This window comes from Oncorhynchus masou, chromosome 31 (genome assembly GCF_036934945.1).
Source record: "Oncorhynchus masou masou isolate Uvic2021 chromosome 31, UVic_Omas_1.1, whole genome shotgun sequence".
NCBI lineage: Eukaryota > Metazoa > Chordata > Actinopteri > Salmoniformes > Salmonidae > Oncorhynchus > Oncorhynchus masou.
Window position 1 is genome coordinate 53,338,195 of NC_088242.1, and position 72,089 is coordinate 53,410,283.

Below are 72,089 nucleotides of genomic sequence, written 5' to 3' on the forward strand. Positions count from 1 at the left end.
GGAGGTAGCTGTCCTGCTGCTGGGTTGTTGCCCTCCTACAGCCTCCATGCTCTGGACACTATGCTGACAGACACAGCAAACCTTCTTGCCACAGCTCGCATTGATGTGCCATCCTGGATGAGCTGCACTACCTGAGCCACTTGTGTGGGTTGTAGACACCCTCTCATGCTACCACTAGAGTGAATGCTCCGCCAGCATTCAAAAGTGACCAAAACATCAGCCAGGAAGCATAGGAACTGAGAAGTGGTCTGTGGTTACCACCTGCAGAACCACTCCTTTATTGGGGGTGTCTTGCTAATTGCCTATAATTTCCACCCATTTTCTATTCCATTTGCACAACAGCATGTGAAATGTATTGTCAATCAGTGTTGCTTCCTAAGTGGACAGTTTGATTTCACAGAAGTGTGATTGACTTGGAGTTACATTGTGATGTTTAATAAGTGTTCCCTTTATTTTTTGAGCAGTGTATTTTTCTCCCCCTGTTTTGCTTTGGGGTTTGTGTAATTTAAGAAAAACATCAACTGCTAACACTGGGTAAACAAAGTGTAAGTTCACACACGTCACGTTAGCTAACGAGCCAACCAGCTAACGTTAGCTAATTAAACAACAATGATCAGTGCCAACAATGCCACAGTGCTGGGAAGCTAACCAACCATGTTCAATGTTAGCAAGCTAACATTAGGCTCCAACTAGATTAGCAAATGGCTCTGGGAAACAAATAATAACATCAGCTCGGGAGCCAGACAGCTAACATTAGCTAGCTAGGTAACAGTACACTTTAGCTTGAAATGAAACCACTTTCTGGCAAAATTAGACATGTAATATCTGAAAATGTAACGAGCTAATGCTAGACTATCTCACCTGTATACATCATCATGCACGGACGTGTCTCCCTGTCAGGAATGTCATGCCATGGTTGCCCTTATTTTGAAGATGTAATCCGGAGACAGTAGTTTCCTCCAACTCTTTAATTCCACTGATTTCAAAACTTGATCCTCCAGAAAGTGGAGAGCCACACTTATGCAGCTCCACTACACAATACATTTGATTTTTTTAAATCTGCTTTCGACATGATTTCCAACACAGACTAACGAGCTTCTATGGCAGACCAATCTGAACTCCTCTCTCGGCATTTCCAGCCCACTCATTATCTCAGCAAATCATGGTTGCGGGAAGGTTTGCCACCCTTTTCTGTGGATTAACCAACAAGGCTCGTAATTTAACAATTTTATTCGTATTTACAGATGGCATACAAGTCTGTTATTAAGGAACATGAAAGTTCACATGTTTTTGTGGAGGATCGGTGATGATCTGGGGGTGCTTCAGCAAGGCTGGATTCAGGCAGATTTGTCTTTGTGAAGGATGCATGAATCAAGCCACTTACAAGGTCGTCCTGGAAGAAAACTTGCTTACTTCTGCTCTGACAATGTTCCCTAACTCGGAGGATTGTTTTTTCCAGCAGGACAATGCCCCATGCCACACAGCCAGGTCAAACAAGATGTGGATGGAGGACCACCAGATCAAGACCATGTCATGGCCAGCCCAATGCTGAGCTCTTGCTCAGGAAAGAGCGGGGGCTGATAACCTATCGAACACGCAAAAGGAGAGAGACCATTGGCTGAGCAGGGGAGGGTGTTTCAGGCGCATTCCACCCACACAAGTTGCTGGCTCCAGGTGATGGGTTTGGCAGAGACAAGGCAATGAAGAGTTGTCTCAGGTCCTGATTGGCTCGCTCTGACTTGCTGTTAGACTCGGGGTGAAACCCGGAGGACAGGCTTGCCGACGACCCAATGAGCGTACAGAAGCCTTCCATAAATGGGGATGAGAACTGAGGACCATGGTCGGAGACCAAGTCCATGGATCTGGAATATGTGGTGCACCATGAGCTGGGCCATCTGCTTGGTTGAGAGTAGCTTGGGGAGGGGAATGAAATGGGCTGCTTTAGAAAACCTGTCCATCACCGTGAGGATAGTGGTGTTGGGAGACCAGTGATGATGTCCAGGGATAGATGTGACCAGGGACGGTGAGGGACAGGAAGTGGTTGAAGGAGGCCAGCCAGAGCTTTGCGAGGAGTTTTATTCTGGGCAAACACGGTGCAGGTGGCGACGAACGTGGAGATGTCAGGAACCAAGGTGGGCCACCAAAAATGTTGTCGTACAAAGGCCAGGGTCCGACGGAAGCCAGGATTGCAGGCCAGTCGAGAGGAATGCGCCCCCCCTGGCCCTGGTAGTCAATACACGGCCACAGGGTTTGGCCCTTCTTCTCCACAAAGAAGAACCCTGCACCGGCAGGGGAAGCAGAAGGACAGATACCCTCTCCTAAATGTACCAGGGTAGCGTCCAAAAAACTCTTGTCGGCCCCAGAGTCAATGGGTACTCGGAGAGATTTGATCCGGTTATCACAGCAGGATGACATGGACAGGAGTGTGAGTAAGCCAGAGACTGGACATTCAGCGTAATGCCCACCAACATACTTATACCTCCTTATGAGCCGTGTCTTTTTACATGGCAGGTAGAAATGTAATGTCCTGTAGTCCCACAATACGGACAGCTCCTGGAGTTCAGTCTGTGTAACCGTTCGGCAGGAGACAATCTAGCTCTGCCAAGTTGCTTAGACTCCGGAGGACGCGAGTCGGCAGACCTCAATGATTCCCAAGGGAACTCGGGAAACTCGGATTTTCTCGGAAATGCAGAGGTCAGAGACTTCCGGGATTCCTCGGAGGCAAAGTGGAATCTATGGACGAGCGAGGGGGAGTGCTAACAGACCTCCACTCCATTCTACGTTCCTGTAGTTGCCCATCGTACCAGATGGTTAAGGCGATGAGAGGGAGGAGATCGATGGGCAGCTACTGGGCTGTGAGTTCGTCTTTCACCTCCTCCATGAAGGAATGTGTCGAACAGGGCGGCTGGGTTCCTGGCACTCTCGGCGGCCAACGTGTGGAAATCGACTGCATAGTCTGCCACACTACGGGAGTCTTGCCATAGCCGGAGTAGCTTCTGAGCAGCTTCTCTTTGAAAACAGAGAATCAAAACCTTTCTTCACCTATGCCATGAACTCATCTAGACTGTAGCCCTGGCAAGAGCCCTCCTGGACATTAGTGTTATAAGACACGCTACCTTCGAGCAGTCCGTGGGAAAAGAAGAGGGCTATATATAGCTCAAAGATGAGGGAGCACTGGGAGAGAAACCCCCGGCAGGTCCCTGAATATCCAGCGAAGCGTTCTGGATGAGGTAAGCTGGGTTCTCGGCAAGCCGGGATGCCAGGGGGGGACGTGCTGCTGACAGTGGGGTTACTGAGAGGCTGGGAGGTTACGGTAGTGGCTGGCTTTCTAATACACAATCCACAGACTTGCTCCAGCAATGTATGGGATGCACAGTCGTGGCGTTTTGTCAAGGTCTGGAATCCTTCCAAAAGACCTCAAAGTAATTTCTCGCATCTCCCAATGGTGGCTCCTTTGGAGGAGACGGCGTTGAGGAGCTGGTCCAAGTCTGCTGGGTCAGTCATGGCCAGTTTGTACTATCATGACTTAGGATAAGACCGACCCAGATCCAGACAGTTCGAATCACAGATGCTTATTGACAAAACAGGGGGCAAGCAAATGACAGGTCAGGGGCAGGCAGAGGTCAGCAATCCAGTCAGAAAGTTACAGAATGGCAGGCAGGCTCAGGGCATGCAGAATGGTCAAAACCAGAAGAACTAAAAACAGGCACTGGACAGAACAGGTGTATGGGGAAAACACGCTGGTAGGCTTGATGAGACAAGACAAACTGGCAACAGACAAACAGAAAACACAGGTATAAATGCACAGGGGATAATGGGGAAAATGGGTGACACCTGGAGGGGGGTGGAGACAAGCACAAGACAGGTGAAACAGATCCGGTTGTGGCAATGTTTGCTGAATCCAAGTTAAAACCAACTGACTGCAGCATTACTGTGATAATGGAGAAGGCAAGTGGAAGGGGGTGAATGTAGGAAACTTGTTTGTCTGCCATATACTAAGGACCAAAATTGCCTGAAAAAGATTGGCATTACTAGACAAATTTACCAGTTTCATTTGAGGACAAAACTGTTTCCAGCTGTGACATTCAGTTTGCACAATAGCTTGGAAGAAATGTTTGATGTACAAATTCCATGGCACATGGTGTATGAACTGATACATAAAAAAACAGCGCGTCACGTTCGTTGTACGGAGGAGACTAAGGCGCAGCGTAAGATGAATACATACTTTAATGAAGACGAAGAACACTTAACAAACTATACAAAATAACAAAAATGAACGTGAAGATATGATACAAAAGGGAAAACACAGGCAACTCGACAAAGACAATAACACACAAAATACCCAAAGCAGATGGCTGCCTAAATATGGTTCCCAATCAGAGACAACGATAAAAAACCTGCCTCTAATTGAGAACCAATCTAGGCAACCATAGACATATATAAACACCTAGATGATAGGCAACCTCATAAACCTACAAAACCCCTAGACAGTACAAAAACACACACATCACCCATGTCACACCCTGACCTATCCAAAACAATAAAGGGCGTGACACAGCGCTTGATTCAACACTGAGTTTTTCAATTTAAATTATTATACAAAATTCTTACCACCAACAGAATATTATATCAGGGTTAATTTTAAATGAATGTTGTGATTTGTCTGCCATTCCTGAACCTGTGACCAAAAACAAGCTACATGGAGACAATATCAGAATTAATGATCTAATGCTCTAAGGCTGAGATTGTTGTATGCCCCATGGGATGTTTTTGGTCACAGGTTCAGGAATGGCAAAGAAATCACAACATTCATTTAAAACCAACCCTTCAAATAGCAATGTTGGGCAATTTGGTAAAGCCATTAATCAACAATATAATAATTCTCTTGTGTCTTTAATGTACAATCTGTGGCTAGTCTGCGATTAGAGAAGTTCAAAGTTCATGTGAGACATCACAGCACAGTTGAAAAACATGTGAAAATCAAAGGGTGTCTATGGATATAGGTGGGATGGGCCAAGAGTAGCAAACGGTTGGGTTTAAAAAGCTCATGATCGGTACTAGTTATTACTGAAAACACTATATAGATGTCCAAATACTAACTATCCACAATGTTGTGTGTGTGTGTATAAATACATATGCCTATGCTCAAAAAGAAAAAAGAAATAGCTACAAAAGCATTTGGTATGTTATGAATTTTGAGAAATTAATTTGGATTATATTTTGAACACCTGCCCCCTGAAAGGTCTGTGCACGGCCCTGTTTCCCACACATGCCTGAGTCATATATGCTTCATAGCAGTAGCTAAAGCTACAAGGATGTACAGTACTGTACATATCCTGCTCATATCTACAAGGTACACAAAAGGCCTAACACAATGTTGGTCGTGGTCGTAGCCGTTTCATAGCATGGACTGACATTGGCTAATAAATAACTCCAGTGCCTTCAGAAAGTATTCACAACCCTTGACGTTTTCCACTTTTTTGTGTTAAAGTGATATTCAAATGGCTTTAATTTTCATTTTTTTTGTCAACGATCTACACAAAATACTCATCTGATATGGATGAAAATATACTCAAATGACTGAGTATAGAGCCAAAAGAAGGAAAATGCTTCACTGTCCCAATAATTACAGAGGGCACTCTATATTGTGAATTCACAGCCATATCAAATATTGTGGAGCGACAAAAAGCATGCAGGACATATGGATCTCAGAGGATGAAGAAATTAGCCATTAGTCAGCCACCTGACCCATGACCGTACCCTTGGGTTTACCTTAGTTGAGGTCGATAAGTCGCTGCAGTTTAGGTCAGGTCCTTTCTTCGATAGTCATTGTCAGAAGTGTTACAGTTCTGTACTGTATGTATATTCACAGCAACACAATGCTGTATTCACACTGACATAGTCAACATGTTTGTTGGCTCTTTATTTACTCATGATGATGACAATGATATGAGATCAGATGCTGTTATTTAGATGATGGCGCTACCCATAAAATGAGTAGTTGTTTATTTGAATACATCTTTAGAAGGAGTGAAGTCAGGGGAGATGTGTTATTTCATAGTTTTGATGTCTTCACTATTATTACACAATGTAGAAAATAGTAAAAATAAAGAAAAACCCTTGAATGAGTAGGTGTGTCCAAACTTTTGACTGGTGCTATATATTTATATATTTCCTTTGCTCTACAAGGTATACTGTATTTCTTTATATCAACTATTATATAATGATCAGCAAATACAACTCAGCAACACTGCATATTTGGATAAGTGTACTTTATTCATATCATCATATGTCTATTTTCATTTATACAATAATACAGTAAACAGTAGAGTGTTGCCCAGCTTTCACCTGGGTCACAATTACGTTTTCTTTTGGCACCCAGACTTACTTCCTGGAACACATAGACACAGAATTCCTCAATTAAAATTCTAACATTAGAAATACGGAATTATATTTTGATGGTGGGAGACTAAGCTAAACACCACTATTCAGGGCACAGCTATATTTTCAACCAAAATAAGCTAAAGAACATATCAAAACTGATACCATAACATATTTAAGGCTCTTTAATTTTACCGTTATTTTACCAGGTAAGTTGACGGAGAACACATTCTCATTTAGAGCAACAACCTGGGGAATGGTTACAAGGGAGAGGAATGAGCCAATTGGAAGCTGGGGATGATGGTATGAGGACCAGATTAGGACTTTAGCCAGGACACCAGGATTAACACCTTTACTCTTACGATACGTGCCATGGGATCTTTAGTAAACACAGAGAGTCAGGACACTCATTTAACATCCCATCCGAAAGACGGCAACCTACACAGGGAAATGTCGCCAATCACTGCCCCCCTGGGGCATTGAGATATTTTTTAGACCAGAGGAAAGAGTACCTTTACTTACCTACTGTTCACCTAACACCTTTTTTGCACTATTGGTTCAAGCCTGTAAGTAAGCATTTCACTGTAAGGTCTACACCTGTTGTATTCGGCGCACGTGACAAATAAACTTTGATTTGATTTGCCTCTCCACCACCACTTCCAGCAGCATCTGGTCTCACATCCAAGACCAACTCTGCTTAGTTTAACAGGCAAGCCAGCAGTGGGATGCATGGTGGTATGCTGCTCACTCTTGCTCTCTTCACTATGGACTGCAGGGCTGTTGAGGCTCCGTGGAAAGACATCCAAAATAACACCCTATTCCCTATATAGTGAACTACAGTGTATTCAGACCCCTTAACTTTGACATTTTGTTACATTACAATCTTACTCTAAATTGGCAGATTTTTTTTTATCCCACCAACAATCTACACACAATACACCATGATGACAAAGTGAAAACAGCATTTTAGAAATGTTAGCAAATGTATAAACATTTTTTAAATATTTGCTATGAGACTTGAAATTGAGCTCAGATGCATCCTGTTTCCATTGACCATCGTTTCTACAACTTGATTGGAGTCCACCTGTGGTAAATTCAATTGATTGGACATGATTTAGAAAGGCCTCACAGTTGACAGTGCATGTCAGAGCAAGAACAAAGCAATCGGGTCGAAGGAATTGTCCGTAGAGCGCCGAGATAGGATTGTGTCGAGGCACAGATCTGGGGAAGGGTACCAAAACATTTCTGCAGCATTGAAGGTCCCCAAGAACACAGTGGCCTCCATCATTCTTAAATGGAAGAAGCTTGGAGCCACCAAGACTCTTCCTAGAGTCAAACTGAGCAATCAGGGGAGAAGGGCTTTGGTAAGGGAGGTGACCAAGAACCCGATGGTCACTCTGACAGAGCTCCAGAGTTCATCTGTGTAGATGGGTGAACCTGCCAGAAGGACAACCATCTCTGCAGCACTCCACCAATCAGGCCTTTATGGTCGAGTGGCCAGACGGAAGCCACTTCTCAGTAAAAGGCACACGACAGGCCGCTTGGAGCAGGCTGAAAGGCACCTAAAGGACTCTGACCATGAGAAACAAGATGATCTGGTCTGATGAAAGCAAGATTGAACTCTTTGGCCTGAATGCCAAAGGTCACGTCTGGAAGAAGCCTGGCACCATCTCTACAGTAAGACATGGTGGTGGCAGCAGCATGCTGTGGGGATGTTTTTCAGCGGCAGGGACTGGGAGCCTAGTCAGGATCGAGGGAAAGGCAAAGTACAGAGAGATCCTTGATGAAAACCTGCTCCAGATTGCGCAGGACTTCAGACTGGGGCGAAAGTTCACCTTCCAACAGGACAACGACCCTAAGCACACAGCCAAGACAACGCAGGAGTGGCTTTGGGACAAGTCTCTGAATGAATGAATGACCTTGAGTGGCCCAGCTGGAACCCGGACTTGAACCCGATCTAACATCTCTGGAGAGACCTGAAAAAAGCTGTGCAGCGACGCTCCCCATCCAACCTGACAGAGCTCGATAGGATCTGCAGAGAAGAATATGAGTAACTCGAAAATACAGGTATGCCAAGCTTGAAGAGTCATTCCCAAGAAGACTCAAGGCTGTAATCGCTGCCAAAGGTGCTTCAACAAAGTACTGAGTAAAGGGTCAATACTTATATAAATGTTACGTCTGTTTTTTTTGTATGCATTTTGTATAAAAATCTGTTTTTGCTTTGACATTATGGGGTATTGTGTGTCGATTGATAAGGGGAAAAATCTGTTTAATTAATTTTAAAATAAGGCTGTAATGTAACAAAATGTGGAAAAGTCAAGGGATCTGAATACTTTCCGAATGCACTGTATATAGGGAATAGGGTGCTATTTGGGACGCAGACCTATAGCTCTGTGTTCATAGGCTCTAAGACGGACAAGAACATAGGTGATTCCACCACATTTCTGTTCACAGCTTAAACCACGTTTCAACTCATCGCAATATTCATACAATATGTAAAACACCTGCAAACCTTCTGAAGTTAACTCTTTAAAAGCTTACATGAATGTTTTGTTGTGGAAATTTTTTACGTTTTTTTATTGTATCAAGGGGGATATGAAAAAGAATACTCTTGTATCTTTTAACAAAACAACACTTACTCACACCAAGCATTTTCAGCTGCTCATGCTGAAACTGTCACTTTATGAACACCAATGTGTTTTTTATTTTATTTTTACCTACACTCCATTTTGCATGATAAAAACACTCTTCTAGAAGAAAAGTGCAAAAGGAAAATGTCCCAAATACACTTGGTGAAATACACAGGTTTTACCATTTGAACCGTTTCCTATAAAAAGAGTACAACAGCTAAAACATTACATGCAGGCAGGATTTTCTAAATTAAACTGGAGTTTAATGCATATTTCTGTCACATGTTAATTAGTGTAGAATTGCGTTATAAGAGCTCGGTGTTGTGGAGTATAAGTGTTCAAATGAAGGAGGGTTATTGCTCTGACTGTGTCCTGATATTTAATATGGTTTACACTTAGGCTTAGGGTCCATTTGTTTGTATAGTATCAAAATTGTGTATTGAAATGAGGGTAATGGGTTAACATATAAGGGCCACAATGACAACACAAGTAGTTTCCATTGGTGTGAGATCATTACCAGTTGGTCAATGATTCAACACTCTCTAGGTATGGTCCACAACACTTTCTAGCACTTTCTATACCATGGGTTCATGGTCACAGAGACAACCAACACCTATCAATGAGACGGGTTCTTGGTCTCAGGTCCTCCATGTTGCTGTATTTTTCAACGGTTTGCGTCAATTCTTAGCAGTCTCCTGATGAGTTGGTGAAATGTCATACAAAACATTTTGGGTATAATAGAATGATGGCCATGACTGCGTACCCAACTTTTATCAGACTAATCTTCATAATTACGCTGCAATATCGTAGCCTGAGTTGCTGAGTACAACAAGAGTACCACACGATTTGATAGACAGTGGATAAACTGCTAGACACTGTCCTCACAGATCATATCACTTTTCTAAATAATGGTGAATTTTAGAGTCTGCTCCTCTACAAACTTTGATATATTCTGGCTTTTGCCGTGCGTGTTAAGAACATTTTCTAATATTGTTACCTCAGAAATAAACATTTTAGCTATCTTTCTGTATAGGTTACTGAAGGTTATTTGGAACACAATTCATTAGGATACTTGGTTACTGGAGTATATTGTTCAAGTAAAAATGTTTCTTGGCTCAATTTCAATTCATAGCTTTGAACCACTTTAACACATTGTTAAACTGTACAGCTGTGTACATGCAACATACATAATATACCTTATGGGTGGTGAGGCTGCAATATACCAGAGCGGAGTTATAATGTAATTGCAGAATCTGATGCAAAACTGGTTTACTTGAGGCTAGACCACCTCTTTCTTGTGCGTTGAGGGCATAGAAAAACCTTGCGTTATCAGATCCTCAATGTCTGATCTAAATCAATATGGATATGTAAGATTTACCCTTGATCTACCATTGATTGCTATAGGGACAATCATTTTTTACTGTATATAATGGGATAAATGAAAGTTAGTCAAAGTAGCACATTTTTTTTTTTACATTTACAACTCCAACAAAAGCCTTTCATACAATCCATTCATAAGCAATTAACAACACCATCATACATACATCATTCTATGGCTGTCTTAATATAGATAACGCATGTGTTTATAGATTCCAGTGTGCTGTTTAAGGAGGCTTTATGCATTGCAGAATAATGAGTTATGTAGTCTTTATAAACCACCCTCGTAGACCTTTTCCTGCTCATTTAGTATTTCTACAGATGAGCCGAATCACTGACAGTTTCTTTCTCCAACTGCAGCAATATTATGCTGTCAGCATTCCGAGTAAGCAAATAAATAAATACATCACACAACCTCATCCCTTCCGTACGTACATAGCCAAAAACATCAAATAAAACAGATGGTTAAATCTGAGAATATTTCTAGATAACTCATTTCAAAATAGATTCTCAGAGAACATCAAATGGAAACCAAGATGGAGAAGGAAGTGGAGTGGAATGCTGCTGAGAAGAAGTTGAGGAAAGTGAGGGCAGGGCGACTAGAGGTAGTCATTCATGCTTCAGTCCTAATGAAAGAAAGCCATTTATAGGTGTTTGTTCTATGCTGCGTTCTTGAGTAGAACCAGTGTCCATGCTCCAGCCAAACCTACAAAAAGTGCAAACGGGGAGTGCTTGTGAAACCAACATTGTCCCGTGAAGTTCACTGTGTTTTGAACAGTTATTGGAATCTCCAGATGTTTCCATGAGAATCACACTCTCCTTTTCAGCATCATTTGATGAAATTTGATAGTAGATGACAGGTTAATATACTCTCGCAAGAACAACTCCCAGCTTATTGCAGGAGTGATAAGACAGCACATTTTTGTGTGCCATTATCTGGTTCTGGTATGAGAAGACTGTCAGTTTCTGGACAGGAAAGAAGCAAGTCTTTCACCGTAAGAAATGTAGTTTTATGTTTGCTCGCTCTTTCTTAGATGACTCCTCTGTACACCTAAGAGAGAAAGAAGTGGATGTATAGTAAATTAGTGTTAATCTTTACATACAGCGAGCTAAGAATAATTATCCGAGTTCCATACTCTTTGTTGTCAAAGATGGTTTCCCATCTGAGGTCACATTGATATGAAAAATCTCACCAATTTCCAAGGATTGAACAATTACACTGCCTCAATGATGTTCAATCTGTTCCTGTAATGGACAAAACATGTAGCATAAATCTATTGACATATCTAGATACAAGTTCACCCCACCACAAAACGACTAAATTATTTTGGCACACGTAAACCTGTCAGATACTAAGATCAGTGAATTGATAGATTCAATTAAAAAGATGAGTGAATGTCTTTACTTTTCAGAAATGTCATCTAGTGGAGGTGCCAAACTCTCTTCTGTTCCTGTGAAGAGGCCTCCTTCCACTGATTTCAGTTCATCTGATTGATGTTGGTTGCTCCTGGATTTCACCTGTTAAATAAGAGTAATACTTTGTTAAATGCCCAGTGCATTCAAAAACTTAATTTCCTGTGTTGTACCTTATATGTATTTCCACACTGAGATTGGAATAATACTGTGCAATTGTGAAAATTATGATAGTTGTTTGAAAATACCACCTGAAATGTCTACTTGTTATGGTGGGATGTAGTTTTGGCCTGCCTGGTGACATCGCCATGCTATAAATTAGTTAATAAACTGATAAGAAAGAGTTCCAAACCTCTCTGCCAACAACATATAGTTTCCCCCTCCCCACCCAGACCACTACCAGACAGTCCTAGCTAAATTCTTGCTTGAGAAACTACTCTGCTAAAAAGCAATTTTTGTTTATTTGTTACTATTTTCATTTAAAACAATCACAGTAACGTATTTAATTGTTACCCAGAAATTATTTCATATTTAAAAAAAGGCTGCGTTGGACCTTAAAACACCAAGGAAACCCATGTTAACCTACAAACACAAACAAAGTCAAATTCCCTAACAAAAATACAAAAGAGAAGTCAAAGTAGCCGTTACTGGGAAAGTTACTGGGAAAGAAACACCCACAGTCACAGACAAAACAACCATCAAAGACCAAAAAATGTACTTGCAATCAAAGAGATTGACAATTGCCAACAGTCAGGTTTTAAGTTGCAGGTCCTTAGTGTCAAAGAACAGCTCACCTTCCACACAAACAGAAACACGATGGCCGCAATAGGAATTACAAGTAGTGACAGGAGGCTTCTCTCCACTACTTCTGGCAGGAATCTCAGAGGCTCTTTCCCTGTAGGGACAGAAATGTTATCGAAAAGGTGCAAGCAAAGGAATCATACGAAATCGGACCATTCAAACCATTTGTATTTGAAAGCTGGCAAATAATTGTAATATATATATATTTTTATTTATTTCACCTTTATTTAACTTCTTTGGGACAGGGGGGCAGTATTGAGTAGCTTGGATGAATAAGGTGCTCAGAGTAAACTGCCTGCTACTCAGGCCCAGTTGCTAATATATGCATATTATTAGTAGATTTGGATAGAAAACACTGAAGTTTCTAAAACCGTTTGAATTATGTCTGTGTGATAATACATATATTATCACCTAATGTTGTGTTAGATCTTTTTATCAACTTAAGTTCTTATGAACACTACAAGTTTTGAACTTCTATTTGCAATTTATGACCTGTAGGCCTCAATGATCTGAGCTCATACAACTTGTTCATGAGTTTAAAAAAGCATAATGTATCGATTAGTTTGACAATAACAAATACTTAGATGAAACATATTGTGCTATTTATCACAGACTTTGTGTCAATGTTTAACAAGGACTCTCTCCTCACCAGTGGCATGATCAAAGATATTATCAAGAGCCTCACATACAGTATATCGTTTGTTCATTGTGCTGCCTCAGAATGAATTGTGAGCAAGGCCACAAAAACATTTTTTGATCAGAGAGAACATGTAAATCGGTTAAAATCGACAGGAACACAGTTTGAGGGTTAATGGTGAGGTACTGGTGCCCATCCACCAAAGAAGAAAAATAGTATTTTTTTAATTCTGGCATACGATAACCACCACATTATATTTTAGATGACTTAACAAGATCGAAACAGAGCTGACTCTTATGACCATATCAGCATTGACCACTATCTGAATATGAGCGAATGCAACAAAGATGTAAGATAACATTTACACTTAAAAAAAACACTTCAACATTTACCTGATGTGGGGTATTGTGTTGTTATTGTAGTTGCTGATGCCTTTGTTGTTGTTGGACAGGGAGGTGGATCGCATTCTTCTGGCGAATCTCTATTCGAACGGGCCGTGTTTAGAAAATCTTCAACAAACTGAAAATAGTGTCCTGTCTGCCATTTCTCGTCTCTATAGTGGCACTCAAAATCAGACGTGATCACCTCCTATGGATAAAAAAAAGGAAAAAATGATCTCAATGATGTGAAATTCAAAACATAAGCATGTTAGCTTTAACTTTCCCCCTCCCAATGGTGCTCTCATTTAGCGATGCAGCAAATATTTCAAAGAACACAGCTGGGCAGAGATGTCTGAGCCCAAAATCAAGACGTATAGGACAAGGGGGACTTAACTATCCCTATTGGATTATGAGCGAAGTTAATATGAGTAATATGCTTTAACAATTTATTACATCTGCATTACGAACATATTTCTTCACTCTCATGAGACTACAAGAGATCCCCAGGTCCCTTTGTGAATACTTGATCTACCTGACAGATGACCCAGTCCTCACAAGACATTATTGCTGACAACTCAGATGTGAGCTGATGTGGTCACTGGGATATTTGTGCTAAGAACTTTTGTAAACTTGTTTATTAATTTATTCTAGTCTCTTGTATTTCTCTATTTCATGTCAATGGGCCAGAAAGAATTGCATGAATGTATGTGTTATTGGCCAGCTCCACTACAAGTAGCTAGGTAGTCATCCCAGTCAAAGTCTCTATCCAACAAGTCCTTAGCCAATTCAGTCTTCAATGTTTTGAAGCAGTTGACGCGTTCAACTAAGCCATTGCACTATGGGTGGTTTGCTTATTGCAATAATTGTAATTGGTAATGACATATTGGTATCATAAATATTATATGTACAGTAATGCACTTCAAAGGTGCATTTTTGAATAGCCTTAAACATGTGTCCTCATCAAAATAAACCTATCATAGTAGCTATCGCAGTTACATTATTAGTATTAGAACCAAAGCAACAAACGTACCAAGTTCTTCATGTGATATCGCGTCTCTTTCAGCATTTCGATCAATATGCTGATATTATATTTGTTGGATGAAATGTTTCCAAACTTGTCTGCTAATCCCCGTAAACTGAGTTCCAAGTGGAAAACATTTAGCGTGACCCAACACATTCCACCCTGAAAAAGAAAACAATAATCAGGACATAAGAATTATGGCTACTGGACAGTTTTGACATTTAAAAATTATAGTCCACCCTCTAAAAATGTCAGGCATCACATTGAATTATATTTTCTAGGAAATACAAACATTTGAAGTTATAATAATAGTGTAATCATGCTATTGAGAAGAAAACAAAATCTTACCACTTCTTTTGGAATATATGTCACAGGAATCTTGTAATCTTTAGGTATATTTTGTTTCTGTTCAAAAACAGACGATATCAAAACATTTCACCAGAAATTAATGCAAATTAGTGTTGCACAGTATATCAAAACATATGTACTTTTTTGATACTAGAACATGAAAAACTGTTACTGTCATCACTTTTCTCAAATGTGTCTCATGTCGTATACTGATTGAGAGGATCAAGTCTGCCTGTCAGTGCAGCCGATGTCCCCTTAGCACGAGCGCACCATTCATGCAACATGTTGACTCCCCACTCATGCTGCACAAAAGTTAACACACTTTAATAATGCAACAAGGCATGTTGAAATGTTGATACGGTTAATTACTTATTGTAAAACAATGTTCATACAGGCTAGAAAACCTTACAATACAAGATGATACCGGTAGCTTCCAGCTTTGTAGGCTAACTTTCCTTGCTAGCTTACAGATGACGCTGAAAACAATTCACTATCCTAGTACTTTGTTTGTAATGCAAAATAGGATGATTTCAAAGCTAATTGTCACCAAAAACTTTATTAACCAGTTATGCATTAGGGGGCGCTATTAAATTTTTTAAATGAAAAACGTTCCCGTTTTAAACAAGATATTTTGTCACGAAAAGATGCTCGACTATGCATATAAGTGACAGCTTTGGAAAGAAAACACTCTGACGTTTCCAAAACTGCAAATATATTGTCTGTGAGTGCCACAGAACTGATGTTACAGGCGAAACCCAGATAAAAATCCAACCAGGAAGTGCCGCATTTTTTGAAACCGCCTCATGCCAATGACTCCATATATGGCTGTGAATGAGCTACGAATGAGCTTACGTTTTCCACGTATTCCCCACGGTGTCTACAGCATTGTGATGTCTTTTTAGGCATTTCCATTGAAGAATGGCCGTAAGGGACCATATATAGCATGTGGTCACATGGTGTCTCCCGCAGAAAATCTTGCATAAAAAAACTGAGGTAGCCATTTTTCCAATTGCTTCTTATGAGAAACCAATTGCCTCGATGGATATATTATCGAATATATATGTTAAAAACACCTTGAGGATGGATCCTAAACAACGTTTTCCGTGTTTGTTGATATTATGGAGCAAATTTTGAATAAAGTTTGGCGTTATAGTTGTAGCATTTTCCAGGTCAATTTCTCAGCCAAGCATGAAGAAACGGGAGCTATTTCGCCCACAAAAATAATATTTTTTGGAAAAAAGGAACATTTGCTATCTAACTGGGAGTCTCCTGAGTGAAAGCATCCGAAGTTCTTCAAAGGTAAATGATTTAATTTGGTTGCTTTTCTTATTTTCGTGAAAATGTTGCCTGCTGCCAGCAGAGCTAGCATAGCATTATGCCATGATAAACTTACACAAATGTTTGTCTAGCGTTGGCTGTAACGCATATTTTGAAAATCTGAGATGATAGTGTTGTTAACAAAAGGCTAAGCATGTGTTTGAATTTATTTATTTCATTTCATTTGCGATTTTCATGAATAGGAAAAGTTTCTAGGGGTATTTATGTCCACTGCGTTATGCTAATGCATTTGAGGCTATGATCACGCTCCCGGAGACGGGATTGCTCGTCGCAAGAGGTTAATTCACTTAATCATCTCCATCCAAAGATACTTTCCCCCTTCGTCTTTCACGTCTCTTCCTCACCGAACTAAACTGACTGTGTGGGCGTGTGACTCATCATGAATGACGTCATTACTGGGTTTAAAGAGACAGCAGGCACTTTTATAAAAGAAGAGATTGCTACTTCTATGAACATTTTGTTGATCGGTATAATAAAATAAGTCCCAAATGGAAGGGAAATAGATTGTCTGTTATCTGTAGCCATATGAAAGCAACGAAAACAAGCTCAAAACTCAATGCATGTACAATATGCATATATCCTATTGAATATATATTGTATATATATGTATTGTGGATAGACCGCCTAGACTACATCTTGATTTCCCAGTTTATCAATAAAGATTTACTATTCAAATAAATGATTCCCATTATGTTATTTAGTTAGATTGGTAAAAACAAAGCCAAATTAATTGTATAATTTATTCATTAATGCAAACATAGCTGGCCCTGAAACATGTTGACATTAAATTTAAAATGTAATGATATTGAACTCAAAAGATTCCCAACTATTGAAGAGAGCAGTAGCGGAATGTACCTGTCTGGATCAAGTGCCATTCTGTGACTTTGGCTAATACACCTGTTTTGCCGTGGTATCATGATGGTATCGAGTATCGCAATATTAAACCTGGTATCGGTATCGAAGTAAAAATTCCGGTATCGTGACAACACTAATGCTAATGCAGGAAGTCCAACTGCATTACAATACCCATTAGGATAATAAGTGGTATTAGGAAACAATGACAGAATCTAAATGGATCAATGTATCAAAGTATAAAGTTCAAATGAATTGTGTGCAACTGGCATTGCAACAATGTTACGCATAAGCCTAATGGTTGATTTCGAAAGTATCCCTGGTTGAGAATAAAACTACATACTGGCGGTAACTGGATCGAGACAGCTAAAGGCAATAAGAGCATTAGCCAAAGAGCATTAATTTGCAGTTTTGGTGGCTTGAAGTAGAGTAAGTACTTCCGAGGACCTTACCAATAGTGAAATGCTTGTGATGTCATCTGTTACAGCATCTCCAAATTCACTTGAGTGAACTCCAAATGTGGTGCACACCAATAAATGGACACAGATGCGTATCCAAATCTGAAAACCAAGAAAGACAAACACACAACATCATGAGAAATGTCTACAGATACATATTCTATTAGCGTAACTAGCTGTTGCCTACAATTGAAGAGTTTCATGTCAAAATGCTATATATCCATTTTCAGAAATGTTGGTATATTAGCTTTTATTGTTTTAAAGACATTCTTAAATAGATTGGTGTGTCTAATTATGGCATGGGGTCGTTAAATGACAGACGTACTGTATTTGTTTAAAATCTGTTACTTGATGGTTTCATTTCAGAGAATGTAAGGGGTGCGTAACTGGTGGAAGGGAAGTCAAACGCAGGAGAGCAGAACTAGGTAATAGCCGGAGCAGTTTAATTCCAAAACCAATGGCATCAAGAAAATAACAACTTGGGTACAAATTCAGACGCGCACCAGTCAACATGTGCACAAGCACTTACAAACAAACAATACCACACAAAGACATGGGGGGAACAGAGGGTTAAATACACAACACGTAAGAGGGAATGAAAACCAGGTGTGTGGGAAAACAAAACAAATGGAAAGTGAATCGGCGATGGCTAGAAGACCGGTGACGTCGACCTCCAAACACCGCCCGAACAAGGAGAGGAACCGACTTCGGTAGAAGTCATGACAGAGACAATCATGTATTTTTGGGGGCAAAATGCTACTTTTCCACCTGACTCACTGATAATTGTTTTATAGAGAACAGTACAAATGATACATTGGTGACAAATATTATACTTTTTATAATTCAATACAGTAATATGAGATTTGTATGTAAAACGTTTTACATTTGAGTAATTTAGTAGATGCTCTTATCCAGAGCAACTTACTGTAAGTGCATTCATCTTTAGATAATTGGCTAAGACATATCACAGTAAAATCTACAGGATACCAACACTTAATTCCAGCTAAACAATGAATATATAGCGTTTTGCAAAAGAACACATTCTTATACACATCTAAAATCTATGAATAAAATATATGATAAACAATAATTTCTATTGAAAAAAACATAAAAATGTGGATATAGCATTTTGAAATAAATGATTTAATTAGACATAATCCACTAAAGTTAACCCTTCGGCTGATCTAAGTATATCAAAGGTAGCAACCTGACACTTAAAAGGTAGCAACCTGTCTTCGAACACTAGGCTCCGTAAAATAGACGGTGACAGACCATTAGTGCTCTAGTCCTTTCGAGACACAGCTAGACATTATATGGTTGTCATCAGCTAACATGGATGCTTCTCTTTTGTTATTATCTAATTGGCCCACTTCAATTTTCTGAATTGCAGCCTTGGTATCCAGACCAGGCCTTTCACTGTCTAATGACTAATGCCTGTAGTGTTCCAGGGAAGCCCGTGTGACAGTCTGTCTACACCTCGCCCCTGGGGCATTCCCTCGCCCCTGTCACCCTTTCCCCCATGACAGTCTGAGCATGTTATGGGCAATTCCACAGTAACGGAATTACGCTTTGACCCAGTATTTTCACATTTAAATGTATGCCAAAAAACCCTATTGATTTTAAAGTTTAACAAACCATAAAACTCTTTGAACAAGGACTACTTTTAAACAATCACCACTGAAAAATGTACAAAAACTAATTTAGTGATATAAAGTTGCAGATGCAAACTTTGGTAATGGAATTATGGTCAAATTTCTCTCAGGGCAGATAACTGTTAAATATCTGCGCCAAATTAAGATTCAACGATGTCTGAAGAAAGAATGGGGTGTCAGCTGTGACATGACACCTTGAGTTTGAAATAATCTCGCTAACACTTTATTTTAAGGGGTCTTTATTACACTGCAATTACATGTGTATATACACTAACAAGTATTGTAATTAAGTTTAATAATTCAGTTACACTGTAATAACAACATGTAACTGGTGATAATTGCAGTCTGTAATTACAGGGGTGTAACAACAAATGCTTGTTACCATGCTTGTTAAATGTAAAAATGTTTCCGATACCATCCCAATGAACCATATTTCAGCGTTAGCCAATTGAAAACCAACCACCTCATTGAGACAACTCTGCAATAAAGGTCAGGCAAAAACGGGTTCAAACAGTTGACATATAAAATACATTAAATTGTTAAATCATTTCATGTTAATTTGAAAATGGGTCAGTTATTTTAACCATCAATTACATTTTTTTTAGACACATTTATAAACCGTTATGGTCAAATTGTGAGAGAGTCATTTGTGCTTGCCAAATTGTAACCCTATGAAGCTTGTTTGAATAATGGTTTATAAATGCACTTAAAAATGTCATTAGACAAACTGTCGATCATGTAACCTTGCAAGGGTTTTCACTGTTGGAACATTCTCACTTTTGGATGGGATGCATTGGTGCAATTATTTATTTATCCAAGGAATTAAGGCATCATGTCAAGATCACGTTCGGAATAATGGCGACCTCGAACATGCCCAAGTGTTGAAACTGACTCCTTGTAACAGTGTGTAAAGAACGGGATCGAGAAGGTCAGTGTGCAAATTCCAGACATGAAAGATTGCTTTTAAAAAACAAGGCGTTGTGTCAAATGTCAACACACAAGACAGAAAGTACATTTTCATGCATTTTGTTTAGCTTTTTTGGATACATTAATTATTCCTTGACGATTTAGCGTAGGTAGTAAGCTAGCGTTTGGTAGCTGACTGCAGCTAGATATCTATCAAACGTTAGCTAGTTTTTGTTGGGCCTACCAACTAGGCTAGCTAGTTAATTAAAGAATAGACTTTCCATGCAATCTGTTTGTTTGTTGTTGGATTAGCGAGTATGCTAGCTAGCTAGTTTTATAACCTTGACTTGCTAGCTAGCTACCTAAAGTTGGCAAATATGCTATGGTTGCTAGTCATTAGCGAGCTAACGTTAGCTGGGCTCTTCCCTGAACCTTTTTCTAAGGGTATCTGTTAGCTAGTTACTTGTGTCAACATAAACACTATTGTTGCTAGCTGGATAACGTGAGAACTAGCTAGCTATGTGCATAAACTACAGAAATCATGAGGATGATAACTAGGGGTAATGAATAGTGTCTATGCTAAATTGTCATACATTAATCTTCTCTACCACAGATTCCCACAAGGTCTCAGACTCCAGGATGGGAAAATGCTTACAAGAAAGAAACAGATGAGGTCAGGAGGAGTGTAACTGAAGGAGGTTCAGGTTGTCATAACGGGTAACGTACACAATAATTACAAGTTATCATTTTATTCTAAACTGGGATGACAACCGTATGGTAGACCCCAGTCAGTGAGGTTGACCTCTATCTGTAAACTCAACCAAGTTAACCCAGATTGTTACACTCTTTTGGGGCAAGTGCTAATAACCACGAGTGGAGATTTTGAATAGTGCGCATTCACGGGTAGGTAATTAGAGTTTATTGAGCCTCTTACCTTTGCAAACTCTGACACCCAGCACACCTGTCCACAAGAGATTACAACCTTGTGACAGGCATTACTGAATCAGATGCAGCTGAGAAGAAACTAAAGACTAAATTGGTGAATTTAGTGGAAACTTGCCCATTTGTAACAAGCATGGTAACAAGCATTAGTTACACCTCTGTAATAACAGACTGCAATTACCACCAGTTACATGTTGATATTACAGTGTAACGATAAGTTATAATTAACTACATGTTAGTGAAATTACATGTGTAATTACACTGTAATAAGGACCCATTCAGATGAAGTGCTCCCAAAATCTCTTTTGGTTAATGAACTACAGTAAGTGAAGTGGATTTACACCCTGGGTCCCTGATCTGTTCTACACAGTAATGTATAATTATGGATATTAATGTCATTTTCCTCATTTTTGATACCAATTTTTGGGTAATTTCGTTACCAAATTGGTAACATAATTCCAAGATTTAATCACTGAATAATTCATAAACAAAATTGTTATCAGTAAAAACACTAACTAACTGGTAGCTCTGCCTTTACGTGTTACTTCAGTGAACTTCCATTATCCTCCCTCCCGAGGGAGAAAAATTAGAAAATATCATAAAGATATGTGGGTTTTTGGTCACGGAATTACAGGGAGAAAAATTAGAAAATATCATAAAGATATGTGGGTTTTTGGTCACGGAATTACAAGTGAGTATTTCTTAAACTTAGAAGGTAGACAATTTCTCCAAAATGAAATATAAATATTTACATTAGTTGGTAGGGGTCTTTACATCAACATTATTGTAATTTGATGTATTTCTGATAACTTAAGACTTTTTGGTAGATGTTTTCTAAAATGTATGCACACATGACTGTAATTGCTTTGGATTAAGGCGCCTACTAAATGGCATTTATTATTATTATATATTCAGACCCCTTTTCCATCTGTTTATCCAGAAATCAAAGTCTTAACTTCTGGCACTTTACATGGAAAATGTTTGAAACATGTATCTATGCCATTTCCCAACTATAGACTCTTAGCTTTCATTTGACATGCTCCTATGAACTTCAGATGTTGGTGCTCATGGGTCCTTTTTGATGGAAATTCCCTTATGCAACAGACCGACCTGACCCACACCTTACCCCCTCATAGCCCAGATAAAAACCCAATATTAGGAAGGTTCTGAATGTTTTGAGCATTGTGTATATTATCAAGGGGCGGTTGCACCAGTTGGTTGTAAGTGGGTCATAACCCTACATCCAACGTAAAATGCACTCAATGCCGGACCTACAAATTTGACTTGTGGCAACACCTGGGTGTAAGCCCATCTAGAGGTATGACTGGGTGTGGATTATATACCTAATAGAGAGCAGGAGTAGGTTTTCAAATTGGGACTATCGTCGTCATGATACGCACAGAAAATAATAGCCATCTATATTTTCAAAAGGATGTGAGTCCCGTGTTCATATTTCACAACCTCCACATAGTTTTTGAGTTGCCTATGAGTCGATAGCAAAACAATACACCTGATTTATTCTACATTATAGCATTCTGCCCTTTTCTGACCAGTGATAGATTAGCAAACAAATAGATTAGCTCCCGCCACTATTTATTCGACCAGCCAGAGATAAAATAACCGCATATATGCTACAGACGGAGATTCAGTAAAACCAAATCAAATTGATTGATTATCCGACAAGTCAAGGGCTTTTGGTTGGGATAAAGGCTACTACGCGTGTGAAGAGCAAAATAATCAACTTGTAGCAAAGTCTTCTGACCAGTACTAAACAAGGTAGACTAAAGATTATGATCATGAGCACACACCTCAATATAGCTAATTGTAACCAAATATCCAAGCAGAGATTCAGTGAAAAACATTTGACATATCAAGATGAGTCCCCACACTTGTCTCAATCAATCAAAAAACGGTGGTGAAATGATACATTACATGACCAAAAGTATGTGGAAACCTGCTCGTCAAACATCTCATTCCAAAATCATGGCATTGATATGGAGTTGGTCCCCCCTTTTATGCTACAACAGCCTCCACGCGTCTGGGAAGGCTTTCCACTAGATGTTGGAACATTGCTGTGGGGACTTGCTTCCATTCAGCCACAAGAGCATTGGTGAAGTCGGGCACTGATGTTGGGGGATTAGGCCTGGCTCGCAGTCGGCATTCCAATTCATCCCTAAGGTGTTCGATGGGGTTGAGGTCAGGGATCTGTGCAGACGAGTCAAGTTCTTCCACACTGATCTCAACAAACCATTTCTGTATGGACCTCGCTTTGAGCACGGGGGCATTGTTATACTGAACCAGAAAAGCGCCTTCCCCAAATTGTTGCCATAAAGTTGGATGCACAGAACCGTCTAGAATGTCATAGTATGCTGTAGCATTAAGATCTCCCTCCACTGGAACTAAGGGGCCTTGCCCGAACCATGAAAAACCTCCCCAGACCATTATTCCTCCTCCACAAACTTTACAGTTTGCACTATGCATTGGAGCAGGTAGAGTTCTCCTGGCATCTGCCAAACCCAGATTTGTCCGTTGGACCGCCAGATGGTGAAGCGTGATTCATCATTCCAGAGAATGTGTTTCCACTGCTCCAGAGTCCAGTGTACACCACTCCGACTCTTGGCATTGCGCAAGCTGATCTTAGGCATGTGTGTGGCTGCCTGGCCATGGAAACCCATTTCATGAAGCTTCTGACGAAGAGTTATTGTGCTGACGTTGCTTCCAGAAGCAGTTTGGAACTTGGTAGTGAGTGTTGCAACCGAAAACAGCAGATTTTAATGCGCTACGTGCTTCAGCACTCAGTAGTCCCGTTCTATGAGCTTGTGTGGCCTATCCCTTCGCAGCTGAGCTGTTGTTGCTCATAGACGTTTCCACTTCACAATTGTATTTACTTTGCCACCATGGCCTTTTTTGCCTTTACCTCATCTCAGCTCACTTGCTCACATTGCATATAGACTTATTTTTCTACTGTATTATTGACTGTATGTTTGTTTTACTACATGTGTAACTCTGTGTTGTTGTATGAGTCGAACTGCTTTGCTTTATCTTGGCCAGGTAGCAATTGTAAATGAGAACTTGTTCTCAACTTGCCTACCTGGTTAAATAAAGGTTTGTCACGCCCTGGTCGAAATATATTATGTTTATTCTTCATTTATTCGGTCAGGCCAGGGTGTGACATGGGTTATTGTGGTGTGTTTTTGTCTTGGGGTTTTGTGGGATGTCTAGCGTTAGTCTATGGCTGCCTGAGGCGGTTCTCAATCAGAGTCAGGTGATTATCGTTGTCTCTGATTGGGAACCATATTTAGGCAGCCATATTCTTTGTGTGTTTCGTGGGTGATTGTCCTTAGTGTCCTTGTTCCTGTCTCTATGTTAGTTTACACAAGTATAGGCTGTTTCGGTTTTCGTTACGTTCATTACGTTCTTTGTTTTGTAGTATTTGTATTTGATTCGTGTTACGTTTTGTTCATTAAACATGGATCGCAATCTACACGCTGCATTTTGGTCCGACTCTCTTTCACCGCATGAAAACGGTTACAGAATCACCCACCACAAACGGACCAAGCAGCGTGTCAACAGGCAGGAGCCACAGGAGAAACAGCAAAGGCAGCAGCAGGAGCAACAAAAGGAGGTATCGACATAGGAGGTGGAATTATTCGGAGAAGGACCTTGGGATCAGCCTGGAGAATATCGCCGCCCCAAAGAAGAACTGGAGGCGGCATGAGCTGAGAGGCGCTGGTATGAGGAGGCAGCACGGCGAAGCGGATGGAAGCCCGAGAGTCAGCCCCAAAAATTTATTGGGGGGGGAGGCTCAGGGAGAGTGTGGCAGAGTCAGGAGTCAGACCTGAGCCCACTCTCCCTGTTTATCGTGAGGAGCCAAGGAGGAGACCAGAACCAGAGCCGGTGTTGGAGGTGAGCGAAGCAGAGACTGTGAAGGAGTTAATGGGGAAATTGGAGGAGAGAGAAATGAGGGAGTTGCTGTGTTGGTGCTTTTTGAATGGAATTCGCCCGACGGAACGTGTCAGGGATTTGATGGCACCTGGGTCAGCGCTCCATACTCGTCCTGAGGTGCGTGTTAGTCGGCTGGTGAAGTTGGTGCCAGCCTCACGCACCAGGCCTCCTGTACACATCCATAGCCTTGCACGTCCTGTGCCAACACTGCTCTCAAGATCTCCAGTATGCCTTCACGGTCTAGCCCATCCTGTGCCACCTCCACACACCAGCCCTCCGGTGGCAGCTCCCCGCACCAGGCTTCCTGTGCGTGTCCTCGGCCCAGTACCACCAGTGCCAGCACCACGCATCAGGCCTACAGTGCGCCTCGCCTCTCCAGCGCTACCGGAGCCTTCCTCCTCTCCTGCGATGTCGGAGCCTCTCGCCTCTCCAGCGCTGCCGGAGTCTCCCGCCTGTTCAGTGCAGCCAGAGCCTTTCTCCTCTCCTGCGCTGCTGGAGTCTCCCGCCTGTTTAGCTCAGCCAGAGCCTTCCTCCTCTCCTGCGCTGCTGAAGTCTCCTGCCTGTTTAGCGCAGCCAGAGCCTTCCTCTACAGCGCTGCTGGAGTCTCCCGCCTGTTTAGCGCAGCCGGAACTGTCAGTCTGCAAGGAGCTGTCAGTCTGCAAGGAGCTGTCAGTCTGCATGGAGCTGCCAGTCTGCATGGAGCAGCCAGAGCTGTCCGTCTACATGGAGCAGCCAGAGATGTCCGTCTACATGGAGCAGCCAGAGCTGTCCGTCTACATGGAGCAGCCAGAGATGTCCGTCTACATGGAGCAGCCGGAGCTGTCAGTCTGCATGGAGCAGCCGGAGCTGCCAGTCTGCATGGAGCAGCCGGAGCTGCCAGTCTGCATGGAGCTGTTAGTCTGCAAGGAGCTGCCAGTCTACAAGGAGCTGCCAGTCTACAAGGAGCTGTCAGTCTACAAGGAGCTGTCAGTCTGCAAGGATCTGTCAGTCTGCAAGGATCTGCCAGTCTGCATGGAGCAGCCAGAGCTGTCAGTCTGCAAGAAGCCGCCAGAGCTGTCAGTCTACATGGAGCAGCCAGAGCCGCCAGTCAGCATGGAGCAGCCAGATCTGCCAGTCAGCCAGACTCTTCCAGATCCGCCAGTCAGCCAGACTCTTCCAGATCCGCCAGTCAGCCAGACTCTTCCAGATCCGCCAGTCAGCCAGACTCTTCCAGATCCGCCAGTCAGCCAGACTCTTCCAGATCCGCCAGTCAGCCAGACTCTTCCAGATCCGCCAGTCAGCCAGACTCTTCCAGATCCGCCAGTCAGCCAGACTCTTCCAGATCCGCCAGTCAGCCAGACTCTTCCAGATCCGCCAGTCAGCCAGACTCTCCCAGATCCGCCAGTCAGCCAGACTCTTCCAGATCCGCCAGTCAGCCAGGATCTGCCAGAACCGTCAACCAGCCAGGATCTGCCAGATCCAACTACCTGGCTGAGCTCTCAGTGCTGGGCTTCCTCTCAGTGCTGGGCTTCCTCTCAGTCCCGAGGTTCCCCTCAGTGCCGAGTTGCCCCTGTCCCGAGCTGCCCCTCTGTCCCGGGCTGCCCCTATGTCCCGAGCTGCCCCTCAGTCCCGAGCTGCCCCTCAGTCCCGAGCTGCCCCTCAGTCCCGAGCTGCCCCTCAGTCCCGAGCTGCCCCTCAGTCCAGTGGGGTTCTGGGTGAGGACTACTAGGCCATGGTCGGCGGCGAAGGTGGACTATCCTAGGACACGAGGAGGGGGGACTAAGAAATTTATAGAGTGGGTTCCACGTCCCGCGCCGGAGCCGCCACCATGGACAGACGCCCACCCGGACCCTCCCTATTGTTTTGATGTGCGTCTGGGAGTCCGCACCTTAGGGAGGGGGGGGTTCTGTCACGCCCTGGTCGAAATATATTATGTTTATTCTTCATTTATTCGGTCAGGCCAGGGTGTGACATGGGTTATTGTGGTGTGTTTTTGTCTTGGGGTTTTGTGGGATGTCTAGCGTTAGTCTATGGCTGCCTGAGGCGGTTCTCAATCAGAGTCAGGTGATTATCGTTGTCTCTGATTGGGAACCATATTTAGGTGATTATCGTTGTCTCTGATTGGGAAACATATTTAGGCAGCCATATTCTTTGTGTGTTTCGTGGGTGATTGTCCTTAGTGTCCTTGTTCTTGTCTCTGTGTTAGTTTACACAAGTATAGGCTGTTTCGGTTTTCGTTTCGTTCATTACGTTCTTTGTTTTGTAGTATTTGTATTTGATTCGTGTTACGTTTTGTTCATTAAACATGGATCACAATCTACGCGCTGCATTTTGGTCCGACTCTCTTTCACCGCATGAAAACCGTTACAAGGTTAGATAAATAAATAAATAAAATAATAAAACATCCACAATCAGGCATGTCAGTTCAGTGCACACAGGGTAACAGAGAAAATAAAATATTTGAGAATACATATTTTGTAGAAAAGACATGCTTCTGTCTGGAGATTTAATTGTGGATCTACAATGATCTCAAAAACAATCTCTCCACAATCCATATGAGGAAAATCTGTTGCAGTGACGGAGAACTTTATGCTTCAAACAAAGGAAATAAAACCCAGGTGTTGTGGTCATTATTTTACAATTAGCTATACCACAATTGAGCAAAAGTTCAAACTACTTTGGTGTGGCACTTGGTCTTAAAAAAGTGTCACGCGAGGCAGGAAAATGCCAGGCCCTGGTGGAACAGATGCCTGGGGACTATACACAGTGGCAAACTGTCACTGGTAAGATTAGGAAATGGATATAATAGCATCATACAGTGGCTATGACATCTGGCTTTGGATAAACTGAGAGAACACAATGGTGTCAGGGTCTTGTGACGGATGTTATGAGCGCTACTTCAGAGATTCAGCATGAATTGAGATTCTGTTTGTATCCAAAAAAAAAAAATCAGATTGGAATGAAAAACGATCAAGACAGTATAATAGTTTAGGGAACAATATTAATGACTTAAGTCTTGCAAAAAAAGGCCCCTTAGGGCAAATCAAGTTTGACATGTTAAATTGTTAATTATAGACTTTAGAAGTATTTTAATGAACCTTGAATACACTACAAGTTTGCATTTCCAGCTGTGCATGTACTGCAACAACAGGGTTATCAAATTATGATCCACCACCTGAATATGATTGGAATGTGTTTCTGGTAACTGCTGGGTTGAAGTGATCTTATCTGTATTTTGCATATTCTGGAAGACATTCCAGAAATATGATAAATCAGTAGTTTAGAGATGGTAAAGTTATCACTCAAAAGCTATACCGATTCAAGTGTAATGTAAAAACAAGGTAGTTACATATGATATAGTTGTTATTAACCAAGAAACTTAATGGAAATTAAAATCCAGTAGTGTATAACCTTTATAATTACTATGTAGTTACAATGTAACAACTTTTTCAGACACTACCCTAACTAGTTCAAATTAGGAGACAGGAGAGCACTAGGCATAACCATCTTAGTTACATTGTACTTAAAATGTAACAATCTTTACCAACCCACTCTGTAATTACAATATTGTTACAAGTGATATAAATATATTGACAATGTACTTATCCAGGAGCAAGCAACCAGGAGAAGAATAAAATTTTCCCGTTTTACTTTTCTAATATGGATTTGAAAAATATTCATATTAAAACTATTCAAATTCAAAGCAATCACTACTATTAAAACATAATAACTAGTTAGTAAAACATATGCACACAGGTTTGTAAAGCAAGCTATCATTTCCCATCTTTTCACTAATAGTAGGTAACAGCTAGCTAAGCACTGGCACAATGTCAACACGTTTTCCAACACTGTCACTGGTTTAATCAGGAAGTGCACAGAGGATGTTGTTCCTACAGTGACAATGAGAACATATCCAATCCAAAGAATGCGGATGAATGGCAGCATGCACGCAAAACTGAAAGTGTGAACCACCGCATTTAACTCCGGTAAGTTGACTGGGAACATAGACAGGTATAAAAAGACCATCCATTACCTGTATAAGTCAATCAGAGACAAAAATACATCATAGTGAAAAGACGCATGTGGCAGGGATTCCAGACAATCACGGGTTATCAAGGGAAAACTAGCCACGTCACAGACAGACATTGAAGCCTCACTCTCAGGAAAACACACCACCGTCTTGGCTGTAGTCGACATGAGTTGGACTTTCAAGTGTGTTAACCCTCGCAAGGCTGCCAGGCCGGACGGCATTTCAAGCCGCATCCTCAGTGCATGCGCATACTAGCTGGCTGGAGTGTTTACGGACATTTTCAACCTCACCCTATCCCAGTCTGTTGTCCCCATTTGCTTCAAGATGTCCACCATTGATTGTTCATGTAACCGAGCAAGCTAAGGTAACTGAACTAAATGACTATCGACCTGTAGCACTCACCTCTGTCAAGATGAAGTGCTTTGAGAGGCTGGTCAATGACCATATCCCCTCCACCTTGCCCAACACACATGACCAGGGGTATTCAACTCTTATCCTATGAGGTCCAGAGCCTGCTGGTTTTCTGTTCTACCTGATAATTATTTGCACCCACCAGGTCTAAATCAGTCCCTGATTAGAGGGGAACAATTAAAAATGCAGCGGAACTGTCTTTGTGGTCCAGAGTTGAGTTTGACGACCCTAGCCCCACTACAGTTTGCATAGTATTAAGTAGAGGCAAAGATGAAGATGAAGGGGAGGAGACCGGTTAAATTAGGCTGTTTAAGCCTCGAGACAATTGAGACATGGATTGTGTATGTGTGTCATTCAGAGGGTGAATGGTCAAGACAAAATATTTAATTGCCTTTGAATGGGGTATGGTAGTAGGTACCTGGCGAACCGGTTGAGTGTGTCAAGAACCGCAATGCTGTTGGGTTTTTCAATCTCACAGTTTCCCGTGTGTATCAAGCATTGGAGTCAATATGGGCCAGCATCCCTGTGGAGTGCTTTCAACAACTTGTGGAGTCCATGCTTGGAAGAATTGGGTCTGTTCCGAGGGCAAAAGGGTCTGCAAATCAATATCAGGAACGTATTCAGACCTCTTGACTTTTTCCAAAATTATTTTTCCGTTGCAGCCTTTGTATAAAGTTGATTAAATCGCTTTCTCCCTCATCAATCTACACACAATAGCCCATAACGACAAAGCAAAAACAGGTATCATTTTTTTGCAAATGTATCAACAACCCCCCCCCCCTAGAAATATCACATTTACTTTGGTATTCAGACCCTTTACTAAGTACATTGTTGAAGCACATTTGGCAGTGATTAAAGCCTCAAGTCTTCTTGGATATGATGCTACAAGCTTGGCACACCTGTATTTGGGGAGTTTCCCTCATTCTTCTCTGCAGATCTCTCAAGCTTTGTCAGGTTGGATGGGGAATGTCGCTGCACAACTATTTTTAGGTCTCTTAAGAGATGTTCCATCGGGTTCAAGTCTGGGATCTGGCTGGGCCACTCAAGGACCTTCAGAGACTTGTCCCGAAGCCACTTCTGCGTTGTCTTGGCTGTGTGCTTAGGGTCGTTGTCCTGATGGAAGGTGAACTTTTGCCCCAGTCTGAGGCCCTGAGTGCTCTCGAGCAGATTTTCATCAAGGATCTCTGTACTTTGCTCCCTTTTTCTCAATCCTGACTAATCTCCCTGTCCCTGCCGCTGAAAAACATTTCCATAGCATGGTGCCAGGTTTCCTCCAGACTTGACACTTGGTATTCAGGCAAAATAGTTAGATCTTGGTTTCATAGATGAGAGAATATTGTTTCTCATGGTCTGAGAGTCTTTAAGTGCCTTTTGGAAAACTCCAAGCGGGCTGTCATGTGCCTTTTACTGAGGAGTGGCTTCTGTCTGGCTTCTCTACCATAAAGGCTTGATTGGTGGAGTGCTGCAGAGATGGTTGTCCTTCTGGAAGGGTCTTCCATTTCCACAGAGGGACTCTGGAGCTCTGTCAGAGTGACAATCAGGTTCTTTATCACCTCCCCGACTAAGGCTTGTCTCCCCCGATTGGTCAAGAATGATGGATGCAAATGTGTTCTTGTGGACCTCACCTCTAAACTTCTTCCATTAAAGAATGATGGAGGCCACTGTATTCTTGAATTCTTTCAATGCTGCAGAAATGTTTTGGTACCCTTCCCCAGATCTGTGCCTCAACAATCCTATCTTGGAGCTCTACAGACAATTCCTTCGACCTCATGGGTTGGTTTTTGCTCTGACATGCACTGTCAACTGTGGGACCTTACATAGACAGATGTGTGTGCCTTTCCAAATCATGTCCAATCAATAAAATGTTCCCCAGGTGGACTCCAGTCGAGTCGTAGAAACATCTCAAGATCAATGGAAACAGGATGCACCTGATCTCAATTTCAAATCTCATATCAAAGGGTTTGAATACGTGTAAATAAGGTATCTGTTTATTTTAAATACATTTGCAAAAATGTATAATAACATGTTTCAGCTTTGTCATTATGGGGTATAGTGTGTAGATTGATGAGGTAATAAGGTATTCAATCCATTTTAGAATAAGGCTGTAATGTAACAAAATGTGGAAAAGGCAAGGGGTCTGAATACTTTCCGAATGCAGTTTGGGGTCACTTAGAAATGTCCTTGTTTGTCCATTAAAATAACGATCATAAATACAATGGAGACATTATTAATGTTGTAAATGACTATTGTAGCTGGAAATGGCAGATTTTTAAAATGGAATATCTACAGTGCCTTGCGAAAGTATTCGGCCCCCTTGAACTTTGCGACCTTTTGCCACATTTCAGGCTTCAAACATAAAGATATAAAACTGTATTTTTTGTGAAGACTCAACAACAAGTGGGACACAATCATGAAGTGGAACAACATTTATTGGATATTTCAAATCTTTTTAACAAATCAAAAACTAAAAAATTGGGCGTGCAAAATTATTGTTGTTCTGAGAAATGAAGGCCATTCCACGTGAGAAATTGATAAGAAACTGAAGATCTTGTACAACACTGTGTACTACTCCCCTCACAGAACAGCGCAAACTGGTTCTGACCAGAATAGAAAGAGGAGTGGGAGGCCCCGGTGCACAACAGATCAAGAGGACAAGAACATTAGAGAAACAGACGCCTCACAAGTCCTCAACTGGCAGTTTCATTAAATAGTACCCGCAAAACACCAGTCTCAACATCATCATTGAAGAGGTGACTCGGGGATGTTGGCCTTCTAGACAGAGTTGCAAAGAAAGAGCCATTTCTCAGACTGGCCAATAAAAATAAAAGATTAAGATGGGCAAAAGAACAGACACTGTACAGAGGAACTGTGAAGTGGCATCCCGGAGTTGCCACTTCACTGTTGACGTTGAGACTGGTGTTTTGTGGGTAGTATATACATTGGGGAGAACAAGTATTTTATTCACTGCCGATTTTGCAGGTTGCAATGAAATGCAAATTAATTACTTAAAAATCATACAATGTGGTTTTCTGGATTTTTGTTGTACATTCCATCTCTCACAGTTGAAGTGTACCTATGATAAAAATTACAGACCTCTACATGCTTTGTAAGTAGGAAAACCTGCAAAATCGGCAGTGTATCAAATACTTGTCCTCCCCACTGTATATATATATATATTTTTTACACATTTTTAATAATATGTTTTTTTACACATATTTAACCTTTTTATGTGTATGCATAAAACTATCTTAATTCTTCCAAATAAAAAATAACAGTATCGTTCACCTTTAGATGAGTCCCGTGACACTTATGGAGGTTGTAAAGTAAAACGGAGAACACCATCGTGTTCATGAGTCTCATAATTCCGTAGAGGGGTCAAAACAGTCGGACGCTAAAGACATTCGTGAGAAGACCGATTTTCCGGATGTCTCATGGTCTAACAAACACCGCTCTAGCTCTGTCACCTTTAACCTCCAATGCAAAAAAGACATCTCTAGCTTAAACTGACAGATTTTGAAGGGGATTTTTGCATTGTGTTACTTAAATTGACACACCAGTGCTTGATAAAAATGAAAACAAGGTAAGTTGGGAAGTAATAGTAATTGGAGATTAAATTACATTTTTTAACAAATCGAACACACATTTTCATAAAGAACTTAAATGAATGCTTACTTGTTTGCTTCAGTAAGTCATAGCACATTTGAGTAGAAAAAGAACAAAGCCAGGTTTCTGCAGTGCAGGTTTGATTGAACTCCAGACTAACATTAAAAAAGAGGCACACTTTTCTAGTTCTTAAAAAGCCTGTGTTCATGCTTTGTTTGGTGCATTACTGCTAAAGGTATGTTGTGATGGCTGCACTGCACTGCCTGATGACAAGGCCAGCTACAGGCATAGGTGACATAAGCGGTCTTTTTTTTTAGCTCAGTTAGGGACTCGAAATGTGGTTGTGCATCAGCAGTTTCTCTCATTATGTCATTCACTGACATTTATTAAATTAGCCATGTCAGCAAACCATTTTTTGATTGGTAAATTAGTCTAGCCAGCTATCTAAACTTGTAGTAATCATGGCCGAATACCGATGCAGGGCATGTGCCCAGGGGCCCTGACCTCCTGGGGGCCCCCATGGATTTTGTTATTCACTCATCCTCAGATATCATTAACATGGCATAAGTATCAGCAAAATGTGTATAATTGCAGGAAATTAGCTGTAAAACTGCCCATTTTTATCTCTGAAACATGGCAAAATGAGTAGAATTGCATGAAATTTGTTTTTAAAATGTCTAAACCTCTCTCCGCCCCATGGCAAAATGTGTAGAATTGCAGAAAGCTTGCTTTAAAACTGCAACATCTGCTCTACTCCCAATGGCAAAATAGGGCCGGCCCTGCCTGATGATGATTACCCATGTCCTCATTGTCTACAACCTACTTTGATTCTACAGCCACTTTGATCCTGCGGTATCATTAACCAAATAGACTCAACAGGCCCTCCAGATACCCAGGCCTGTGCTTTCCTCTCCAGCCCTCTCCAACAACATACAGTAATCTCATTGTACCAAAACACAGGGCCATGCATATCATTAGTACCACATGGCAAATTTTAATTTAGGCCAGCAGTTTTTCACAGGAAAGACCCTGTTCCTAATCTCATCTAAATAATTTTGGTCTAAAGACAATACAACATCTCTGCCAGTGCACTAAATGTTTTATAAAGGAGGAAAACATTTGCAGATAAAATCTGTTTTCAAAGCCTAGATGTTGTCTCATGTGAGATGGAAGAAATTATTGAGGAACAAACTATTGTTTTTCAGTGGACTTGAGGTCTATGACCAAGGCTTTATGGTCCATTGCATTGTTTACTGACTGGAATGGATCAACAATGACACGGTCTTGGTAGGCTTCTGGCTTCTATTGTGTCTTGTCCATCTTAACAAACAAAAACATTTCTGCAGTTCTCAGGTATTGCTAAAATCATATGTAATGAAAATCTGAAACATTTCTGATTTTGGTCTAAGAATGACAGTGTAAGCAGATTTAGAACATTGGCATTTGTGTAAAATAATGGTTTCATCATATCTGATGGTAACCCAAAATAGAAGGCCAACAAGTGTGGGTAAAAGTGAAAACCATCAGGAAAAGTAAAGTCTATGATACAAAACAGGAAATGCGATTGACCTATTCCCACAGTGATTCAGAAAGCAGACCAGCGCCCACACAAAACGTGTATAAATCAAATCTGCATCTACAAATTGCATTCTGCCTGCCTCTGTCCACTCAGGTGCACTTAAAGGCCCATGTTAACTAAATAAACAAATGGATACGATGCCATTGGGGATTATACTGTCTAAAATGTAGAGGCTCACTCAATGCCATGTGGTCAACTGAAGAGATTGAGTACTGGAAGTACATTGCGTTGGCAACTAAAGAGCACATTGAGTAGTATATCTTCGGATCAATAAAATACTTCTACTACTACTACTGGGTCATTCCAAGAAATGAGTGCCTTTTGGCATCCCTTTGATATTTTAAGTAGTAATTGTGCACAAATATTGTATTTTAAAGCCTGTTATATTAAATGAAGTAGCCTTTAACATAGACTACATAGAAAACTCAATAAATCCAATTTTCTTATACGAATAAAAATACAGCATTTTGACTTCCTTAGATGTCACATCCTCTGACTTCTAGGAATATGTTAACCCATTTAACTTGAACATTTGAAAGTTTTCACTGTCATTGTTGCTTTCACAAAGTCATTGTTTAATAATTTCAGGGAGAAAAAACCCTGTCCCTCATTTTTAGGTCAACCCTGTTTCGTCAACAGAACACTTTTAAAGGGTAACTAAATCCCAATTTCAGCATTTGCACAACCCCTTAAAAAACATTGTGGGTGGAGATATTGCTCATAAATATTCATTTTGTGGGGGTGGGTAAACGTAGTTGTACCTGATCCCAACACCTTCTCTCTAGAGCATGCTTACCAGAAGTCTACTGGCAGCCTCTGATAATAAAAGCATGTGCATCGGTGAGTAAAAATGGCTCTGGACAGCTACCCCACAGTGGTGAGGCGCTGAGTTCCTGACACCTATTGCCACTTTGAAATGTAGACTCACATTTATTGCACCTTTTGTGTTGGAAACAAAAGTGCAATCATCACCTTGAAAAATGAAGATTAGGGGCTCTATTTAATCCAACCCGCATTGCAATATTTATGCAGTAGATCCTTTTCCATTGGTCAAATTAACTCACAGATTGGTCTTGGGTACTGTATAAAAACATACAACTACTACCAGGGTGATCCCTCTTACAGGAACGCTTTCACTTTTCAGAATTAGGCATGGGATGAATATTGTATATAAAATAATCATTAAAAAAAGATTTATGCCAATTGTGGGATAAGAATTTACAATCAGCTAACTATTTTGGCTGACTGTGCCAACAATCAGTTGTAGAGTTTGCGGAAAAAAATGCATTGAATTGACATGTTGTCATCTATTTCTTGTTACGATGGATGTAGCTACAAATATAAACACAATCATCATAACCTAACGTACATGTTTTTTTTTCTTCTGAAAAGCACAGATGTGTATGAAATGGTAAGCAAAAATGTTGAATTTGGTCATATGCAGAAATGTGCCTAACTGCCTTTTGAATTTTGTGTAACGTCAGTCGTCTAGAGAAGGAAGCATCATGCAAAAAATATTGGCACGCTCCACTTACCAAGACCATTCATGTCACCTGCTTTTATAGTAAGCCTTGAGGTGGTACCACCCAGCATATCTAGAAGGGAGAGTATTTCATACCTAACCCCTCCCACCTTCTAGAAAGTGCCTCTAATCACAATTTCAAAAGCAGAGTTTAACTGTTAGGGGCAAAATAACTAGATTTACTACTAAAATACCAAAATATCTAACTTTTCCAACTGTCAAAATGAAGACCAGAATATATGTGTTTCACTCGAAGCCTCAAAGATTTGGTCTTCGATGAAAAAAAAGTTTATGGTGAAACTATTCCTTTTTAAATATATAAATATATATATATAAAAAAACATTTTATGTCCATTAAAATAACATCAAATTGATCAGAAATACAGTGGAGACATTGTTAATGCTGTAAATGACTATTGTAGCTGGAAACGGCTGATTTATTTATGGTATATCGACATAGGCGTATAGATGCCCATTATCAGCAAACATCACTCCTGTGTTCTAATGGCACGTTGTGTTAGCTAATCCAAGTTGAGGCTAATTCATCATTAGAAAACCCCTTTGCAATGTTAGCACAGCTGAAAACTGTTTTTCTGATTAAATAAGCAATAAAACTGGCCTTCTTTAGACTAGTTGAGTATCTGGAGCATCGGCATTTGTGGGTTCTATTACAGTCTTAAAATGTCCAGAAACAAAAACTTTCTGAAACTCATCAGTCTATTGTTGTTCTGAGAAATGAAGGCTATTCCATGAGAGTAATTGCCAAGAAACTAAAGATCTCATACAATGCTGTGTATTACTTCACAGAACAGAGCAAACTGGCTCTAACCAGAAGAGATAGAGGAGTGGGAGGCACCGGTGCACAACTGAGCAAGACAAGAAGTACAGTGCCTTGCGAAAGTATTCGGCCCCCTTGAACTTTGCGACCTTTTGCCACATTTCAGGCTTCAAACATAAAGATATAAAACTGTATTTTTTGTGAAGAATAAACAACAAGTGGGACACAATCATGAAGTTGAATGACATTTATTGGATATTTTTTTAACAAATCAAAAACTGAAAAATTGGGCGTGCAAAATTATTCAGCCCCTTTACTTTCAGTGCAGCAAACTCTCTCCAGAAGTTCAGTGAGGATCTCTGAATGATCCAATGTTGACCTAAATGACTAATGATGATAAATACAATCCACCTGTGTGTAATCAAGTCTCCGTATAAATGCACCTGCACTGTGATAGTCTCAGAGGTCCGTTAAAAGCGCAGAGAGCATCATGAAGAACAAGGAACACACCAGGCAGGTCCGAGATACTGTTGTGAAGAAGTTTAAAGCCGGATTTGTATACAAAAAGATTTCCCAAGCTTTAAACATCCCAAGGAGCACTGTGCAAGCGATAATATTGAAATGGAAGGAGTATCAGACCACTGCAAATCTACCAAGACCTGGCCGTCCTTCTAAACTTTCAGCGCATACAAGGAGAAGACTGATCAGAGATGCAGCCAAGAGGCCCATGATCACTCTGGATGAACTGCAGAGATCTACAGCTGAGGTGGGAGACTCTTTCCATAGGACAAAAATCAGTCGTATATTGCACAAATCTGGCCTTTATGGAAGAGTGGCAAGAAGAAAGCCATTTCCTAAAGATATCCATAAAAAGTGTTGTTTAAAGTTTGCCACAAGCCACCTGGGAGACACACCAAACATGTGGAAGGTGCTCTGGTCAGATGAAACCAAAATTGAACTTTTTGGCAACAATGCAAAACGTTATGTTTGGCGTAAAAGCAACACAGCTCATCACCCTGACCACACCATCACCACTGTCAAACATGGTGGTGGCAGCATCATGGTTTGGGCCTGCTTTTCTTCAGCAGGGACAGGGAAGATGGTTAAAATTGATGGGAAGATGGATGGAGCCAAATACAGGACCATTCTGGAAGAAAACCTGATGGAGTCTGCAAAAGACCTGAGACTGGGACGGAGATTTGTCTTCCAACAAGACAATGATCCAAAACATAAAGCAAAATCCACAATGGAATGGTTCAAAAATAAACATATCCAGGTGTTAGAATAGCCAAGTCAAAGTCCAGACCTGAATCCAATCGAAAATCTGTGGAAAGAACTGAAAACTGCTGTTCACAAATGCTCTCCATCCAACCTCACTGAACTCGAGCTGTTTTGCAAGGAGGAATGAGAAAAAATGTCAGTCTCTCGATGTGCAAAACTGATAGAGACATACCCCAAGCGACTTACAGCTGTAATCGCAGCAAAAGGTGGCGCTACAAAGTGTTAACTTCAGGGGGCTGAATAATTTTCCACGCCCAATTTTTCAGTTTTTGATTTGTTAAAAAAGTTTGAAATATCCAATAAATGTCGTTCCACTTCTTGATTGTGTCCCACTTGTTGTTGATTATTCACAAAAAAATACAGTTTTATATCTTTATGTTTGAAGCCTGAAATGTGGCAAAAGGTCGCAATGTTCAAGGGGGCCGAATACTTTCGCAAGGCACTGTACATCAGGGTGTCGAGATTGAGAAATAGACGCCTCACAAGTCCTCAACTGGCAGCTTCAGTAAATAGCAGAGGCGGGACCAAGTCATTGTTTTACAAATCCCAAGTCAAGACTATCACATCTGCAATCCAAGATGGCGTAGCAGTCAGACATCGGGTCGTGTCCCTTGTATATATTCATTGTTTTTTTAACATATTTTTATTCGCATATCTTTTAAAACATTTTTCTAAACCTCAACATCTAAATACTCTCCTGCAACCCGCCTCACCCAATGTAGCGTGTGGATCTGCTTTTTTTCTAAAGTATTTATATTTACTTCGGATCCGGAACCCCTCAACTGAAGCTAGCCAGCTAACTACCAGCTATCAGTCTGCAAACCATTGCAAGCGGTCATCAGCTAACCTTTAGCTTGGAAAGCTCTCGCCAGTTCGAGCAATGCGACTCTAACCAGAGCATAACGGACCTATTATTTTTATCCCTGGATTCCCACCGCAAACTGAACTTTTTCATCTGGATCTTCACAACTAGCTAACTAGCTAACCGCAACCCCGGATGACTACTCCTTGCTAGCGTTTCCACCCACTTAGCTGTAAGCTAGCCCGGCCAGAACTCCTGTGCTACCACCGAAGCATACTCCTGGGCTACAATATCCGGACCTACGACCGGTCTATCGATGTCACCGCATGAAGAGGCATAAACAGACTCAACCTCCATCGCGACGTCCCCAAAGGCTAACTTTCTAGCCCTTGCTATCTGCTTGCTTGCTAATTCGGCCTGCTAACTGCTCGCTTGTTTAGCCCCGGCCTACTAACTGTTAGCTTGTTAGCACAGGCCTGCTAACTGTCTGAATCGCCGCATCCCCAGCCAGCCAACCACTCACTGGACCCATATTTACTTTAAATCTCTTTTCGATTTTTTATTTGATTATACCTTCCGGTAACCTGCCTCACTCAATGTGATACGGAATCGCTATTATTTTTAATTTTTAGAACACATTCAAGAATTCCAGAAGCCAACCAGCTAACTAGCTACAAGCTATTTAGTCATTGTTAGCCACTGCTAGCGGTTTTACCTTCTGCACAGCCAGCCAGTTTTTTTTTAGCCTGGATAATACTCACCAGTCTAGCTTCCCTGTCCCATCCACCGCTGCCCCCTGGACACCGTGATCACTTGGCTACATAGCTGATGCCTGCTGGACTGTCCATTCATCACGGTACTCCATTCTGTTTGTTTATGTTTTATCTGTCGGCCGCACTCAGGCTCTGTGTGTAGTTAATCTGATCCTCCCTGCCTAGTCAACGCCATTTTACCTGCTGTTGTTGTGTTAGCTGATTAGCTGTTGTTGTCTCACCTACTGGTTTAGCTAGCTCTCCCAATCAACACCTGTGATTACTGTATGCCTCGCTGTATGTCTCCCTCAAATGTCAATATGCCTTGTATACTGTTGTTCAGGTTAGTTATCATTGTTTTAGCTTACAATGGAGCCCCTAGTTCCACTCTTCATACCCCTGATACCTCCTTTGTCCCACCACCCACACATGCGGTGACCTCACCCATTACAACCAGCATGTCCAGAGATACAACCTCTCTTATCATCACCCAGTGCCTGGGCTTACCTCCGCTGTACCCGCACCCCACCATACCCCTGTCTGCATATTATGCCCTGAATATATTCTACCATGCCCAGAAATCTGCTCCTTTTATTCTTTGTCCCCAACGCTCTAGGCGACCAGTTTTGATAGCCGTTAGCCGCACCCTCATACTACTCCTCCTCTGTTCCGCGGGTGATGTGGAGGTAAACCCAGGCCCTGCATGTCCCCAGGCACCCTCATTTGTTGACTTCTGTGATCGAAAAAGCCTTGGTGTCATGCATATCAACATCAGAAGCCTCCTCCCTAAGTTTGTTTTACTCACTGCTTTAGCACACTCTGCTAACCCTGATGTCATTGCAGTGTCTGAATCCTGGCTCAGGAAGGCCACCAAAAATTCTGAGATTTCCATACCCAACTATAACATTTTCCGTCAAGATAGAACTGCCAAAGGGGGAGGAGTTGCAGTCTACTGCAGAGATGGCCTGCAAAGTAATGTCATACTTTCCAGGTCCATACCCAAACAGTTCAAACTACTAATTAAAAAAATTACTCTCTCCAGAAATAAGTCTCTCACTGTTACCGCCTGCTACCGACCCCCCTCAGCTCCCAGCTGTGCCCTGGACACCATTTGTGAATTGATTGTCCCCCATCTAGCTTCAGAATGTGTTCTGTTAGGTGACCTAAACTGGGATATGCTTAACACTCCGGCAGTCCTACAATCTAAGCTAGATGCCCTCAATCTCACACAAATCATCAAGGAACCCACCAGGTACAACCCTAAATCTGTAAACAAGGGCACCCTCATAGACGTCATCCTGACCAACTGGCCCTCCAAATACACCTCCGCTGTCTTCAACCAGGATCTCAGCAATCACTGCCTCATTGCCTGTATCCGCTACGGACCCACAGTCAAACGACCACCCCTCATCACTGTCAAACGCTCCCTAAAACACTTCTGTGTGCAGGCCTTTCTAATCGACCTGGCCCGGGTATCCTGGAAGGACATTGACCTCATCCCGTCAGTAGAGGATGCCTGGTCATTCTTTAAAAGTAACTTCCTCACCATTTTAGATAAGCATGCTCCGTTCAAAAATGCAGAACTAAGAACATATATAGCCCTTGGTTAACTCCAGACCTGACTGCCCTCGACCAGCACAAAAACATCCTGTGGTGGACTGCAATAGCATCGAATAGTCTCCGCGATATGCAACTGTTCAGGGAAGTCAGGAACCAATACACGCAGTCAGTCAGGAAAGCAAAGGCCAGCTTCTTCAGGCAGAAATTTGCATCCTGTCGCTCCAACTCCAAAAAGTTCTGGGACACTGAAGTCCATGGAGAACAAGAGCACCTCCTCCCAGCTGCCCACTGCACTGAGGCTAGGTAACACGGTCACCACCGATTAATCCATGATTATCGAAAACTTCAACAAGCATTTCTCAACGGCTGGCCATGCCTTCCTGATGGCTACTCCAACCTCGGCCAACAGCTCCGCCCCCCCTCCCGCAGCTACTCGCCCAAGCCTCTCCAGGTTCTCCTTTACCCAAATCCAGATAGCAGATGTTCTGAAAGAGCTGCAAAACCTGGACCCGTACAAATCAGCTGGGCTTGACAATCTGGACCCTCTATTTCTGATATGATCCGCCGCCATTGTCGCAACCCCTATTACCAGCCTGTTCAACCTCTCTCTCAGGTCTGAGATCCCCAAGGATTGGAAAGCTGCCGCAGTCATCCCCCTCTTCAAAGGGGGAGACATCCTGGACCCAAACTGTTACAGACCTACATCCATCCTGCCCTGCCTATCTAAGGTCTTCGAAAGCCAAGTCAACAAAAAGGTCACTGACCATCTCGAATCCCACCGTACCTTCTCTGCTGTGCAATCTGGTTTCCGAGCCGGTCACGGGTGCACCTCAGCCACGCTCAAGGTACTAAATGATATCATAACTGCCATCAATAAGACAGTACTGTGCAGCCGTCTTCATCGACCTTGCCAAGGCTTTCGACTCTGTCAATCACCATATTCTTATCGGCAGACTCAGTAGCCTCGGTTTTTCTGATGACTGCCTTGCCTGGTTCACCAACTACTTTGCAGACAGAGTTCAGTGTGTCAAATCGGAGGGCATGCTGTCCGGTCCTCTGGCAGTCTCTATGGGGGTGCCACAGGGTTCAATTCTCGGGCCGACTCTTTTCTCTGAATATATCAATGATGTTACTCTTGCTGCGGTCGATTCCCTGATCCACCTCTACGCAGACGACACCATTCTGTATACTTCCGGCCCGTCCTTGGACACTGTGCTATCTAACCTCCAAACAAGCTTCAATGCCATACAGCACTCCTTCCGTGGCCTCCAACTGCTCTTAAACGCTAGTAAAACCAAATGCATGCTTTTCAACCGTTCGCTGCCTGCACCCGCACGCCCGACTAGCATCACCACCCTGGATGGTTCCGACCTAGAATATGTGGAAATCTATAAGTACCTAGGTGTCTGGCTAGACTGTAAACTCTCCTTCCGGACTCATATCAAACATCTCCAATCTAAAATCAAATCTAGAGTCGGCTTTCTATTCCGCAACAAATCCTCCTTCACTCACGCCGCCAAACTTACCCTAGTAAAACTGACTATCCTACCGATCCTCGACTTTGGCGATGTCATCTACAAAATAGCTTCCAACACTCTACTCAGCAAACTGGATGCAGTTTATCACAGTGCCATCCGTTTTGTTACTAAAGCACCTTATACCACCCACCACTGCGACCTGTATGCTCTAGTCGGCTGGCCCTCGCTACATATTTGTCGCCAGACCCACTGGCTCCAGGTCATCTACATGTCCATGCTAGGTAAAGCTCCGCCTTATCTCAGTTCACTGGTCACTGATCATCCCTAAAGCCAACACCTCATTTGGCCGCCTTTCGTTCCAGTTCTCTGCAGCCTGCGACTGGAACGAATTGCAAAAATCGCTTAAGTAGGAGACTTTCTCCCTCACCAACTTCAAACATCTGCTATCTGAGCAGCTAACCGATCGCTGCAGCTGTACCTAGTCTATCGGTAAATAGCCCACCCAATTTTACCTACCTCATCCCCATACTGTTTATATTTATTTACTTTTCTGCTTTTTTACCCACCAAAATCTCTACCTGTACATGACCATCTGATCATTTATCACTCCAGTGTTAATCTGCAAAATTGTAATTATTCGCCTACCTCCTCATGCCTTTTGCACACAATGTATATAGACTCTTTTTTTCTACTGTGTTATTGACTTGTTAATTGTTTACCCCTTGTGTAACTCTGTGTTGTCTGTTCACACTGCTACACTTTATCTTGGCCAGGTCGCAGTTGCAAATGAGAACTTGTTCTCAACTAGCCTACCTGGTTAAATAAAGGTGAAAAAAAGACAGGCAAGTCCGAGTCAAGTCTCAAGTCAAGTATCAAGTCCTAAACAAGTCATAATGTGCTCTTCACCAAATGTAATACCATTTCATATTTTAACAAGGGTAATAGTTAGTATTTTACATTCACGCAAATTATGAATGCTTTTAAAAATATCTATATTTATTACTTTCCAAATAAAAGTTATATTTCCATGGAAATACAAGGGTAGCCATGATCTCTCTCTAGATGAATTAATTAAGCAGCAGAGTGTCTGCAGGCCATCCAACATGACAATTCACATAGAAATATATCACCTACAACAGCCTTTGCCGTATGGAATAGAGAATTGAGTACAGATCTATATATTGCATTTCTATGTGGAAAACTGTATCTGAATGCAGTGCCTCAGATGAAATAAGCCTCCGTTCTTCATTATCAATAGAGAAAGCTCAAAACAGCCGAGGACAGCAGAGAGAGGGATGGTGGGATTTGTGTGAAGCATAAACACAATCAGAGGGTTCAAGCACTCGCCATAATCAGCAGGTTAGGAAGAGTACACAACCATTCTAGGAGGCACTCCGCCACAAATGTGCTCATTTTGATATTTTCCAGCTCCAAACAGCGTGGTGGTGAGTCAATCTGCAAGTCTAATCTAGGCAAGCAGTGAGTGCACATAATACCGGCTCCAGACATCAAAAGCCAGCAAAAAGAAACCCATGAAACAAACAAGTTACACACACTCAAACACACAACCTTGTGTGATGGATAGCTGTCGACTATACTAGCCACGACTTACCGTTCTTTGTGCAGCTTCAATTGTCGAACAAAGTTGGAAATTGTTGCGCCTCCGTCTGTAAGTTGCAATCCTTTTTTTGTTGATACAGCATCGTCTTTATATACAAAAATACTATTTTTGGGTATCGTCTTTCCAAGGGCTCCATCTGAATTCACCTGCTGACGTTCCTCTGCACTACCACGCACAATTTGATTGGCTGCTGTCCAATTCAAACTGTAATGAAGAGTTGATGCGCTGCAATCTTTTTTTAATAGCATTGTTTTTAATATTTGGGCTTGGGGAGGGTATCAAGTCAGGACGAGTCATAAGGCTCAAGTCCAAGTCAAGTCAAGTCACGAGTCATTGGTGTTAAACTCTAAGTCGAGTTGCAAGTCCTCATATTTGTGACTCGAGTCCAAGTCATGTGACTCGAGTCCACACCTCTGGTAAATAGTACCTGCAAAACACCAGTCTCAAGGTCAACAGTGAAGAGGTGACTCCGGGATGCTGGCTTTCTAGGCAGAGTCCTCTGTCCAGTGTCTGTTCTTTTGCCCATCTTAATTTTTCTTTTTATTGTCCAGTTGAGAAATAGCTTTTTCTTTGCAATTCTGCCTAGAAGGCCAGCATCGCGGAGTCGCCACAGTTTTCAACTGTGCTAACATAATTGCAAAAGGGTTTTCTAATGATCAATTAGCCTTTAAAATTATGAACTTGGATTGGCTAACACAACGTGCCACTGGAACACAGAAAGTATGGTTGCTGACAATGGGCCTCTGTAGGTATTCAATTAAAAATCAGCCATTTCCAGCAACAATAGTCGACAACAAGGACATTACTAAGTGACTTAGAAATCCAACTAGCGGCACCCCCTCCAACATTTCCTTGAAAATCAAATATCATGAATTACAGTAGCAGCGTCATAGACAGTGGTGGATTTATCCACTGCCGCAGGGAAAAAGTAAACATAATTAACTATACATCCAATGGCTTGTTCTCTGCCTCGTACACATGTATAATCACACCCTAACTTTAGATGTGCCTACTTCTATTTCAAATCTACTGTTGACATCAATGCATGTCTAATGTGAAAACGCAGTGTAAATACAATCATCTGAGTTTGGATTCGGCTCATAATTTGCCTTGATGGTCACACGCCTACAAAAAGAAATGAGGCAGAAGACAGACATTACTACTTCACTGGAAATCACAAAGCTGCTTAGCCATGGAGAAAGTACAGAATCTTTTGCTAGCCATGATTGGTTGAGATAATGAGGGGGCTGGTACATTCACGAGAGTATTTAATTACAAATATGTTGCACATCCCCCTCCCCCATATTACAATTTGTGCTACCCAGAAGTGAGAAACCTACATGCGAAGTATAGACCATATATTGTGTTTCCTACAGGCTATAGAAAATAACTATCCATCAGATCCCAGTCCTACCTACAGGTTATGAAAATTATGCTATTTTTGTATTTCTGCTTCAGGTTTCCTAAAGGAGAAAGCCTCCACTTCTATGTCAAAGAAAATAAAACAAAACCACTCTAGCAAATACTACAGTGATGTCTGCCAACACACAACAGTAAATACTACAGTATACAACAGCCTGCAAAAACACAACAGTAAATACTACAATCTGCAAAAACACTACATAAATTACTATAGTATATACTACAGTTTTGTTTGATGAAAGTATTTATATTGGATCAAATCCAACACATCACTGAGTAACTGCCTCCTTATTTTCAAGTATGGTGGTGGCTGCATCATGGTATGGGTATGCTTGACATTGGCAAAGACTGGGGAGTTTTTCAGGGTGAAAAAATGTGGGACGGAGCTGAGCACAGGCAAAATTCTAGAGGAAAACCTGCTTCTGTTTGCTTTACACCATATACTGGGAGAGAAATTCACCTTTCAGCAGGACAATAACCTACAACACAAAGCCAAATCTACACTGAAGTTGCTTACCAGGAAGACAGTGAAAGTTCCAGAGTGGCCAAGTTACAGTTTTGAATGAAATCTGATTGATAATCTATATTAAGAAAATTGTACTTAAGCCATGATCACCAACACCTTGACAGAGCTTGAATAATTTTGAAAATAATTAAGAGACTTACAGCTGTAATCACTGACAAATGTGTTTCTAACATGTATTATAAACTGGGCGGTTCGAGCCCTGAATGCTGATTGGAAGATTGTCGTAGTATCTCAGACAGTATACCATAGGTATGACAAAACATTTATATTTACTGCCCCACCCCCGGGCCTTATTGCTTTATTGACTCAGGGGGGTGAATACTTATCTAATTATGTCCATAAATTATACCAAATACTAATTGAGTGTATGCAAACTTCTAACCTACTGGGAATGTGATGAAAGAAATAAAAGCTGAAATAAATCATTCTCTACTATTATTCTGACATTTCACATTCTTAAAATAAAGTGGTGATCCGAACTGACCTTAGACAGAGATTTTTACTAGGATTAAATGTCAGGAATTGTGAAATGCTGAGGTTTAAATGTATTTGGCTAAGGTGTGTGTAAAACTTCCGACTTCAAAAGGTACAGCCCTACAGGTGATTGTTAGAGCCTATCCCCTGTATTACAGCCTGCATTACAGGCTCCTACAAACATGCTGCTGGTCAGTCAGGCTTTTGTTTTGCTTCAGGCAAAAGGGAAACAAATATTTCACTCAGTGTCGGTGCTTCACAAGTATTTCAAGTCTGGTCAAAGAATTCCTCAATCGTGATTTGCCTCTCTAATACCAGTCTGTGGGTAGAATGTATGGTAAAAAGTCATGACTGACAATAATGCTGTTAGTCTCAGCAGGGACACATGTTGATTTAGCATACCTGAGCTGCTTACAGACCATCCAGTCTGACCCATTTTACTAGCATTCTCAGGCATGTGGAGTCTAGAGTACAGGAGACATAGCACCCTATTCCCTTTATAGTGCACTACTTTCCCCCTATGGGGAATAGGGTGTAATTTGGGATGCAGACAGCCTCAGCAGCTTTCCATTTCACTGGCAATCATGCAAAAATCCCCTGAACTGTTTAGTTTAACCTCTCTGAGCAACCCGACGCGCTAGCGTCCCACCTTGCCAACAATAAATGCAAATGCGCTACACCAAATGCTAATAGCACTCGTTAAAACTCAAACGTTCATTAAAATTCACATACAGGGTACTCAATTCAAGCTACACTCGTTGTGAATCTAGCCAACGAGTCAGATTTGTAAAATGCTTTTCGGCGAAAGCATGAGTAGCTATTATCTGATAGCAGGCAACACGCCGAAATACCAGAAGGGGACGTAAACAAAGGAATTAGCGTAGCCGGCGCTACACAAAACGCAAAAATAAAATATAAAACATTCATTACCTTTGATGAGATTCTTTGTTGGCACTCCTATATGTCCCATAAACATCACTATTGGGTCTTTTTTTCGATTAAATCGGTCCATATATACCCTAAATATCGATCTATGAAAAGTGTGTGATCCAGGAAAAAACAGCGTTTTAAACGCAACGTCATTTTTTTACATTAAAAAAGTTGACGATAAACTTTCACAAAACACTTCGCAATACTTTTGTAATCCAACTTTAGGTATTAGTAAACGTTAATAATCTATCAAATTGATCACGGGGCGATGTGTATTCAATAGCTCCACGTCTTGAACTCATGGTCGAAAATTTCTCCTCCAAAACATCCTGTCGGAGACCGGAAGGAATGGGCTCTCTCTTACTCGTTTGACCAAGAAACAAAGCCCAGGCATTTGACAAGACTGGCGACATCGTGTGGAAGCTGTAGGACTTGCAATCTCAGCCCCATGTAATTTGGTTTCCCAAAAACAATACATGCAAGTGGCGCATTGATACTTTTTCCAGTTTTCAGTGATCAGTTTTTCTTGCGCTTTTCGATGAAACACAAGCTCTGTTATAGTCACAGCCGTGATTTAACCAGTTTTAGAAACGTCAGAGTATTTTCTATCCACACATACTAATCTTATGCATATACTATGTTCCTGGCATGAGTAGCAGGACGCTGAAATGTTGCGCGATTTTTAACAGAATGTTCAAAAAAGTAGGGGGTAGGCTTAACAGGTTTTAACCACTTTCTTTCACTCAGGCCATGTTTTGTGGCTTGCCCTTAACACTTTCCAGAAGTTTAGCCCTCTGAATTGTTGCCTGGTAAATTATGACATAGAACAACAACAACAAAAAAGCATCCCCTTGAAGGTTGACCTAATTGCGGAATGGGTGTCATCTTCCGCAGTTTCTACCCCCACCGAAAGGTTGTAATACCTGAGGGGGAAATCTCACTCAATTCATAGCCTCATTGACCCCTTCCGCTGGATCACTATCTCTTCCTAAATATGCTTGGCTCTCCACAGGGGGCACATCGTAAAGCAGAGATACAAACAGGGCTGTCGGTGTGTGACCCCTCTCTGCACCCCCCGGTGTCTCCACAGGTGCCTTGGGACCCTAACTTCTAAGGAGACCTTGGAGCCCACCATAAGGCTGATATACTCAGCCTTATTGTGGTCTTGGAAAGCTTGAATACTGAGGCATTTGGGACCTTCGAGGAAGGTGGTCATGGATATGTTTAATAGCAGACATAAAACAAAACACCAAGGAGGTACAGTATGTGTAGCTTATCTGTCGATGAGCATTTCTAAAGAGCAATGCACAAAGTTACGCACCTCACCTAACACATTTTCTTGATAGCCAAACATTTCACACATTCTGTGTCGTATTATACTTTTATAGCTATATTTATTTTTCAGCAGCAGCTGCAGACTATTGCACAATGGGATTTTTTTAAATATGTTATTACTGTAGTTGACTTGATAAAAAATAAGCAAGAGGGAAATGAAAGAGGGGAATGTTTCCTCTTTTCTGTGAGCTACCATACATATGTCAAAACTATGAGTGGCTCATTGGAGTCAATAAAGTTTTGTTCCTAGCGATAGAGTACTCTAGATTGATATAACCCGTTTAGCAGGACATTGCCAATAAGGGTTTCCACACAACATGGAACAGGCAGAACATTTGCGTTACTATGAATTATCAGGATTTATATAATATTTTAATTTAACCAGACAAGTTATTGAGAACACTGGATAGACTGTATATCATCGGCCTACCAAAGGGTGCAAAGTTTCACAGCGTGCATAATGTATTTGTCAGTTGCTGTGCTGAAGTTGCTGTGTAAATAAGAAACAGGAATGCAAGTCTTGATGTGAGAAGTTCAATTATACTAACTGAATCAGAGAAAAAAGTTGTACTGACTAAAAGATTAGGCTACAGTAAAGTTCCCACTGGAGGCTATGGTGAACGTGAGAAACACCTGATTTCAGTTAGGCTCATATACCAAGTCTGGATACAAGGAAAGTTAGGATAAGGACTCTGGGTCTGCAACTGGATCCTGGACTTTGACAGGCCGACCCCAGGTGGTGAGGGAAGGCAACATCACCTCCATCACGCTGACCCTTAACACAAGTACCCAACAGGGGTGTTGGAGCAGTCCCCTCCTGTACTCCCTGTTCCCTCACGACTGTGTGGCCACGCACAGCTCCAACACCATTATCAAGTTTGCTGATGACACCATGAATCCAGGACCTCTAACGGGCAGTGTGAAAAGAAGGCCCGGAAATAAATAAGACTATTTTAGACTATTTTCTCTGCTGCCGCATGGCAAGAGGTACTGGTGCATCAAGTCTGACACCAACAGGCTCTTGAACAGCTTCTATTCGCAAGCAGTACAACTGATAAATAGCTAACAGCTACAATAGCTACATGGACCAAATTTACCTGGTATCTTTGACCTTTTATTTAAGTATTTACACACATCCCTCACACACACACACAAACACTCCATAATTTGCTCACTCACACATTTATACTGACTCTACACACCCACTCACATGCAAGCTGCTGCTGCTACTCTGTTTATCTTATATTCTCTTGCACATGTAAATATGCTATTGGAACTGACTAATATTTCCTGTATTTAGTATGCTTACTTAAATTGTGCATTTCATATTTCTCGTGTTTTTTGTTGTTGTTGTAATACATTGAATATTGCATTGTTGGGTTTTGAGTTTGTAAAAAAAAAGGCATTTCACTGTACTTGTGCATGTGACATTAAAACGTGATATGGTAGGATCAACTTTAATGTTCAGAGCAGAAAACTGTCTTAGAAATACACTGTAAAAACATTCCCTGTAAAGCTACTGCATTATCCTGGCACCAGAGTTGCCTGCTTAATACTGTAATTTTGTTTTACAGCAGAGATGTTGTATATTTCACAGTACTATTTTCCTTACTGTAAAAACATACAGCATCCCTGCTGTAAATGTACATGGATGCTGTAATGTTTTACAGTAAGGAAAATAGTACTGTGAAACATATTATAGCATCTCTAATGTGAAGCAAAATTACAGTATTAATCTGGCAACTCTCATGCTAGGATAATGCTGTAAATTTACAGTGACATTTTCCCTAAAATCTAAAAGTAAGAAAAACAATACATTTGAACATAAAATAAATGTATTCATATTGGTAACATAAACAAATGAACATAATTGACCATAGAAGTTACAGTTAACGCATGCAACCAGATAAGAGCATCACTAATCTAAAAACGATATTGTGTGCCTGTGGGGGAGAGAGAGACAAAGAGAGATAGAGTTAAAAATTGGGATTGGGTACAATCCTAGATCTATGATCAGGGGAAACTACTAAGAGTAAGGGGGTTCCCGAGTAGGTGAAACACACAACGGGATAGTTTGGGCAGGAGAGCATCCAGAGAGAACTCAGCGCAGCATCAGGTGTTCCTCATGGGGCTCTAACAATCATCCTCAGTTCTGATTATGTTAGTTCTTCTCACCCTTAATTAGGACAAGTATAGACAAATAAAGAATATGAGAGGCAGAGCACCAGCGCAGTTCATCTGTGGGCAAAAACACAGGTGACAAGGGGCATATCAAACTGGTGTTGTGTGCGTGCTTGCCTCGCTAAAGTTCTTAATTCAAACTCAGTAAACTCTTGGAACAATGGGGCAATGTCGGGGTTGAGAAAAAGCCTGCTGTTCTGAGCCACCCTTTCATGCACTTTGTCCCATCTTCAGGGTTCATCATCTTGGGTTGATTCTAACTTACAGCATATATCCAATATAGTTTTTTGAAATCAATGTAGTCATTGAACAAAATCGACAGCGAGATACACATACTTCAAACCCTTGCTAACTAATAAAACATTTCTGTAGCCTACACAATCCCACAGATTATTTACCAGACTCACATTTTCCTTTCTTTTCCACCAAATGTTTACGTACTACTGATAAAGTGAATAGGTTTACTAATACTGTAACATTACATGGCATTTTGCAGTCCATGTTACAAGCTACCGCCAGTGACACTATGACAGGCTACAGCTGCCCAGTGCACCTTAGGTCGGCAGGCACCTCGATACACACTGGTGCACTAGTCATTCGCAGCGGCTTTAGAGTACAGCCCACGGTTTATGTGCAAAATGTGGCCCATCAAGCCTCCCAAAAAAACATTGTGCCAGTAATATGGGTCACATCCTTTGAACTCCTAGTAACATGCCATTTCTCTGTAGTAATGGTGAAAACATACCGCTTTATTATCATTTAGGAGGTGATGCTTTTCTAGGTCACACAGCAAGATATTTATGAGCAATTTAGAGCAGACCAAAATTTCATGTGTCAACTTCAGCTAGCTAGCTAAGTTAAGAAAACATGCAGTGATTCAATTCAATAAAGATACTTATAAACAAGTCAAGGTACCCAGCAGCTGCTGAAAATATTCTTCCACCACAGACGCTTCAAGAAGATATTTACTAAAATAGTCGGAGCTTCATGTGTCTCGCTCCTGAAACGGATAATTTTAATCTAGAGTAGGCATAAACTATTACTGTTAAGAAAGTGTTTTAGATTCATTGTTTCAGCTGGCTTCCAATTAAAGTCAATAACAGTAATTTTCAGAATTTTACCTAGAATGCAGTGCAATCTACAGCATTGTTTTAAAACATTAATAACAGTATTTTACTCTATTGTTTCACTGTTGAAATTACAAAAAGAGAGACTGTACATTACACACATAATACATACACTGTCATACTCTAACGCGATTCGTCTTCCTCTGACGAGGAGTATGAAGGATCGGACCAATATGCAGCGTGGTACGTGTCCATGTTGATGTTTATTAACACGGAACACAAAATAACAAGGAGAACGAACAAAAACAAAACAGTTCTGTCTGGTGACGACACAGACAGAAAACAATCACCCACAACTAAAATGGGGAAAACAAGCTACCTAAGTATGATTCTCAATCAGAGACAACGAAAGACACCTGCCTCTGATTGAGAACCATACCAGGCCAAACACACAAATACTACATAGAAAAAAGAACATAGACTACCCACCCCAACTCACGCCCTGACCAAACTAACACAAAGACATAATAAAGGAACTAAGGTCAGAACGTGACACATACATATACCCAGTGGGGTCGGAAATTATTGACACCATTGATAAAGATGAGCAATATGACTGTATAAAATAAATAATTCAAATACTGAGCTGTGTTGTATGCAAATAAAAAGGGTAAATTCTATTATTTTATGCAATTGCTCAGAGAAAGAGATGTTGTTTCACTAATGTAGAAGTGTTTAGAAACAGATTATATTCTTAATTATAATAAAAAGTGACTCAAATGACAATACATTTACCATTAATTTCTATTGGGCAGAAAATAATCTGAAACGCAACCAAAATTAATTGGAAATGCATCCAACAAGTCTATATAGTGACAAGTTTGATTTAGTCATTGTGTGCTAGGAATATGGGACCAAATACTAAACTTCACTATTTCATTAATAACTTATCTTTAGGGGTGTCAATTTTGACCTCTACCTTTGAGAATGTTTTATTATTTGTTAAACAAAATCCCTCTGAAGCAATTGTATTAGTATAAAATCATTTCCCAATTTGAGCATACAATACACCTCAGGATTTGAATTATTTATGTTATATGGTCATTATTTTATTATCTCTATCAAGGGTGTCAATAATTTCAGACCACACTGTAGGCCTACATAAATAAACGACCTGGATATTGTTAGGCTATTCAAAAACAGGATGTTGAGAGGCTGTGTAGAATACTGAAGTACAACAATTTTCCCCACCATTGATGTAAAAATGAGCATTTGGAAAGTATTCAGACCCCTTGATCTTTCCCCCAACAAAATTACATTACAGCCTTATTTTAAGATGAATTAAATAGTTTCTATTTTTCTTTCCATCAATCTACACATAATACCCCATAATGACAAAGCAAAAACAGGTTTAGAAACTTTAGCAAATGTATATAAAAAAAACTGGAAATATCACATTTACATAAGTATTCAGACCCTTTGGCAGGCATTACAGCCTCGATTCTTCTTTGGTATGACGCTACAAACCTGAAACACCTGTATTTGGGGAGTTTCTCCCATTCTTCTGTGCAGATCCTCTCAAGCTCTGGTCGGTTGGATGGGGTGCATCAGGTTCAAGCCTGGCCAAAGAGTTAAATATTGGTCTCATCAGGGAAGAGAATCTTGTTTCTCATGGTCTGAGAGTCCTTTAGGTGCCTTTTCGGGAACTCCAAGTGGGCTATCATGTGCCCTTTACTGAGGAGTGTGTCCCGTCTGGCCACTCTACCATAAAGGCCTGATTGGTGGAGTGCTGCAGAGATTGTTGTCCTTCTGAGAGGTTCTGAAAAATTCTAAAAACCTGTTTTCTCTTTGTCATTATTGGATATTATGTGTAGATTGAGGAAAACAAGTCATTTAATCAATTTTAGAATAAGGCTGTAACGTAACAAAATGTGGAAAAAGTCAAGGGGCCTGAATACTTTCCCAATGCAGTGTATGCAGTGTGCCAAAACCAATAGCCTGTATTACACTTTCATTTCAGTACCCCCAAACCAAAAACCAATAGGCATAGCGCATGGCACATCAAAATACTGAACATACTGTCATGAACTTACAGTATGTTTATCATTGCTTATTACCTAAGGTTATAACCTTAAACCACAAACTACCGTGATTTCATGAAAGGAAAACGATTAGACCCTACGCGCGAAAAGATTGTACATTATTGCACACAATTCAACTTGGGCGCACTCATTGTACACATCATGGGATATGTGCAGGCATATAGGCCACTAAATGTCATTCGTGTGTTACTGTGATACGATATATGAGAAAATCTAGGATGATTAGGTGCCTGGTCAGTTCGGACACCCAAACATAATTACCGTTGGCATTTTCTGTTTGGCCGTATTGGAAAAATGGGGAGTGAGGTGCTTAACTTAACAAACGTTTCCAAAGACGCTGACCACTAAAGGAACGGGCTTCATGTCAATGATATTGATGCATACTTCTCAAAATCTATGGACAGAAATAGGCCAATTCACACCTTTCGTTTTCTCACCTGCCACTCGAATACGCGCACCGCACCAGGCGTAAAAGGACATGAAAATAAGACAGCCTATAACAAGAAAGTGAGTAAGAAAATGTTCAGTTCCGATGTTAACTTACTTTTGACTTCTTCATATGGAACGAGAGGAGTAAATCCAATGTATTCGAAACCCTATTTTATCTTACTTCTGCGGGGAGGAAAGGGGTTTTCATCATCCCGCGTGCACATATCCAATGCCCCAGTCAGTAGTATCCAAACAGGGAAAAAAATATTAAACCGCATAAAACTGCTGCAATAAGCTCTGTTGTATGGTATTCACACTTCATAGCGTGCGCATGAAAGTGGACTACGAGACCATTGTGAGTTGAAGCCTTTTTTTTTACAGGGCAACACCTTTTATGCACGCTCCAAGTGCCGCCCACAGGAACCGATCCCGCCCGTCTGCTGCTCTACTATATGGAAAGCCAAAAGGTTCAAATCGTCTTACCAGGAACATGCATTAACACTTGTAATTTTCATTTTTCACTTGCTTTCTTCAAATGCTTGTTATGGTCAATTTTGACCCCCACCCGCATCCACTAGGAGGCGCCACTTCAACCAGTCAGCTCCCTGCCCCAAGGAGATGAGGGGAGAGGGCCCAGTGAGGGGGAGGCAACCACTGGAGGGGTCCTAACTCTCGCCCATGGCCACCAGGCAACACCACGCATTCAGCCAGCTCCCTGCATGGGCTGGGGCAACCCAAGGAAGGGTGGGGGGAGCACCAGTTAAGGCCACCAGGGGGTGCCACTACATCCAGACAGTTCCCTGTCTCAGCTATAGAGAGAAAGAGTAATGCCGTATTTTTGCAAGCTTAACTCCGCCATGGTCCGTTCAGCAGCCTAAGACATAATAAATTGCATTTTTGTAGTTTATTTTAAATAATTCCCAGAAACTACTTATTTGGTAAATGTTATACGTTTTGTTCAATGAGATCATCTTCATCAGCTAACGTCACATTTTGTAAATTTTTATGCATTTATGTTTTTTTTTAAAGCACATAAAGGCTTCATAAGTCATGAAGGTCATATTATTAAATGACTGATATTATCTCATAGAACAAAACGTATAAGATCTCCTAAGCCCGTCTTAACCTCAAACCTCACTACCAACATTACATTTTAGTAATTTAGCAGACACTCTGGTAAAATTTAGCTAAATACGTATAACTCACATCTCTGCACTATCTTTTAAGATTTTCCTCACAGTAACACACATTTTCAGCCTGTTGGCCTTTTACATCAATATTTATTCCTTGATTGCATTGAAAAATGAATTCAGTTCCTTCACAATGAAATTAATGGAGGCCAACTGAAACATAGGCTGATGTGACTGATTTTACACTAAATCTATGACGACTCTATGAACCTTTTCCAATGGGTCGACTTGTTCTGTGGTGTAGTTATTTGGTGTAGTTATCATCCAGGGTACCATGTGATAATAAAGCAAAGGTCCTATGTGGCTCAGTTGGTAAAGCATGGTGCTTGCAAAGCCAAGGTTATGGGTTCAATAGGCTGTCACTGTAAACTAGAATTTGTTTGGATATATAGTTGAAATTGGAAGTTTACATACACTTAGGTTGGAATTATTAAAACTCGTTTTTCAACCACTCCACAAATTTCTTGTTAACAAACTATAGTTTTGGCAAGTCGGTTAGGACATCTACTTTGTGCATGACACAAGTAATTTTTCCAACAATTGTTTACAGACAGATTATTTCACTGTATCACAATCACAATTATAGTGGGTCAGAGGTTTACATAGACTAAGTTGAGTGTGCTTTTAAACAGCTTGAAAAATTCCAGAAAATTATGTTATGGCTTTAGAAGCTTCTGATAGGCTAATTGACATCATCATTTGAGTCAATTGGAGGTGTACCTGTGGATGTGTTTCAAGGACGACCTTCAAAATCAGTGCCTTTTTGCTTGACAACATGGGAAAATCAAAATAAATCAGCCAAGACCTCAGAAAAAAATTGCAGACCTCCACAAGTCTGGATCATCATTGGGAACAATTTCCAAACAACTGAAGGTACCACGTTCATCTGTACAAACACCATGGGACCACGCAGCAGTAAAACTCCTCAGAAAGGAGACGTGTTCTGTCTCCTAGAGATGAACGTACTTGGTGCGAAAAGTACAAATCAATCCCAGAACAACAGCAAAGGACCTTGTGAAGAAGCTGGAGGAAGCAGGTACAAAAGTATCTATATCCACAGTAAAACAAGTCCTATATAGACATAACCTGAAAAGCTGATCAGCAAGGAAGAAGCCACTGCTTCAGCCATAAAAAAGCCAGCCTACAGCCATAAAAAAGCCAGCCTACAGTTTGCAACTGCACATGGGGACAAAGATCATACTTTTTGGAGAAAAATCCTCTGGTCTGATTAAACAAAAATAGAACTGTTTGGCTATAATGACCATTGTTATGTTTGGAGGAAAATGGGGGACGCTTGCAAGCTGAAGAACACCATCCCAACCGTGAAGCACAGGGGTTACAGCATCATGTTGTGGCGGTGCTTTGCTGCAGGAGGGACGGGTGCACTTCATAAAATAGATGGCATCATGAGGCAGAGAAAATTATGTGGATATCGTGAAGCAACATCTCAAGACATCAGTTAACCTCTTGAAACTCTAGGGGCACAATTTCATTTTTGGATGAAAAACGTTCCCGTTTTAAACAAGATATTTTGTCACAAAAAGATGCTTGACTATGCATATAATTGATAGCCTTGGAAAGAAACCACTCTGACGTGTCCAGAACTGCAAAGATATTGTCTGTGTGTGCCCTAGAACGGGAGCTACAGGCAAAACCAAGATGAAACGGCAACCAGGAAACCAGCAGGATTTTTGAGGCTCCGTTTTCCATTGTCTCCTTATATGGCTGTGAATGCGAGAGAAATGAGCCTGCCCTTTCTGTCGTTTCCCCAAGGTGTCTGCAGCATTGTGACGTATTTGTAGGCATATCATTGGAAGATTGACCATAAGAGACTACATTTTCCAGGTGTCCGCCCGGTGTCCTCCGTCGAAATTGGTGCGTCTTTTTCAGCTGCTGGTATTTTTCCATGTGATTCTGAGGGGAAAGCAGGCTTCCACGAACTGCATATCAATGAAGAGATATGTGAAAAAACATCTTGAGGATTGATTCTAAACAACGTTTGCCATGTTTCGGTCGATATTATGGAGTTAATTCGTAAAAGGTTTGACGTTTTGGTGACTGAATTTTCGGTTCGTTTCGGTAGCCAAATGTGATGTACAAAACGGAGCGATTTCTCCTACACACAGATTCTTTCAGGAAAAACTGAACATTTGCTATGCAACTGAGAGTCTCCTCATTGAAAACATCCAAAGCTCTTCAAAGGTAAATGATTTGATTTATTTGGTTATCTGGTTTTTGTGAAAATGTTGCGTGCTAAATGCTACTCAAAATGCTAAGCTAGCTTAGCATACTCTTACACAAATTAGTGATTTGCTATGGTTCAAAAGCATATTTTGAAAATCTGAGAAAAAAAGAAAATAACATCACCTAACTCCGCTTGACATGTTGGAATTCCCCTTGAAACTAAGGCATTGATGACACATCCCGAGTGCAATGAGGATTTCCTGAAGTGTAGCTAGCATCTGATCTGACTGTTTCACCTGTCCTTGTGATCGTTTCCTCCCCCTCTATGTGTCCCCGATCTTTGCCATTATCCCCTGTGTATTTATACCTGTGTTCTCTCTTGGTCCATTGCCAGTTCGTCTTGTTTGTCAGGTCAACCAGCGTTTTGGTTCACAACTACTGCTTTTCCCCATTCTCGTCCTCCTGGTTTTGACCCTTGTATGTCCTGACTCTGAGCCAACCTGCCTGACAACTCTACCTGCACCTGACCCTGAGCCTGCCTGCCGACCTGTACCGTTGACCTCTGCCTACACTGACCCTGCCTGCCGTCCGGTACTGTTGCCCCACCTCTGGTTTACTGACCCCTGCCTGCTTTGACCTGTCTGAATATTAAACAATTGTCAATTCAACATGTTTGCATTTGGGTCTTACCATGACTTATGATTGTACGAACTGGCCATGACTGACCCAGCAGACCTGGGCCAGCTGCACAACGCCATCTCCACCCAGGGAGCCACCATTGGTAGGCTCAAGGAATTGCTTCGTGGCCTTGTGGAGGGGGTCAAAACGTTGGTCGAACGCCATGACCGGGCGTTGGACAGTTTTCTGGAGCAATTCCACGGGTTGTCTAGGAGGCTGCCAACTACGGTGGTAACCCCACAGCTCCTCAGTTGCTAGCAGCGCCATCTCATCAGTCACTCCACCTTCTCGGGAGCATCGCTTACCTCCTCCGGAACGCTTCAATGGAGAGCCGAGCACCTGTCGGGCGTTCCTAGTTCACTGTGCCCTCGTCTTCGAGCTTCAGCCCTCCTCCTTCCCCTCGGATCGCTCCAAGATAGCCTACCTCATCACGCTGATGTCCGGGAGGGCTCTCACCTGAGCTACTGCTGTGTGGGAACGACAACCGGTCTGGAGGGGTTTGTGGGAGAAGTGAGGAAGGTTTTTGATGCCCCGTTCTCTGGGCGAGAGGCCACCCGGAAGCTAATCCAGCTTCGGCAGGACTCCCGCAGTGTAGCTGATTATGTGTTGGATTTCCACACGCAGGTAGCGGATTAAAGCTGGAATCAAGAGGCACCGTTCGATATGTTTCTGCACGGCGTCTCTGAGGAGGTCAAGGATGAGCTTGCATCCCAGGAGTTGCCTATGGAGCTCGATTCCCTCATTGCTTTGACCATCTGTATCGATGGGCGATTACGGGAACGAAGGAAGGAGCGGAAACTGGATTTCGCTCACACGCCCAAGGATCCCACCTTGCCTCCAAGTCATACTGGAAGCTCCAGATGGTCTCATTGCCGAGAGAACCTGAGGCTTCCCGACAGCGAAAGCACACCATATGATTATGTTAGGTCAGAGCCTAGTCACAAAAACACACATAGCCATTTTCCAGCCAAAGAGAGGAGTCACAAAAAGCTGAAATAGAGATAAAAGGAATCACTATCCTTTGATGATCTTCATCAGATGGCACTCATAGGACTTTTTGTTACACAATACATAAAGTTCATATTTATATCCAAAAATCTCAGTTTACATTGGCACTTTATGGTCAGTAATGTTGTGCCTCGAAAACATTACGGCAAATTTTCAGAGAGCCACATCAATTTACAGAAATACTAATACTACGTAAATGCACACTGGACAGGTGTGATGAATAGTTTTAAATATTTTAAATATGACCATAACAAGCGTTCTAATCACCTATAAATGTACACTGGACAGGTGTAATGGACACCTATAAAAATGACTATAACAAGCGTTCTAATCACCTGTAAATGCTCACTGGACAGGTGTAAAGAACACTTGAAAAAAGCAACTGATCAATAATCATTACAAGCATTTCAATCACCTGTAAATGTGCACTAGACAGGTGTAAAGAACACATGTAAAATTACTTTTGACTCTTGAAAAAAGCAAGTGAAAAATTATAACCAGAAGTGTTAATAACCTCTCTGGGATATGTGGGACGCTAGCGTCCCAACTGGCCAAAAGTCAGAGAAAATGCCGAGCACCAAATTCATATAAAAATCAAACTTTCATGAAATCACACGTGTAAGATACCAAATTAAAGCTACACTTGTTGTGAATCCAGCCGACATGTCAGATTTCAAAAGGACTTTTCGGCGAAAGCAAACGATTATCTGAGAGTAGTACCTCCGTAAACAAAGAGAGAAAACAAATTTCAACCCTGCAGGCGTGACATAAAACACAGAAATAAAAATATAAATCATGCCTTACCTTTGACAAGCTTCTTCTGTTGGCACTCCAATATGTCCCATAAACATCACAAATGGTCCTTTTTTTCGATTAATTTCGTCGATATAAATCCAAAATGTCAATTTATTTGCCGCATTTGATCCAGAAAAACACTGGTTCCAACTTGCACAGCGTGACTACAAAATATCTCAAAAGTTACCTGTAAACATTTCAAATTACTTCTGTAATACAACTTTAGGTATTTTGTAAAGTAAATAATTGATAAAATTGAAGACGGGATGATCTGTGTTCAATACAGGACGAAAACAAACTGACGCTACCTTTCTGGTCACGCGCCTCCAACCATCAGTACACTTGAAGTGACCCTCATTTTGAACAGGGCTACTTCTTCATTACACAAAGGTAAAACCTCAACCAATTTCTAAAGACTGGTTACATCCAGTGTAAGTGGTAGGCACTGCAAGAAGGTCCCTTAGAAATCTGGATTCCCAATGCAAACCCATTGAAAAGAGAGTGACCTCAAAACAAAAGAAATCTGAATGTTTTTTCCTCTGGGTTTCGCCTGCTACATAAGTTCTGTTATACTCACAGACATGATTCAAACAGTTTTAGAAACTTCAGAGTGTTTTCTATCCAAATCTAGCATACATATCTTATCTTCTGGGGATGAGTAGCAGGCAGTTGAATTTGGGCATGAAAATACTGCCCCCTGTCACCAAGAAGTTGAGATGTGTTCCGGGTAAGACAATTTGAACCTTTTGGCTTTCCATACTCCAACGTCCATCATAGCCTACAGTCCTCATCAGTAGCTATGAACATATTGAGGTAAACTCCACTTTATGGTGTGAGACAAACCAATATTCCTATCTGTAGCCTATAACTCCAGGTAGCCCCACAGTAGCCTTATTTTGATAACTAACATTTTGCAGAAAATACCTGCCCATGCACTGGCATGCTTTAATAGCATAGATAATCAGGGGAAAGACAGAATATCAAAAGTGTCACACAATAGTGGTAGGTGGATCATTTGTACAGATCTGCAATGTGCTAACTAGCAATCATACCACACGTACAATTATTCAAAGCTGCACCAATTTGCACATGTGAAAACATCCCTAAAGCTCCCGTATTGATCTTGTTTAGAGACAATACAATTATCCTACCTTAACTAACCTACTGTACAACACCACATTGCAATGAATAATTGCTTTATTGTTTTCAAGTCAATACAAATTTCAAGTCTAGGCTGTAAACAAACCCTGTGATTTGAATATTTCATTCAATTTATTCCTATTTGTATCAGTTGTGGGTTTACTCTCAACCATATAGAAAGGCACATTAGCAGGCCAGTCTGGCTGTATTTTAAGTTCTGATACTGAGATGCACTGTCTGTTGCGGATCATGATACTCTCAAGTCCTCCTATAATAATGTGGCCACTTATTCTCCCAGCAGGACCAGTTATTCAGGAAAGCTTAACATGCACCCCTCTCTGATTCAAGCAGCTATTCCTCATGCGGAGTCGTGCACCTAGAACCTAAAGCTTCAATATAGCCTAAATATTTGTCATTTAACTTTAAAAATGTATGCCCTTTTATGTGTGGCATAAACACAACCAGGCACAATGTTTTAATCTGATTAGGCTACTTGAAAAGTCTCCTCTTGGCTACCTGCACACGTGTGCAACTGACAGATATTATGTTGGAGGGAAACGTTTGAGTAAGCTATCTTCAAGAGATAAGGCCGAGTTAGTGAGGATTTAGCCTGTGATGAATACATTATACAAATGTATTGGTGATAAATGCAGTGTCAGGTTACACCAAAGTCTTCCACACTGCCCACTACAAGAGACATGGGTTGTCAATGGGAACCGAGACCAAAGGCAATGCGAGATATGGTCTCACAAACCAACCACAAGACTCAGAGGAGAAGAACATTTGGCACTCAGCTTGCTTTCCATGGTAATTCTACAGCAGAATAGCATAACTTGATGTGGGCTACCGCTTAAAAAACTCTCTGCATTTTCACAATGTATAATAGTGTAATTATAATAATGTATAATAGCATAATTATGTTCAAAATATTGTAGTTATTTCAAAATCTCCTCTGTACCACTTCCCAGGCAACCATGTCCACAAAAAAATGTGGCAGTTGGCACCACCATGCTAGTAGATGCCTAGTTAGCATGACTCCTGTGAAAGACAGGTCATCCAAACCTCCACTGGCCAAGCGGTCAAGGAGTGTTGATGACTGTAACAACATTGCCCAATCCAGATGATCCCTCATACCATCCCAGTGAAAAAGCTATGGGTGACCATACAATTCAACAGCAAGTCACTAGATTACTTGCTCTACCATACTCTACCATTGTCCTGACGAGAGACTTTTTAACAACCACGTTCTGTGTCAGTACTAGGAAATATTACTACACCCTAATCTATCAATGTACATCTTTGTATCAAAATACGTTGAATAGGTAGCCTTTAAGTATCGTAGTGGTGGAGCGTACACTAAATTGCTCAACTTACATATAAGCACTGACTGAAGAGTTAAGGCAAGGGGGACGGGTGGCTTGAGAGTGAATTGGGACTGGGAAGGGTTGTGACACTGCTATGAGAGCTTTCCATCCCAGAACCCCTGTGTGCCCAGTACGAGACCTGACAAGGAGGAAGCCATCGATGGATATGTGTCCCACTTCAGTGATGCAGGGGGAAAGTGAAGACTGGTCTCTATAGACTCTGCCACCAAAGGCACCACAAGTATGTTCGTTTCTAATGTACATTCAATGTTTAAGCGTCTGTTTATAATGAAGATGATTAAGAAGTGGTACACATGCACCGCTCACACAAACACACACAAACAACTAACCTCTCTCTTTTCTCTTTGTCTCTGTAAGTACAGTTGAAGTCAGAAGTTTACATACACCTTAGCCAAATATATTTAAACTCAGTTTCTGTTTTCATTTTTGGAAAAATAACGTTCCCGTAGTAAACGGGATATTTTGTCAGGACAAGATGCTAGAATATGCATATAATTTACAGTTTAGGATAGAAAACACTTTAAAGTTTCTAAAACTGTAAAAATATTGTCTGTGAGTATAACAGAACTGATGTTGCAGGCGAAAGCCTGAGAAAAATCCAATCCAGAAGTGCCTCATGTTTTGAAAGCGCTGCGTTCCAATGCGTCCCTATTGAGCAGTGAATGGGCTATCAACCATATTACTCTTTCTGCGTATTCCGAAGGTGTCTACAGCATTGTGACGTAGTTTTACACATTTATGTTGAAGAATACCTGTAAGCGGCTGATGGCTCCCAGAATGACTCTCGTGTAAAATACAGAGGTAGCCATTATTCCAATCGGTCCTACTGAAAAACTAATTGTCCCGGTGGATATGTTATCGAATAGATATTTGAAAAACACCTTGAGGATTGATTATAAACAACATTTGCCATGTTTCTGTCGATATTATGGAGCTAATTTGGAATATTTTTTGGCGTTTTTGTGACTGCAATTTCCAGGTGATTTTTCAGCCAAACGTGAAGAACAAAGGAAGCTATTTCGCCTACAAAAATAATATTTTTGGAAAAAAGGGAAAAAAAGGAACATTTGCTATCTAACTGGGAGTATCATGAGTGAAAACATCCGAAGCTCATCAAAGGTAAATGCTTTAATTTGATTGCTTTTCTGATTTCCGTGACCAAGTTACCTGCTGCTAGCTGGACAAAATGCTATGCTAGGCTATCGATACACTTACACAAATGCTTGTCTAGCTTTGGCTGTAAACATATTTTGAAAATCTGAGATGACAGGGTGATTAACAAAATGCTAAGCTGTGTCTCAATATATTTCATTTGTGATTTTTTAATGAATAGGAATATTTTCTAGGAATATTTATGTCCGTTGCGTTATGCTAATTAGTGTTAGTCGATGATTACGCTCCCGCATGCGGGATGGGGAGTCACTGGAGGTTAAATTGTTTAATTTGGGTCAAACATTTCAGGTAGCCTTCCACAATCTTCCCACAGTAAATTGGGTGCATTTTGTCCCATTCCTCCTGACAAAGCTGGTGTAACTAAATCAGGTTTGTATGTCTTCTTGCTCGCACATGCTTTTTCAGTTCTTGACCACAAATTTTCTATGCGATTGAGGTCAGGGCTTTGTGATGGCGACTCCAATACCTTGACATTGTTGTCCTTAAGCCATTTTGACACAACTTTGGAAGTATGCTTGGGGTCATTGTCCATTTCGAAGACCCATTTGCGACCAAGCTTTAACTTCCTGACTGATGTCTTGAGATGTTGTTTCAATATATCCACATAATTTGCATGGTCCCATGGTGTTAATACTTGCATACTTTTGTTTGCACAGATGAACGTGGTACTTTCAGGCTTTGTGGAGTTCTACAATTGTTTTTCTGAGGTCTTGGTTGATTTCTTTTGATTTTCCCATGATGTCAAGCAAAGATGCATTGAGTTTGAAGGTAGACCTTGAAATACATCCAAAGGTATACCTCCAATTGACTCAAATGATGTCAATTAGCTTATCAGAAGCTTCTAAAGCCATGACATCATTTTCTGGAATTTTCCAATCTGTTTAAAGGCACAGTCAACTTAGTGTACGTCTGTCCCACTGGAATTGTGATACAGTGAATGATAAGTGAAATAATCTGTCTCTAAACAATTGTTGGAAAAATGACTTGTGTCATCCACAAAGTAGCTGTCCTAACCGACTTGCCAAAACTATAGTTTGTTACCAAGAAATGTGTGGAGTGGTTGAAAACGAGTTTTAATGACTCCAACCTAAGTGCATGTAAACTTTAACTGTATTTCCAAGCCCATTCCCATCCTAAACCAAGGTGTTGAAAGATGGCAGCTGTCTGCTGACAAATTACGGTTTGTCCTGCTGGGCTCCTTCATGGCCTTCTTCATCTCCCTCACCATCATGGTGGTCACCTACTTCCTCACCATTAGTGCCTGCAGACTGAAGCTACCCTCTGCCTGAACCCAGTTAGTTCCCCGGCCTCTTCAGGCGTTCACTCAGCCACAACACGGGATGGGAAGGAGGAGAGGTCGTCATGACCTGGGTGGACTCGCGGAAAAGAGGTTGCACCATGCAGTTGATCAGCAATGAGCATAAGGCCTCCAAGGACCTGGGAGTGATTTTCTTCCTGTTTGTGGTCATGTGGTGTTAATTTTCTTCGCCAACGTGGTGTGCGACCCCGTGAACTGTGACACGGGGCTGATGGGGGGGCTGCTGACTTTGTTTGTGTGTTTGTGTGGTTGGGATACCTGTCTTCAGCTGTCAACCATATGGTATACACTTAACAAGACGTATCGAGCAGCCTTCTCCCGCTACATACGCTGCCAGTACAGCCCAGAGAGGAAGTCTATGCAGCTCATACTGGTCAACACCCTCCCTCCACTGGCATACAACTTCACTCACCTGGCCCTAGAGGAAGTGGGATCCCTCAGGTCCCCACCACAGCGGTGGAGGACCCAGGGATTCCTAGCTTTACGGAGAGACTCATGGGCCATTTCTCAACTGCATAATCCTCATCTCCTTCTCAAAATCCATTGGGTAAGAAAGCCAGAGGTTCCTCCCCTCTGACCTTCTCCTCCAATGGGTTTGGGGAGCTGAGGAGAGACAACTCGAGGATTATGCAATTGAGAAAAGGCCATGCTGCCAGGAGCAGTCAGGAACAAGAAATATAAAACAGGAAGTACAGAGAGAGGAAAGACAATATCTGCCTCACAAACTCTTAAACTAGGAGACCCGGCCTACAGACTGTACTTTCAAAGGTCAAGAAGGGGTGTATTTAGCATAATCCTTCAAGGCAAAGCCAACACAAGTAAATAAATTATAAAGTAGTAAACATTTACTTTGAGTGTCTTTCACTGCTACTTCCTAGATTAACTGACCTTGTCCCATCCCCTTTTGACCTCAGGTGTGATCTCTCCCCTCTCAACACAGAGCATGTCTTGCACTACTAGATTCCACTGAGACGTGTTCTTCTTCATCATCATGAAGAAGTGTACATTTGAATTTGTCTCTCTATCTGTACAGAACTGAGTGCCTATCGCTCTCCCAGCACTCGGACTGGTCAGACAACAAAGGATATCCTGTACCTGCAGCAGCTTCCATGATCAATTTGGACAGCCTGATCCCCCCCCCCCAACATCTGTCAATATGGTAATACCTGCTAACTTGCGAAAAAAAAAATTCATTATACCTTGTTTTCTGTATTTCTATGATTATGATACAGTCATCATGAGAAAAACCTGTCCATTACTGTTTGGTTACATGAGGAGGCAAACAAACTGTCACACCCTGACCTTAGTTATCTATGTTTTCTGTATTATTTTGGTCAGGTCAAGGTGTGATGAGGGTGGGGTATGTGTGTTTTTGACTTGTCTAGGGGTTTTTCTATATCGATGGAGTTTTTGTATGTCTAGGTATTTGTAGGTCTTTGGTGGCCTGAATTGGTTCCCAATCAGAGACAGCTGTTTATCGTTGTCTCTGATTGGGTATCCTACTTAGGTTGCCAATTATCCATTTTGGTTTTGTGGGTTATTGTCTATGGTTAGTTGCATGTCAGCACTCGTTATATATAGCGTCACGGTTGTTTTATATAATTTGTTCAGTGTTCTCTTTCATTAAAGAGGAATGTAATTCAAATCATGCTACGCCTTGGTCTCCTCGTTATGACGAACGTGACACAAACAAACTAAAATGATTACTTTTACCATAACATCAACCTTTTATTCCATTCAATACGTCCACTATGTATTTAGTCCTGTTTAGTACTGTTTGTAAATGATACATGTTACCATAAAATAAATATTTTACACAGATGTAATACATTCACTATACTTGCTTATTCAGTATTTGCTGACGCAGTTATGCGAAGAGCCTGTCAATTTAATTACACGAGGTTCATGGATGCAACATAAAAACTACAAAATTATTACTTTTACCTTTCATTCCATTAAATACATTCATTATACTTACTTATTCAGCCCTCTCAGACTCAGTTATCCATAATCTGCCCTGTATATGTTCATGGCATGTTGTCACAAGACCAGGGTGACCTGCCATGCAATGGCATGGTTCTTCTGGAGGCACATGCCTACATCTTCTGATAACATATTGAAATAAGTTGTGCTGCAATATTGCATGGTAAGGCTGATAAAGTGTCTCTTACGATGAACTACAAAGTATCCTACATAAACCTGTGGAATGTCCTGGCAGAATATGTTCTCTGTCTGACAATGCCCACAGGTACACCAGATCAGATCAGATAAGATCAGACGAAAGACAGCATTTCTGTTGCTCACTGTCCACAATCCCTAGTAAGGACTCTAAAATTCCAGGCAATATCGTCCTACATCATCATATAACACTAATTTCCACTGGGATCAAGCTAAACTAATTCCAAGCTACCTATAGCCAGATTAACATTAAGGGTTGCAACGTTTTCCAAATAGACTTACAACTGTGGTATGTCCTGCATATCCCTTGGGTTTTGCACTGGCTCATTATCTTCCTCATTCATTTCAGGGTTAAACTTTGGCTCATGCATGTAAGGCTGCATGCTACATTGCGCCATTGCTGTGCTAACATTACAGTTGAATTTCCGATTAAGTAGTCACGTGACTTTGTTTTGGTTTGCATCAGCCAATCAGAACTAAGAAACATTCATATTTTTAATGTGATTCCCACGCCCATACCTTTCTTCAAGCTGTTTCCAGGAGAGATTTTCACTTCAGTAAAAGCTCTTTTTAAAATACTTATTGAGTAGGATACGTAACAGCGTTTATTGGGAGCATATGGCGGTAGGGATCGGATTATGAACTTTCCTTGTGTGTGTGGAATGATGGGGCCCGCTGCTTTACGAGTTTTCACTTTCTGTAGAATTCCCAAGGTTGGACTGTTGGAGCAGGGCATGCTGGTGAAAAGGAAAGCGATGGTGCTAGGTTTATGGGTGGTAGGGACTGTGTTACATTTAAACGTGATTTATTAATTTCATTGGCTATACCATGTCTATTGTCAGGTCTAAGATCCTCTATGTCGAAGGTTTTCTCTGTTTGGGAAAGGTTGGTTAAGTGTTGATGCACTTATGCCACTGGACAGGATCTTGCTTTTTGAGGGATTGGATCATTTATTTTTATTTCACCTTTATTTAACCAGGTAGGCGAGTTGAGAACAAGTTCTCATTTACAACTGCCACCTGGTCAAGATCAAGCAAAGCAGTGGGACAAAAACAACAACACAGAGTTACACATAAACAAATGTACAGTCAATAACACAATAGAAACATCTATATACAGTGTTTGTAAATGTAGAAGAGTAGCGAGGTAAGGCAATAAATAGGCCATATAGGCAAAATAATTACAATTTAGCATTAACACTGGAGTGATAGATGTGCAAGTAGAAATACTGGGGTGCAAAAGAGCAAGATGACAAATAGCAATATGGGGATGATGTAGTTGGGTGTGCTATTTACAGATTGGCAAGCTGCTCTGACAGCTGATGCTTAATGTTAGAGAGGGATATATAAGACTCCAGCTTCAGTGAGTTTTGCAATTCGTTCCAGTCATTGGGAGCAGAGAACTGGAAGAAAAGGCAGCCAAAAGCTTTGGGGATGACCAGTGAAATATACCTGCTGGAGTGCATGCTACGGGTGGGTGTTCCTATGGTGACCAGTGAGATAAGGCAGGGCTTTACCTAGCAAAGAATTGTAGATGACCTGGAACCAGTGGGTTTGGTGACGAATATGTAGTGAGGGCCAGCCAACAAGAGCAAACAGGTCGCAGTAGTGGGTAGTAAATGGGGCTTTGGTGACAAAACGGATGGCACTGTGATAGCAAACTGGATGTAGTCTGAGTAGAGTGTTGGAGGCTATTTGGTAAATGACATCACCAAAATCAAGGATTGGAAGGATAATCAGTTTTACGAGGGTATGTTTGGCAGCATGAATGAAGGAGGATTTGCTGCGAAATAGGACGCCGATTCTAGATTTAATTTTGGATTGGAGATGCTTAATGTGAGTCTGGAAGGGGAGTTTACAGTCTAATCAGACACCTAGGTATTTGTAGTTGTCCACATTCAGTACCGTCCAGAGTAGTGATGCTAGTCGGGCGGGCAGATGATGGCAACAATCGGTTGAAGACCATGCATTTAGTTTTACTAGCATTTAAGAGCGGTTGGAGGCCACAGAAGGAGTGTTGCATGGCATTGAATCCTGTCTGGAGGTTTGTTAACACAGTGTCCAAAGAAGTGCCAGATGTATACAGAATGTTGTTGTCTGTGTAGAGGTGGATCAGAGAATCACCAGCAGCAAAGCAACATCATTGATGTATACAGGGAAAAGAGTCGGCCTGAGAATTGAACCCTTTGGCACCCGCATAGAGGTTGCCAGAGGTCCAGACAACAGGCCTTCCAATTTGAAACACTGAACTCTATCTGAGAAGTAGTTGTCATTTGAGAAACCAAGGCTATTGAGTCTGCCGATAAGAATGCGGTGATTGATAGAGTCGAAAGCCTTGGCCACGTTGTTGATGACGGCTGCACAGTACTGTCTTTCATCGACGGCGGTTATGATATCATTTAGGACCGTGAGCGTGGCTGAGGTGCACCCATGACCAGCTCGGAAATTCAGCAGGGGGTGCTGAGCTGTTGGCAGGGGTAGCCAGGTGGAAAGCATGGCCAGCTGTAGAAAAATGCTTATTGAAATTATCGATTATCGTACATTTATTGGTGGTGACAGTGTTACCTAGCCTCAGTGCAGTGGGCAGCTGGGAGGAGGTGCTCTTATTCTCCATGGACTTTACAGTGTCCCAAAACGTTTTGGAATTAGTGCTACAGGATGCAAATGTATGTTTTAAAAAGCTAGCCTTAGCTTTCCTAACTGACTGAGTATATTGGTACCTGACTTCCCTGAAAAGGCATAGAATGTTTTTGTGCTGGTCAATGGCAGTCAAGTCTGGGGTGAACCAACCAATGGGGCATGATTATTTAAGATGGTGAGGAAATCACTTTAAAGAGCAACCAGGCATCCTCAACTGACGGGATGAGGTCAATATCCTTCCAGGATACCCGGGCCAGGTTGATTAGAAAGGCCTGCTCGTTGAAGTGTTTTAGGGAGCATTTGACAGTGATGAGGGGTGGTCGTTTGATCGCGGACTCATTACGCAAGCAGGCAATGAAGCAGTGATCGCTGAGATCCTGGTTGAAGACAGCAGAGGTGTATTTAGAGGGCAAGTTGGTCAGGATACTATCTAAGAGGGTGCCCATGGTTACAGATGTAGGGTTGTACCTGGTTGGTTCCTTAATAATTTGTGTGAGATTGAGGGCATCAAGCTTAGATTGTAGAATGGCCGGGGTGTTAAGCATATCGCAGTATAGGTCACCTAACAGTACGAACTCTGAAGATAGATGGGGGGCAATCAATTCACATATGGTGTCCAGGGCACAGCTGGGGGCTGAAGTGGGTGTATAACAAGCAGCAACGGTGAGAGACTTGTTTCTAGAAAGGCAGATTTTTAAAAGTAGAAGCTCGAATTGTTTGGGCACAAACCTGGATATTATGAAACTCTGCAGGCTAACTCAGCCTCCCATTGGCAGTTCTATCTTGTCGGAAGATGTTATAGTTAGGAATGGAAATTTCTGGATTTTTGGTGGCCTTCCGAAGCCATGATTCAGATACGGCTAGGACATCAGGGTTGGCGGAGTGTGCTAAAGCGGTGAATGAAGCAAACTTAGGGAGGAGGCTTCTAATGTTAACATGCATGAAACCAAGGCTTTTACAGTTACAGAAGTCAACAAATGAGAGCGTCTGGGGAATGGGAGTGGTGCTGGGGGCTGCAGAATGCTTCCATTGCACCTTATTGATTGATTCTAAACAAAACCTAGACAAAAAAGACCATGAATTTAGACGTTTTTACGAAATGGAATCCATAGAATAGTAATATGGAGGATTGCTGACGTTAGTGGAGGCTGACGAGGGAAGGACGGCTCATAATAATTGCTGGAATGGAATGATATCAACCACATGGAAACCACATCTTTGATGCCATTCCATTGACTCCATTCCAGCCATTATTATGAGCCGTCTTTCCCTCAGCAGCCTCTACTGGTTGATGTACTGTGTATTTGTTATTAAAAAGCATAGAGAAATAATTTATCAAAGTTGGCATATCTATTACATTTCGGCCTTACCCAGGCATCCTTTGGGACTCCATAATGTTTCATCTCAAGTTGCTACAAAGCAAACAAACATTGGTGTCTTATGAAGCTTTATCACTTG

At 41.4% G+C, this 72,089-nt stretch overlaps 1 protein-coding gene across 1 annotated transcript; it reads right to left on the reverse strand.

Annotated features, from left to right (window-relative positions):
• Positions 1-6,255: 6,255 nt before the first annotated feature.
• Positions 6,256-55,297, reverse strand: LOC135524113 (kit ligand-like). Its single transcript, XM_064951318.1, has 9 exons — positions 55,059-55,297; positions 17,631-17,738; positions 14,989-15,045; positions 14,650-14,802; positions 13,632-13,827; positions 12,596-12,696; positions 11,794-11,906; positions 11,582-11,633; positions 6,256-11,439 (listed from the first exon to the last, which is right to left on the reverse strand). Exons 1-8 carry the CDS (start codon positions 55,071-55,073, stop codon positions 11,603-11,605), a joined length of 774 nt encoding a protein of 257 aa, XP_064807390.1. The 5' UTR covers positions 55,074-55,297; the 3' UTR covers positions 6,256-11,439; positions 11,582-11,602.
• Between the last annotated feature and the right edge of the window lie 16,792 nt (positions 55,298-72,089).

What these genes read in the sequence shown, in the direction of transcription:
- LOC135524113 (XM_064951318.1), bottom strand. An exon ending in GATATCACATGAAGAACTTG is followed by an intron (nt 13,828 to 14,649) that starts GTACGTTTGTTG and finishes TTTTATCCATAG; the next exon opens with GAGGTGATCACGTCTGATTT. An exon ending in AACACAATACCCCACATCAG is followed by an intron (nt 12,697 to 13,631) that starts GTAAATGTTGAA and finishes CTGTCCCTACAG; the next exon opens with GGAAAGAGCCTCTGAGATTC.